Below are 72,089 nucleotides of genomic sequence, written 5' to 3' on the forward strand. Positions count from 1 at the left end.
TCATTTGCTATGGAAAACATTTTGGAGATAAAAATTAAAAATAGAACGACCATGTGATCTTGCAATTCTACCCTTGAAAATTTGTCTAAAGAAAATGAAGACACTAATTTGAAAAGATATACACATCCCTGTGTTCATTGCAGCATTATTTACCGTAGCCAAGATATGTAAGCAACCTGTGTCCAACAATAGATGAATTAATACAGAATATGTATATTTTATATGTGTATGTGTATAACCGTATACGTAGCTCAACCATATAAAAAAATAATGAAATCTTACCATTTGCAACATCATGGATGAATCTAGAGTATATTATACTAAATGAAATATGTAAGACAGAGCAAGACAAATATTGTGTTATCAGTTATATGTGGAATCTAAAAAACAAAACAAATGAACAAATATTGCAAAACAGAGTTAAAGACACAGAGAACAAACAGGTGATTACTAGAGAGGACGTGGGTTGTGAGAGGAAAGAAATAGTTAAGGGACATTAAGAGGTAGAAACTTATGAGTTTGGCATAAGATGAATCATGGTATAAAATGTACAGTGTGAAATACAGTCAATAACTATGTAATATCTTTGTATGGTAAATATCATAGCTAGACTTATGGTGATCATTTTGAAATGTATACAAATATCATTACTTTGTACAACAGGAACAAACATAAGTTCAGTTTAGTTCAGTTCAGTCACTCAGTCGTGTCCGACTCTTTGCGATCCCAGGTGAATCGCAGCACGCCAGGCCTCCCTGTACATCAACAACTCCCGGAGTTCACCCAAACCCACGTCCATCCAGTCAGTGATGCCATCCAGCCATCTCATCCTCTGTCATCCCCTTCTCCTCCTTCCCCCAATCCCTCCCAGCATCAGAGTCTTTTCCAATGAGTCAACTCTTCGCATGAGGTGGCCAAAGTACTGGAGTTTCAGCTTTAGCATCATTTCTTCCAAAGAACACCCAGGACTGATCTCCTTTAGAATGGACTGGTTGAATCTCCTTGCAGTCCAAGGGACTCTCAAGAGTCTTCTCCAACACCACAGTTCAAAAGCATCAATTCTTCGGCATTCAGCTTTCTTCACAGTCCAACTCTCACATCCATACATGACCACTGGAAACACCATAGCCTTGACTAGACGGACCTCCGTCTTTTTAATATGCTATCTAGGTTGGTCATACTTACCTTCCAAGGAGTAAGCGTCTTTTAATTTCATGGCTGCAATCACCATCTGCAGTGATTTTGGAGCCCCAAAAAATAAAGTCTGACATTGTTTCCACTGTTTCCCCATCTAGTTCCCATGAAGTGATGGGACCAGATGCCATGATCTTCGTTTTCTGAATGTTGAGCTTTAAGCCAACTTTTTCACTCTCCAGTTTTACTTTCATCAAGAGGCTTTTGAGTTCCTCTTCACTTTCTGCCATAAGGGTGGTGTCATCTGCATATCTGAGGTTATTGATATTTCTTCCGGCAATCTTGATTCCAGCTTGTGCTTCTTCCAGCCCAGCGTTTCTCATGATGTACTTACTCTGCATAGAAGTTAAATAAGCAGGGTGAAAATATACTGCCTTGACATATTCCTTTTCCTATTTGGAACCAGTCTGTTGTTCCATGTCCAGTTCTAACTGTTGCTTCCTGACCTGCATATAGGTTTCTCAAGAAGCAGGTCAGGTGGTCTGGTATTCTCATCTCTTTCAGAATTTTCCACAGTTGATTGTGATCCACACAGTCAAAGGCTTTGGCATAGTCAATAAAACAGAAATAGATGTTTTTCTGGAACTCTCTTGCTTTTTCAATGATCCAGCAGATGTTGGCAATTTGATCTCTGGTTCCTCTGCCTTTTCTAAAACCAGCTTGAACATCTGAAAGTTCACGGTTCACATATTGCTGAAGCCTGGCTTGGAGAATTTTGAGCATTACTTTACTAGGCATGTGAGATGAGTGCAATTGTGTGGTAGTTAATTATACTAAAAAACAAGCTCATAAGAAGAGATCAGATTTGTGGTTACCAGAGGTGGGGAATTGGGGGAGAGGAAGCTGTATGAAGGCAATCAAAAGTATAAACTCCCAGTTATAAGAAATAAGTACTGGGTTGGCCAAAACTTCATTCTGGCTTTTCCATAAGATTTTATAGAAAACTCAAACGAAATTTTGGCCAACACAAAGGCTAGCCATGTAATGTATGTAACATGATAAATAAAATTAACACCACCATGCATTATATATGAAAGTTATTAAGAGGGTAAATTCTAAGGGTTCTCATCACAAGGAAAAAATTTTTCTCTGTTTCTTTAATTTTGTATCTATATGAGATGATGGATGTTCACTAAACTTATTGTGATAATCATTTCATTATATATGTAAGTCAAATCATTATGCTATACACCTTAAATTTATACAGTCCTTTGTGTCAATTACATCCCAATAAAATGGGGGAAAACAACCAAACAACAAACATAAACAAACCAACAGAAACAGGGGGAGGACTGAATTGGACCTGAGGCCCACAGTTTTTTGACCCCTGAGCTTGTACAGGGTATTTGTACATTTTTTAGGCTTATTCCTTTCCTGGGGCCACACTTTGGCTCCTACAGCCCAATTCATTTGGGAATTGCTGCTTTTCCTCCCTACCTCCTTTCCTGATACATTTATATTTTGAGTATCTCTATTTTCCCCATGAAAACTTCACCAGCTTCTCCAACCTATACTACTCAACTGAGTTTTCTGGAGCCCTGTGGCATTTAGAGTTAGTACCCCAGAATTTAGAATATAGTTGTTTCAAGAAAATTAATTTTCTTCTCCTAAGAATACTATAGATCCTTGAGGGAAGAAAACAAGTCTCACATTCATATATGTTTCCTTCAACTCCCCTATTATAGGATGGTACATAATTAGTGTTTGATAAATATTTGCTAATTGATTTGTTGACTTACGTCCATAACAGTGCGTATTTGTTCCTTGCTCTGTGTTGTAGGCCATAATGGCACCCCCGAGATGTCCCTGTCCCACTCCTTGTAACCTATTGATGTTACCTTACATCATGATACAGACTTTGCCACAATTAAGAATATAACATGTTAGGAATATAACTCAACATGCAGAAAACAAACATCATGGCATTTGGTCCCATCACTTCACGGCAAATAGATGGGGAAACAATTACAGACTTTCTTTTTTGGGGCTCCAAAATCACTGCAGATGTTGACTGCAGCCATGAAATTAAAAGACACTTGTTCCTTAGAAGAAAAGCTATGACCAACCTAGAGAACACATTAGAAAGCAGAGACATTATTTTGCCAACAAAAGTCCATCTAGTCAAAGCTGTCGTTCTTCTAGTAATGATGTATGAATGTGAGAGTTGGACTAGAAAACTTTTGAGAGTTCCTTGGACTGCAAGGAGATCCAACCAGTCAATCCTAAGGGAAATCAGTCCTGAATATTCATTGCAAGGACTGATGCTGAAGCTGAAACTCCGATACTTTGGCTGTCTGATACAAAGAACTGACTCATTGGAAAAGGCCCTGATGCTGGGAAAGATTGAAGGCAGGAGGAGAAGGGGAGGACAGAGGATGAGATGGTTGGATGGTATCACAAACTCGATGGACATGAGTTTGAGAAAGCTTTGGGAGTTAGTGATGGACAGGGAAGCCTGGCGTGCTGCCATCCATGGGGTCGCAAAGAGTCAGACACCACTGAGCGACTGAACTGAACTGAAGTTAAGAATCTTGAGATGAGATTACCTTGGATTATCTGGGTGGGCCCCTTGTAATCACAAGAGTACTTATAAAAGCGAAGCAGAGGAGTCAGATGACAGAAGCAGAGAGACAGAGAGAATGTGATTTGAAAATGGCTTTGAAGATGGAGGAAAAGGGCCATGAGTCAAGGGCCTCTACAGGCTGCTTCTGGAAGCTGAAAAGGACAAGAAAACAGATACTTTCTTGGAGACTTCATAAGAACCAGGACTGCTGGAACCTTAACTTCATCCCAGTGAAATATATACAGAATTTTGGCCTCATGAACTGTAAGTTTGTGTTGTTTAAAGCCAAAAAGTGTGTGCTAATTTGTTACAGGAATAATAGGAACCTAAGACCCTCTGTGATGGGAAAATATTAAATGATTAAAAACACCAAGAAACATTTCTGTACCCATCTCTGGATGCCATGGCTGGTCCCCAAGCACAGCTTTGAGAATTTATTCCCTAATGAGGAGGAAGATCTAAAGTAGGTGGTGAGAAAAAACCCTAGAAACATGTATTTGTTTATAGGAAGAGATTTCCTAGTGACATTCTGTATTTAAGCTATTTTTCAAGGTGCATTAGAAAGTGATTGGTCCTAGAGATGTGGGTTTAAGACCCAGCTCTGTCATTTGCTATGTGACCTTGGACAAGTCACTTAATCTATTTGGCAGTACAGCCTTACAGCTCCAAAGGGTATAGGAGATCTACCCAGTCCCATTTAATTGGCCCCAAGGAGGCAAGTCTAGCCTCTGTTCATTTGGATTTAGTAAGACATATACTATAAGCTTGCAATAAAACTATCCAGTAAGAAACCCAAGGGGCTGCTCTTTCTTACAGACAGCTGAGGTACTCGAGGTACAGAGCTGCTACGCAACTTTGAGACCTCTTTCTGCAGGGGAGATGCTGCGATTACTCCAAACCATGCTACCAGGTCCAAGACCCAACAGCTAGGTGATTATTTTCAGAAAGATGGGTTAGAGGTTTGTTCTGTTTCGGTTTTGCTTTTTTGAGCTATCCTCTTAGATTAATCACAAAGGCCCTATAGGCACATCCTGGGTTTCTAGTATTGTCATTTTTGTGATCTTAACAATAATAGTAATAATAATAGCAGGTTTCTATGAATAATAACATTCTGCTACTTGTCCAAGGCCAGTCCTCTTGTATTCCCAATGTTTTACTCCATCAATTCTCCCCATTTTCCCTTGCACTATCGAACATGGATCACACTCAAGTTCTCCATACACTAGCAAGTGAAAACAAAGAGGTAAACACTTTTTTGGAACTCTGTTACCTATGTGAACTACTGACTGACCTATTTCTTCCTTCCTTTTATCCAACTGCTCCAAATGCTATCTACTCTCACAACTTCCTTATGTTACCATCTATGAACTCTTGAACATCTTTCTTTCTTACAATTAACTCGAATTATACATTACACAACTGAACCTCTCTTAATTGACACTTTCAAAGCCCCTCGACGTTCTTCATTTATTCTGACTTCTCTGCTGTGCATAATTGGCCTCTCCTTGTAAATATCACCTCCTTTAGTTTGAGTGACTGTTCCCTCTTCTGATTATCCTCCTACATTTGTAAACTCTTCTTCTATGCCCTTTGTTCTTGACTTTCCCTCTTCTCCTTGTCCCCGGCTATGGCTGGTCACCAGGTCCTGTACTTAGCATTCCTCTTCTCCCGCCATCCTTTCTCCTTGAGCAATCTCCTCTATTCTTGTGGCTTCACCATCATCCACATGCTACAAGCTCCACTTCTGACCACTATTCCAACTTCCATTTCCACTTTTCCAAATGCATTGTGGCTATCTCCACATGGATGTTCACATATCGAAATAGGTCAAAATGTGAACTCATGTTCACTTCTTTCAAAACTGTACAGAGTGATGATTAAGAACATGGCTTTTCAAGTTTTATAGGCTTGCATTCCAATGTCAGCTTCTCTCTACTTTAGCTGTATAACCCAAAGAAATTTACTTTTGTGTCTGTATTTCCTCATCTGTGAGATGGGGAAAATAGCAGTACCTACTGCATAAAGTTCCTGAGAAAGCTGAAAGAGAGAATGAACCCAAATTGTCATTCTTAGTGCCTGGAAAATAGTTTTGGTTCAATAAATATGAGTGCCGTTACTGCACCTGACTCACCCTTCTTTTTGTCAGTCAACCTCAGTTGGCCATTCTTCACATCACCATACACCCAATCAATTGTTAAGTATTGTAAATGCTTCATTAATAACATGTCTTGTTTCTATTTCCTGCTTTTCATGTGATCAGCTATTTCATTAGGACCAACTACAGCTTGCTGTCCAATACCTTCACCTTTTTCTCTCCATCATTTGCATTCCATCCTTTCTTTTTGAAGAACAGATTCAATGTGTCATTTTTCTGACCCAAACCTTCAATGACTTCTTAACACATAATGAATAATTGGCATTCAAAGCTCTCCAGGATTATGTTTTTACCTACTTTCCCAGAATTATTTCCAACAACTGTCCTATAAACATCTCATACTCTACCTAAACTTACTGCATCACAAATAATTATCTCGCTTTTCTGACCCTGTACCCTTGGTTTTGTGAGTCCTGTCTCCAATGCTGCCATTTCTGGTTCCTAAAATTCCAGCCTCCCTTTGAAGTTCAAGTGAAATGGAATTAGCTCTGACTTAGTGATTCTTAAACATTTTGAATTATGACCTCCTTAAAAATCTGATGAATATATAGATTTTCTTCAGGAAAGATGAAAATGAGCCAACAGAACATCTGCATATGATTTCAGAGGTTCATAGACCCTCTCCTCCATTCCTTTTTGCTGATCATTGAATTACAGTTTATTTTAAAATTATGTGGTATTTTTTGACTGCTAAATTCTTAAAGCATAATGTATCTCTTTCATAGAACTCAGCATGTTATTCCCTGTATTTCAGTTTCAACACTGGCTTTCCTTAACTTCTAGAAAAATGCTTTCTTTATTGTTGTTATTATTATGTGTATATGTGTGTGCTATTTAATGAGATTCAAAGATCATCAACATTAGAATCATAAGAGACTCCTGGGTGAAACTCCAGGTCTCTTAAATTAAGATGCCATGGGCAAGGGACCCAGAAACACTTTGCTGTAAGCTGCCCCATTGACGTACTCGTGAAATCTTGATCTCATCCTATGCCTGAGCTAGCATCACAGATGCACAGGATACAGAAACAGCCTTGGTTCGTCCACTCCCAACCCTTTTGGTCTGATGTGACCAGGAATTGTCATGGACACATTACTTCTTCTGCTATTTTCCATCAGTTTAATTGGATTATGTCTACACTAGCACCTTTTGGATTTGAGACAAGGAATGTTATGTGCTTGAGAGTATTTTATCTAGGTCCCTTGCTCCTTCTCTGCAGATGACTTGTTCTTTCCAAATCCCTATCTTGCATTGGTGAAGTGGTTTCTGCTTAGTCTTAACTTGATATGTTAACACACAGTTTGGAAAATTCCAGCAAGTCTCCTAATGGAGCTTGCCTGAATTATGATAGCAATTTGGGTAAATGCCTTATCGTCTCTCTCTGACTGTGAAGTTCTTAAGCGTAGACTAAACCAATTTCCAGGTTTGGCATAGCCATTGTATTGCTTTATTTTACCCAGACAGATGAGGTCTCTTGCTTCTCCCTCCCCATCCCAGGAAAGTCAGAAAACCATCAGCTTCCTTTTCTCCTATCTACAACCTGACCATTTAAAAATTCTCACCTCTTTCTTGAAGCTCTTCCTGAGAAGTTCTATGTACATTGATTTCTCCCCTTCTGAACTGCCCAGGGCACTTCTGGTCTATTCCAAAGATTCCTTTTTAACCTGCAATTATATTATATAAGTAGTATGGCATAATAGTTAAGTTTATGGGCTCTGATTCAAGCAAGCTAGGTTCTAAAACTCAACCCTAATACTGCATAACAGGTCTTAGCTCTGGGACTCAGTTCAACATCTGTAAAATAGAAGTAATATAATACCTACTTCATGGTATTTTATGAGAACTCAATGAGATAATGCATATAAAGCCCTGATCATATGCTCTGGATATAGTAAACACTCAATAAATGTTAATTTCAGAGTGATGCTATATATAAATCAGAGTAGGCCAAGTTATGCTATGGTAACGAGTAACCTCAAAACATTGCTTCTCATAGAAACAAAAGGTTATTTCTCACCCATGTTACATATCTCTTGTAGCCCAGTGAGGAGTCAAACTCCATATTGCTATGCTCTGGGAACCAGGCTGACAAAGGAGTTATTGTTGGAACATTGCCAGGCATTGCAGTAAAGGAAAGAAACCTATGGTAAAGCAAGAATTAGCTCCTACAACTTCTGCCTGAAATTGACGTATGACAATTTTCAGTAAATTTCACTGGCCAAAGTCACAAGGCAAAGTCTGACTTCAATGGGGCAAAAAAGAATAATTTCCCCTCAGGAAGGGAAGAGGAAGAAAGAGTTATCTTTTAAGGCTTTCATGTATTTCAGTTTTCCATCATCAGTTATTTGACTGACATATCTTTTGTGTCCCTTAAAGTTGAGCACATAGTAGGAAGCAAGTATATATTTTATTGATGGATAGTAGGTGTTCATCATGTCTCTACATTTTGAATTGAGTTGAATGATTGAAGGAGAAATTCCTCTGTGATATATAGCACGTGTCTGAAAATGTCAACTGATGAATTGACAGCAAAGGATCAGAGATCCCCATTTCTCTAAAACAAATGAAACCATCCACCTGGCACAATTTTTTTTTTAAATGTTTAACTTGAGAACTGTCCAAGACTACATTTTACTCAAAATTTCTTATTAGTTGTCTACAAAATCTAGGATGTTGCTGTCATTTTTACATTTGGATCTATGAGTGTAAGACACACAAATTTTTTTATATCTTCCTGAGTCCTGGCCAGCAATTAGCACCCAATGTCCTTAAGTTACCTTCAGATAAACATGTGGTCAAGACAGATAGGCATCCAGTAGATACAGCTTCCTGCTCTTATAAAAGATGATTCTCTATTTAAATAAATAAGTGTTACAGAGAGATGTGGCTAGTGCAAAAGCACAAGTCTTTAAAGAAAAAAAAATCCCCCAGGAGTTTTTGTGTATCTCTGTAATTATTTATTATTATCGATTATCTTGCCTGGGTTTTATCCCTAACCTTGAGTACATTTCTTTCAAGTCACTTTCAGTCTTGAAACTTAGAGTCAAAATTCTTTCCTGGGGCATATTTGTGGCTCCAGTGCTTCAGTGTCTTCACTAGATATGAATGTCCCTGGAGTCTTTCTTCTGCCAACAGCAGATTAAGACTCTGTTGGGAGAGTCTTTTGTTTTTCATGAGTTTTTTTCCTCAGTCGGCAGTGATCAGGCATCTCACATGACCTAACTACCAAGTTCTTCCATCTTAGCACTAGAAAGAAATTTCCAGCAGGAGAAAGCTATTTCAAGTTCCCTACTTGTAACTTACCTTCTTCTTTATCCATGGGGCAGAATCCCAAATGGGAGTAAAACACTTAAGGCTGCTGGTCTGGGGTGGCAGGATCCAGGGGGAAGATCAAAGGGCTTCATAAAATAAAAGGTTGCCAACCTATTTACTAACTCATTTTTTCTTTCCTTTCTTCCTCACTTCCTTCTTTTATTCTTATCAATATTTTGACTGAATTACGTGTAAACCAAAATTTGAATTGAATCCCTTTAGCAACCAGTGCTTTTACAACCTGCTTTTGATAGAGTGCCTGCCTTTAAAAGCTCCATGTCTCTTTCCCATGCAAGCCTGTAGCAAAATATATCACTATTTAAATACACTTATAACTATCTTACTTTCTATTACAAGTCAGGAGAGCTAGAATGAAGAATTTTCCACTTTTCTTTTTTACTGTAGTATAGCCAGAGATTAACAAATTTTATGCCACATAGAAGGTCTCTAGTAAATAACTGTAGGCGAAAGCATGAATGAATAGCATGGTGATGAACAGACACTGAGCCCAGGCAAAATTACTGAGTTCAAAACACGGTTCCACATTCTGTAACTTTTTTCTAACTCAATTTTCTTATCTGTGAAATGGAACATTACCATTTGGCATAGTCAAGGTTTAGCTACAGATAAATAAAACAGTTGAGGTATTCTGAGCAGAAAAGGATTGAGTACAGGAATCAGGTGCTTACAAAACTGTTGAATGATGAGAGGAGCAGGCTCTAGGCTCAGCTTCTACAAATAAGTTCCAAAATACCACCACTGTGTGTGCTTGGTCGTTTTAATCACGCCCAACTTTTTGTGACCCTATAGACTGTAGCCCTCCAGGCTCCTCTGTCCAAGGAATTCTCCAGGCAAGAACACTAGAGTGGGTTGCCATGCCCTCCTCCAAGGGATCTCCCTGACCCAGGGATCAAACCCATGTCTCCTGCTGTCTCCTGCATTGCAGGAGGATTCTTTACCCAATGAGCCACCTGGTACTGACCCACTAAGAGAACTCTCACACATCTACTATCAGAAAGCTGGGGAAGCAAGAGGTTGCTGTCTTAAGTTCTGAATTCAAGATCAGATCACCTTATTAATAGATGGAATTCCAAGAATCAGGAAGTCACCAGAATTCTTGGCCCCAAGATCACCTGAGATGGAGCAATCCAAAGCAGTCATTACAATTGCAAGTTTTAGGGTCAAACTATTATACAAACTGGATCTTTCACAAGGAATAAATGGCTCATTGACCTCTCCTTGTCTCCCTACCTAACTCATCAAGGAGTTCAAGTGTCAAGAAATCTGACTGGATAAACCAGAACTGCATCCAGACTGCAAAGCATCCTGGGAAATCTATCTTCAGCTTTTCAGCCACTGTAGTACAGGAAATAATCCTAGGAGTGGGTTCAGTGGACATTGAGCAGGCCAGGCTATAGTTCCCCACCTGCTCCTGCCACAGGATTTCAGTAAATGAAAAGGCTTCAGCAGAGTGCTTGAACATAAGGGGCACTCACTCAGTGTTACTTGTTATTGTTTTACCTAAGAAGATCTGTCATATTGGCTTGTATAATGATCCTTCATATATATTTTGTGAGCATTACAGGCACTGAGTAGCAAGTTTAGTGAATGAATCTTGTAAAAAAATATTTTATGCTTTTTAGTACTGGATATTAGCAGAATCTGTACACCCTTCCCCATGTCCCACATTCTTGGCTCTCTTCAGATGACTGAAAGTGAAGGCAAAAGCTTTTTTTCCAGTCTTCTAGCCAAATGTTGCAGTGCTCCTGCTGGGGGCTTCCCCACAGCTCACCCTCCTGGAATCCAAAGGACGTGCAGTTTGGTTGATTGCTTCAAGCTGCAGTTATCTCAGGGACTTCCCAGGTGGCTCAGTGGTAAAGAACCCGCCTGCCAATGCAGGAGCCGCAGGAGTCGCAGGTTTGACCTTCCTGGGTCAGGAAGGTCCCCTGGAGAAGGAAATGGCAACCCACTCCAATGTTCTTGCCAGGATAATCCCATGGACAGAGGAGACTGGCGGGCTACGGTCCATTGGGTTGCAAAGAATCAGACACGACTGAGCATGCAAAAAATTATCTCCAATCACTTTGTCCTTTGTGTTTTAGGGGAAGACAGTGTAGGCGTGTATGTTTCTTTGTGTGTACGTGTTTCTTTTGTGTGTCCATCTACTATACTCTCTTCAATCAGATATCTTTTCTTCTCTGGGATCAATTCCAGATCTCTCCTTTTACTCTTCTAAGAGCAAGTTTTCTGAGGACATTTTTTTCATGTCGGACAAGTCAATCCTTAATATTTTAGGTGTATCATCTACATGCTAGTTCCTATTCTAGGTCCTACAGATCAAGGGACTTAATGGTTCATTTAGGAAAACCTGTGCGGTGCTCTAGCAATGCAAAATAGAGAAACCAAAGCCTTATTTCCGTTGAGGATCATGGAGGATGTCTCTGAAAATAAAAGTATAAACTGAGAACTAAATGAAAAAAGATGAATAAGAGTTAGCCAAGTGACATGGGCTTAAGGCATCAAAAGTATAACCTATAGAAGGAAAGGGGTGAAGCTTTCACTAGGGGGGAAGTTAGTGGTAAAAGACCCATCTCCCAAAGCAGGAGACATAAGAGACTCAGGGTTCAATCCCTGAGTTGGGAAGATCCCCTGGAGGAGGGCATGGCAACCCACTCCAGTATTCTTGCCTGGAGAATCCCATGGACAGAGAACTCTGGCAGGCTACAGTCCATAGGGTTGCAAAGAGTTGGACACAACTGAAGTGACTTAGCACACGTGCACACATGGAAGGAAAGAAATATGCATAAGGATATCTCCCCCAACACAAATAAATTAGTGGTTAAAAGATTGTTCAGAGAAGTGAGTGGACGGTCAAGTTTCTGTTCCTCCACTCCTTGTCTGCTGTTGAATGCAGTCTTGGTGGGATTGTCAGGCTAGGTGTCCTGCCCTTCCATGACCGAGTTGTGAGCAGATGAAATAATCTAGGCCAATCAGATACTTTCCCTGGAATTTGAATCTTAATTGGATTGAAAAAGAGCCTGGAAAAGGCTCAAGTTTTCATCATGGTAGTGGTTCTCAGCCACCCATTATTTTAAGATACATTGGTTTCTATCCTTTCTGAGGTTCCGCCCTACCCCCCCAATTCTATGAGATACCCCATGTTCACTAATAAATTTTATTTTTTGCCCAAGTTGATCTCTGGTGGCTTGCAACTAAGAAACTTTATGAGATAAAAGAAGCAAAATTTTTTTGCTAAAAAAAGTCTTTGATAGCAGATTGAAGAGAAAAGTAAGAGCTCAAGGGCAAAGGGAACTGGAGACTAATAAAATCTATCCTTAAAGTGTTCTACATTAAAAATCCATAAAGCACTGGAAAATTAGGAAAGAACAGAAGAGGGGAAAATTCAGCTGAACCACATGGTGAGGTTGTTTGTACTCCTGCAAAGAAGACCTCCTCTCTCTCTAAACATTTGTCTCCAAAGCCTTTTTCTACACTAGAAAATGCTGAATATGAATAGACTTTCGAGTATATGGAGGGGGTGGGGCAATTTAAATGGGCAAAAGGATTGAGTTCCACATTTTCATTGTCCTGGCATAAAGCAATGACAACTTGTGTGAAACTGAGAGAAATTCAAAGATAATGGTAACCGAGAGGCAGAGAGGAGCACGAGACTATAAGCTTCTCTACGAATTTTCAGGTATACTTCTAAAGGGCCATGGAATAGGAATCTGACTCAAACTTAGTTGGGCTTTCTGAAGACAGAATGACCCATAAGTTGACATCTCTTAGTGCATCTGTGACTTAGGAGAAAAGCCTGGTGGACGATGCAACATGTTAATGGAAGACACTTTGCATGATGGGATTATGTATGATTTGTATTTTATTTGTATTTGTATTTATTTGTATTTGTGTGCGTGCTAAATCACTTCAGTCATGTCCAACTCTTTGTGATCCTATGGACTGAAGCCTGCCAGGCTTCCCTGTCCATGGGGGTTCTCCAGGCAAGAATACTGGAATTGGTTTCCATGTCCTTCTCCAGGGAATCTTCCCTACCCAGGGATCGAACCTGTGTCTCTTATGTCTCCTGCATTGGCAGGCAGGATCTTTACTACTAGCTCTGTCTTTTCATAAATTCCAAAATTTCAACAATAAACTATCATGGGAGAACTAGTATTTAAAGTATGATTAAATACACGATCCTTTTAGCTCACATGACTGCTGTGAGGACCAAGTTACATAATGTCTAAAATATTCATAATTCTTCTTTCTATGTTCAGTACTGACGCTATTTACAGAGCCCATCCTGGATGCAAGGTTGCAGAGGAACAGCCTTACTGACTGGGTAGAGGTGGTTTGATGCTTTATCCATTCTCCTTCCAAGCTCTGTTGCCTCCTCAGCACCATGATTGTTTCCAGAGGTGCTGTCATAATGCAAACATGTTGGGGGTACTCCCACCCTGAGTAACTGTTGTTAACTGCAGGATGTGAACCAGCATACTTCTACCTACTCTTGAAAGAGATACCTGGCAGCTTGGAGATGCCTCTCATAGCCACTCAGCCAAGACAGGCTTCTCTGGCATCCAGCACCCAGGACAATATAGCGAGGACAATTCTTTGTATGACAAGGCCAGGCCAAATCAGCACTGGTCACAGCAAATGGCCAGTCAGTCTTCAAGCCTTGGCAGCATGCAGAGGGCTTGCGTTTCTTTGAGGAAGTCCTGGGAACAGTGGGCCCTACACTGGGGTTCCTGATTATGACCTGGAACGCCACTGATCTCATAGGAGCAAGCCTCTGGGGGCCACTATCAGACCCTGAAATCTTGCCACCAATATTTTGGGGTATGAACAGCCTTGAGAACTCTGAATAATTTCATCCAGGATGGCTTATATTAAAGACTTAGAAGCAACCAGCTAGTTCAAGGAGAGTTCAGATATCTTCAACTGAGGAGCGGGCAGCTCAGCTCAAGTCCAAGTTCATCTCCTTTGTCTATTAGTTCCCTGGACTTAGGGGAAACATTCATTGTCACCTTACTTGCAGTTTCATGCTGCTTTGTGAATACCTCATTTGTAGCATTTATCACACTCTGTGGAAGTATACATATATATGTATTTATCTTTGCTCAGAGGACTATGGGCTCCCAGAGAATAAACCCTGTCCACCCATCACAGTGCCTGACATGTAATAGCCTCAGTCACTGTCCATGAAGTAAATGATTTCCTCATCTCTTCATTCAACAAGTATGTGTTGCATATCTGCACTGGGCCAGGTGCTGTACAAGGCACTTGGGACGTGGTGATGAATGAGACAAAGAGCAGCCTCCATGGAGCTTACCTTCTTGTGGGGGATGACAGGGGAATGCAAACACATTATCATTAATAACTGTCAAATATCAGTGGGTGTCTAGAAGATAAACGATGCCAGGTGGAAGGGAGCACTCCTTCAGATTGAGTAGCCTGGAGAGGCCTCTGTAAAGTGCTCACATTTGAGTAGATGCTGAGGCAGTGTGTCCTGAGTAGAGGAAATAGCAAGAAGGGAGGCTTCAGGGAGTAACCCTGAAGTCTCCTGGGGCCAGCAAGGAGGCTGGACAGGGAATGGGAGAGTACTAGGAGGCAGGATTCAGTGGACCCATGGGAGCTGGATGATGCAGGGTCATAGACCGAAGGCTGGATTCTACCCTTAATGAGCAGATGAGCCATTGGAGATTTCTGAGCAGGTGAATGATGTGATCTGATTAGTGTTTCAAATTGCTTTGTGAGAATTAATTGGAGAAGTTCAAGGGTACAAGCAGTGAGAGCAACAAGGAGGTGATTATTAGACCAAAGAGATGTTGAGGGATTTGCTTGGATGGTCATGCTCTGGACCGTGCAGATACAGAGCATGGTCAGGTGAAGGATATATTTGACTATTTTTAGGCTGCAGGAAGAAGGCAAGCTCTTAGCTGAACAAGAGTTTAGGGCTGAAAACAACAGAGTCCAGTTTGCAGCATGATGATGGAAATCTGGGCGAGGCAAGAGATGAACAGCGTCCGATGATCAGAGCAGATGTATCAGCCTAGCTGTCTGGCCCCTCCTTGAAGCAGGATGAGAAGGCTGGGGGCTGGAGGGCACCATGACAGCTTAGCCAGGGCCCACGCTGCCCCTACCGCACACTTTCCCCAAAGCCCCACCAGATGGAGAAGGGACTGGGATTCTGGCAACAAGAAGTGCTGAGATCATCACCTCAGCTCCAGCAGCTGCTGCGTCTCCACTGACCTCCACCCCAGAGGACAAAAAGTCAGAGCAGAGATAACGCCACCGCCCCAAGCCCAGCCTGCTTCTCCCGTGCTGACGGGAACAGGAACATGGTTTTCTTGGGGAGGAGGACACCTTCTGTTGTCTCCTGGGCTCTCTACAAACAGCTGGCTGTGCGTTTTTGTGTGTGTGTGTGGAAGTTGGCCCCGGTGCTGAGCACCCAACCTCAAGGCTGAGTCCCACTCCCTGGACCGAGTCCCCCAGCTCCTGAGTGTCATTTTTATTTACTCACCATTGCTGAGGGCTGCCGGGGAACAGCAACAAAAGTGCTCACGTAAGGGTCTGAGGAGATTTATTCCACTTTCATCTTAGTGCTCGTTAAAAAAGCATGTAAAAAAGGCTGCTGGGAGGTGATCCAGAGCAGACCTAGCTGAGAGAGTGCAAAACTCCTACACGGAAACTGCCAAGGGGTATTTACAACCGTCAGAGTAAGGCCAGATGGCGCCACTGCCTAGCAGCCAGGGCCCAGAGAAATCCAGGCAAATGTCCCCAGCATCTTTCCAGCATTACCTCACACACCTACTTCACAAAAACCTTTTCCTTCCAATCGGCCGTGGCCTCAGCGTTGTACCCACCAAGATGCACTCATTTCCTGCACCCCTTCCCTCACCTGAAGTGTCCTCTTAGTCTCCCTAAATCTTTCCCATCCTTGAAGACACACACTTAATCCCACCATTAGCAGCCTGCCCTCCCTGGTTTGGTTTCTGTTAAACTTCCTGTGCATGTGTGCTAAGTCGCTTCAGTCGTGTTCAACTCTTTGCCACCCTTTGGACTGTAGCCCACCAGGCTCTTCTGTCCATGGGATTCCCCAGGCAAGACTACTGGAGTGGATTGCAAGATCCTCTTCCAAAGGATCTCCCTGACCCAGGGATTGAACCCATGTCTCCACATTGGAAGGCAGGTTCTTTACCGCTAGTACCACCTGGGAAGCCCCAGGTGAGAGTGTTAGTGGCTCAGTTGTGTCTGACTCTTTGCAACTCCATGAACTTCCTGTAATGGACAGGAAGCCCAGACTTCCTGTAATGGACCCCAAAGACATCCCTGTCCTATTCCCATCAATCTGTGACTATGTTACCTTATGTGGCCAAAGGCACTTTGCAGGTGTGAGTTGGTTAAGGACAGGGAGACGATTTGTATTATTTGGATGGGTCCAATTTAATCACACTTGTCCTTGTAAGAGGGATGTGGGAGGATTAAATCTGGTAAAAAGAGATGTGACAACAAAACCAGAGGTGGGAATGATGTGCTTTGAGGGTGGAGGGAAGGACCAGAAGCTAAGGAATGCAGGCAGCCTCTAGGTGTTCAGTGAGCTAGGGAAATGAATGTGCCACTGAAGCCTCCAGTAGGAATGCAGCTGTAACCAACACCTTGATTTTAGACTTCTGACTTTCAGAAATGTAGAAGAATATGTTGGTATTATTTTAAGCCACTAATTTTGAAACAATTTGTTAAGCAGCCATAGGAAGCTAGAGCATTCTCCCTTTTCTGAACCTGCCTCTGCCCTTCAGTTTGCTATTTCATCACCTTTGACTCTCACTATTCCCAGATCTACTTCTTGTCTCTTCAACTGGCCTGGATGCCCCCAGAAACTCAAGAGACATGACTCACGTAGCTTGTACTTGTCCTTGGCATTTAACATAGGGTTGTGGCTCAGAGGTTAAAGCGTCTGCCTGCAATGCAGAAGACCTGGGTTTGATCCCTGAGTCTGGAAGATCCCCTGGAAAAGGAAATGGCAACCCACTCCAGTATTCTTGCCTGGAGAACCCCATGGACGGAGGAACCTGGTGGGCTACAGTCCATGGGATCCCAAAGAGTCAGACATGACTGAGCAACTTCACTTTCACTTTTACTTTAGCATATATTGCACACTCCATTAGTACTTGGAAAAGGAATCATGTCAAATGAGGGAAGCATCATAGAAGAATGGGAGTTCCCCCAGGCAGCCAGTGGGTGCACATTTCATCCCTGCTTGGCCCACTAAATGTGCTCTTATATTCAAGAACTTTCTTAGGGCTTCTGTGGCCCAGGCACCATTCAAGGTTTAGAAATATAATGGTAAGCTGGACAGGAGGTTTACAGGTAAGTGGGAAGGACAAATAGGCAATAACAGTGAAATGTGTGCTTGGGAAGCTATGGGAGCTGGGCAGAAGCAACTGATTAGTCTGTAGAATCAAGGAAGTCTTCCTAGAGTAAGTGACATTGAAGGTGAGATCAGAAGGATGAGTAAGAGTGCTGAGAGCAGAGAGTGTGATGGGATGGGGGCGTAAAAAATAATGTGCTAAAAAACACAGAGGAAGAGATTTGACACTAATGTTCATGGCAGTATTAGTCACAGTAACCAAAAGACAGAAGCAACCCAAGTGTTCATTGATGTATGAGTGGATAAACACAATGTGGGATATACATACAATGGAATATTATTGTCTTTCTAAAAGGAAGGAAATAATGACACTGCTACAACATGAATGAAACTTGAAGAAATTATGCTATGTGAAATAAGTCAGTGACCAAAAGAACAGATATTGCACAATTCTATTCATGAGGTACTTAGTAGACTAGTCATATTCACACAGAGGAAAACAAAATAATGGTTTCCAGGTGCTGGGGGAAGGAGGGGTGGGTTTATTGTTTAATAGGCTCAGAATTTCAGTTTTGCAAAATGAAAAAAAGTTCTGTGGATAGATGGTGGTGATGGTTGTCCGACAGTGTGAATGTACTTAATGTTAACTTCATACATTTTAAAAAGGTTAAAATGGTACATTTATTTTTAAATATTTTATTGCAATTAAAATATAAATTCAAACCTGGACTGGCGATCTATTTCACATATGTTAACATACATGTTTCAATGCTATTCTGTCAAATCATCCCACCCTCGCCTTCTCCCACAGAGTCCAGCAGTCTGTTCTTTACATCTGTGTCGCTTTTGCTGTCTTGTATATAGGATCATCGTTACAATCTTTCTAAATTCCATATATATGCGTTAGTATACAGTATTGGTGTTTTTCTGTCTGACTTACTTCACTCTGTATAATAGGCTCCAGTTGCATCCACCTCATTAGAACTGATTCAAATGTATTCTTTTTAATAGCTGAGTAAAATTCCATTGTGTATATGTACCATAGCTTTCTTATCCATTTGTCTGCCAATGGACACCTAGGTTGCTTCCATGTCCTGGCTATTGTAAACAGTGCCACGATGAATATTGGGGTACATGTGTCTCCTTGGTGTGTATACCCAGCAGTGGGATTGCTGGGTCATATGGCAGTTCTATTTCCAGCTTTTTAAGGAATCTCCACACTGTTCTCCATAGTGGCTGCACTAGTTTGCATTCTCATCAACAGTGTAAGAGGGTTCCTTTTTCTTCGCACCCTCTCCAGCATTTATTGTTTGTAGACTTTTTGATGGCAGCCATTCTGACTGGTGTGAGGTGGTACCTCATTGTGGTTTTGATTTGCATTTCTCTGATAATAAGTGATGTTGAGCATCTTTTCATGTGTTTGTTAGCCATTTGTATGTCTTCTTTGGAGAAATTTCTGTTTAGCTCGTTGGCCCATTTTTTGATTGGGTCATTTATTTTTCTGGAATTGAGCTGCAGGAGCTGCTTGTATATTTTTGAGATTAGTTCTTTGTCAGTTGTTTCATTCGCTATTATTTTCTCCAATTCTGAAGGCTGTCTTTTCACCTTGATTATAGTTTCCTTCATTGTGCAAAAGCTTTTAAGTTTAATTGGGTCCCATTTACTTATTTTTGCTTTTACTCCCATTTCTTTTGGAGATGGGTCATAGAGGATCCTGCTGTGATTTACGTCAGAGAGTGTTTTGCCTATGTTTTCCTCTAGGAGTTTTATGGTTTCTGGTCTTACATTTAGATCTTTAATCCATTTTGAGTTTATTTTTGTGTATGGTGTTAGAAAATTTTTTAGTTTCATTCTTTTATAAGCAGTTGACCAGTTTTCCCAGCATCACTTGTTAAAGAGATTGTCTTTTCTCCATTGTATATTCTTGCCTGCTTTGTCAAAGATAAAGTGTCCATAGGTGCATGGATTTATCTCTGGGCTTTCTGTTTTGCTCCATTGATCTATGTTTCTGTCTTTGTGCCAGTACCATACTGTCTTGATGGCTGTTGCTATGTAGTATGGCCTGAAGTCAGGCAGGTTGATTCCTCCAGTTCAATTCTTCTTTCTCAAGATTGCTTTGGCTATTCGAGGTTTTTTGTATTTCCATACAAATTGTGAAATTATTTGTTCTAATTCTCTGAAGAATACTGTTGGTAGGTTGATAGGTATTGCATTGAATCTATAGATTACTTTGGGTAGTATACTCATTTTCACTATATTGATTCTTCTGATCCATGAACATGGTGTATTTCTCCATCTATTTGTGTCATCTTTGATTCCCTTCGTCAGTGTCTTATAGTTTTCTATATATAGGTCTTTTGTTTCTTTAGGTAGATTTATTCCTAAGTATTTTATTCTTTTCATTGCAATGGTAAATGGAATTATTTCCTTAATTTCTCTTTCTGTTTTCTCATTGTTAGTGTATAGAAATGCAAGGGATTTCTGTGTGTTAATTTTATATCCTGCAATTTTACTGTATTCGTTAATTAACTCTAGTGGGGAGGGAGGTGGAAGGGAGGGTCAGGATGGGGAACATGTGCAACCATGGCTGATTCATGTGAATGTATGGCAAATCACCACAATATTGTAAAGTAATTAGCTTCCAATTAAAATTAAAAAATAAAAACTTTAAAAAAAAACAGAAAAACAAGAAAAAAAGTAAATTCATTAAAATAAAAAACAAAAAAATAGTACAGATGAACTCATTGGCAAAGCATAAACAGAATCAAAGATGTAGAGAACAAACTTATGGTTACCAAGGGGGGACGGTGGGAGGGTGGGATAAATCAGAAAACTGGGATTGACATAAATACACTATTATGAACAAAATAGATAACTAATGAGAACCTGCTCTGTGAACCTTATTCAGTCAGAACCTACTCAGAGGACTCTACTCAGTGATCTGTGGTAACCTAAAAGGGAAGAAAATCTAAAAATGAGTGGATATATGTATATGTATATATGCATATATGGATTCACTTTAATGTAAACTGATTCACTTTACTGTACAGTAGAAACTAAAACAACATTGTAAAGAAACTATACTCCAATAAAAAATTTTAAAAATAAAATTAAAAACACAGAGGTTCTCACTTCTGTACACAAGTATCTGTAATTATCATTAAACATCTTCCACCTGTAAAGACCTGCTTCCTGCCTTGGAAGCTTCATAGTTAATGATGGAGAAATCAAATGAGCCAATCATGTGAACCAACTTTGTTGGAGTAGCTTGGTTGTCTTCTGTCCTTGGCTGTTTTCCATTCTATCAGTGTAAGAGTTGCCATTGTATCTGCCAAGCCTCAGCCTTCCTTGTTCCTGGGTCTGTAGGAGTATCCTCAAAAGAGCCAGAGCCTTTCACAAATCAGTCACAATGATGACTGTTGCTTGGTGCAGTCTTGGCCTGGCTTCTCTGTGGATCTCAGGACTTGGGTGCCTCTAACAATTCTTGACTAGAATGCCAGCAGAGTGAGTCACCAGCTTGTACTCAGATTTGGATGGTTCTAATGCAGGAGACCTGGGTTTGATCCCTGGGTTGGGAAGATCCCCTGGAGAAGGGAAAGGCTACCAACACCAGTATTCTGATCTGGAGAATTCCATGGACTGTATAGTCACAGAGTATGGGGTATGGGATGTGGAGAAGGGATAGGCTACCCACTCTGGTATTCTTGGGTGTCTCTGGTAGATCAGATGGTAAAGAATCTGCCTGCAATGTGGGAGACCTGGGTTCAATCCCCGGGTTGGGAAGAGCCCCTGAAGGAGGGCATGACAACCACTCCTGTATTCTTGCCTGGACAATTTCCCCAGTGGAGCCTGGCAGGCTACAGTCTATGGGGTTGCAAAGAGTCGGACATAACTGAGTGACTAAGCACAGCCAAGAGCAGCTGTACCTTTTTCAGCACTTCAATTAGGAGTTTCCTTAATGTCTCCTTCTGGCAAACTCAACTGATCAGCTCTCTCTGTCACTGGTGAGGAAAATGGACTGTCTTAGGGCCCAGACCCTTTAGAAGGGGCTCACAGCAGAGGGACAGGACCTGCAATCACTCAGGCCTCCAACTTGCTCCCTTCCCCAGCAGGGATCGTAGATTCACTAGAGGAAGTGGAGATGTTGTCCAGGGGAGCCTTGCTCTACACCAGGGTGCCCTGTGCCCATCCCATCCTCAGACCCTGTGCCTGAGGCCCAGATTGCCTGCCAGATTCACTATTCACATACAGAGACCTCTTTCCACAGATTCCCATTCTCTCTCTTTTCTGTGGGTTCCCCTCCCCGTACAGTCCATCAAATAACATCGATGGAGCTCTGCATTCCAAATCTGGTAAAGTTTCAGATTATTCCCCTTGGAACTCCCAAGTCCCAGGAAATCACAGGATGGTGCTTGACACCTGTAAACAAGCACCTGAATATTTCACGACAGTGAGAGTGATTTTCTCTGCCCAGAGTACAGAGAAGACCTCCAGGGCACTGTTGCTTAACCTCAAAGTTGTCATATTCTAGTCTCAGACCAGCCACCCTTTTACATCAATCTGTACTACAATCTTTTAAGTGTTTTCTTAGCACTTTTGAATTACACGGTGCAGGAGAATAGAGGCAGAAGAGATTAATTCTGTTTGGGGGAGGTTGTTCAGGAGAAAGGAATGGGGAGATACCAGTGCTCCTGGACATCAACTGAATGTTGTGCATGGCAGACACAGCCCTGTTACCACTCGTCTCATTTCTGTACACATTCACATGTACTGTGGATCAACCCTCCTCCTGAAGCCACACTGAGTCAGCTGGTCAAGAGGGGAAGCCTTGGACTTGGAGCCGAGGGCCTGGGTTCACATCCTGACACCACCCAGGTCCTTTAGCCTCCTGGCACTTGGTCTGACTACTTTCAGGAAGATACATACCACCACCAATACCTTCACTGCTTTCCCTTTTTTGGCTCCATGAGAGTCAAATGGGATTGTGTATGAGAAAATGCTTTGAAAGTTATCTAACACTTTACACATATAAAATAAGAATAAAAAGGATAGTAAAACAATAAAAATGCTTATTATCAAAAAGAATAATGATAAAAACTCAGCATAAATCAGTGGGCCTGTGGAACAGCTGATTACTATCTTCCAGTTAGCATGTTATGGCATTTGTTATGGCCAGAGAAGGCTTTGTTTGGGGAGGAAAGTCTCAAAACTACATATAAGTGTCTGTCTGAGTGATGAGTCAGGAAAGATAGAGGGTGTGTTCTCACCCTGAGCTGTTGGGAGGTGTCCTGAGTGACCTGAACATCAACCCACTGTGCTATTTGCTCCAAAACTAAAAAAAATCCAACAATCTCAGAACATGCTCTATGTCAGACTCATGGAATGCAAGAGCCAACAGATAGTTTTTCCACTTAAGTCGAAGTTTTCTAGAACAGAGCTCCTGTAAGAGCAGAGACTCAGTGCCCACTGCTCTACCCTCAGGCTTGAATCTTCCCTCTCAGTTTCTGTCCCAATTCTCTCGTGCAGGGAGACTCCTCTCACCCACTGCCACACCACACGGGAAGCAAAGCAGGCTGTTGGCTCACACCACACTCAGCTAAGTGACAGAGTTGTTAACAGTGAGGTCGGGGAAGGTCAGGTAAGCTGAGCAGGCCCCGCGTTGCCATGGAGTTTGTTGAATTAGACGCAGAACAAGGAGATGCTCGTAAGATGAGGTGACCCTGGCTGCCTGAGCTACATATTCTCCCTGCCAAAGGTGCACACACAGAAACTCTGCTAGAAAATCACCTGGCCTGACTTCCTTCTCCTTTGATTTGTAGGAATACGGGTTTTGGGGCTGGGGAGGAAAGGGGGTGTCTTAGGTTCAGGGGGCAAGCATGGAAAGATCCAGCTAGAAAGGCTCAACTAAAGGGTAGAAACCGGAAATCAAGGGCAGCCAGCAAATTCAAAGTGTAGAACCAGGGCTAAAATGGTGAGTTGAAGCTGAGAAACAGAGCTAGTGTGGAGAGGTATAGATGATGTGTGTAGATGGTGTGGAGACCATGACTGGTATGCCAGTCTTGCATTTGTCAGTTCCAAGATGTGGGGTCAGGTGGAGGAGGCTTAAAAGCTAAGCCTGGGAGTCAGGGCCCATCTGCTTCCCTTGAAACCACTTACATACTTTTTTTTTTTTTTGGCCACACCACATGGCATTCAGGATTTTAGTTCCCTGACCAGGGATCACACCCACGCTCTCTGCATTGGAAACACGGGGTCTTAACTGCTGGCCTACCAGGGAAGTCCCTACACACACTTTTAACATTCACGTTCTCACCATCTGTACTCCCCGATCCCCACATAAGACCCACCTTGCGGCTGAAAAGTCTTTACAGTCAGCACCCACTTCTCAGATCTGCTTGGCAGATGGTCGTGTTGTTTGATATGAAATGCACCCTTAGGAAGAGAAATCAGTTGCCTTGCTGGGTGCAGTCTCAGGCTTTATCACTCCTGCTCACATGTGATCCCACAGACAGGCTTCCTAGGCAGGTTGCTGAGAAGTGTTTATCATGGAAACACTTGCCCACGTTTTCATGGGAGAAAAAGCAGGGCTAAATTGCCTCTAGGAAAAGCTTGGGTGGATGAGAGTCCCTGATGACACTTGACTCAAAGCTTGTATTGTGTTTTATTATTGCTGATTTCAGAGCGTGATAAGCAATATCCGAGTTAATTTATCATTGGCCTTCACCTTATACTTTTGCAGTATTTGCAACTTTTCCCCTTCTAGTTCCCAGAAGAGAATAGTGAATATTTCACTTTATTAAGCACTTTATGGACAAGATTCAGAGGTTTAAGACCTGGTATCTAGTAACTTCCCACTGTTAGGGTTTTGGAAGTGACTTTTCTATAATATGGTGTTTTTCAGGTTTCTTTTGTGGGCTAGGCAGTTTCTCTAGTCTAGGTTTTCTTCCTTTTCTCCATATCCAATGTATTCATTCACTATATTTGAGAATATACTACATGCTAGATGCTCTTCTTGGAAAAGGCAGTGGCACCCCACTCCAGTACTCTTGCCTGGAAAATCCCATGGATGGAGGAGCCTGGTGGGCTACAGTCTGTGGGGTCGCTAAGAGTCAGACATGACTGAGCGACTTCACTTTCACTTTTCACTTTCACGCATTGGAGAAGGAAATGGCAACCCACTCCAGTGTTCTTGCCTGGAGAATCCCAGGGACGGAGGAGCCTGGTGGGCTGCCGTCTATGGGATCGCACAGAGTCGGACACGACTGAAGTGACTTAGCAGCAACAGATGCTCTTCTAAGTGCTGAATGATGGTAATAAAGAGAACCATCAAAAACCCCTGTCCTCAACACATATATGGAATCTAGAAAGACAGTACTGATGAATCTATTTGTAGGGCAACAATAGAGATGCAGACACAGAGAACAGACTTGCGGACACAGCAGGGGAAGAAGAGGGTGGGATGCATGAGAGGGTAGCATGGAAACAGACACTAAATAAATGTAAAATGTAAATGTAAATAGATAGCCAGTGGGAATTTGCTGTATGACACACAGAGCTCAACCCAGTGCCCTGTGACAACCTAAAGGGGTGATATGGAGTTCAGGGGGTGGGAGGGGTTCAAGAGGGAGGGGACATAGGTATACTTACGACTGACTCAGGTTGTTGTAAGGCAGAAACCAACACAGCACTGCAAAGCAATTATCCTCCAATTAAGAATAAAATCCCTGTCCTCATTGTTCTAGGGACAGAGTAAAGGGGCAAAATAGGTGATTAAATAGTTAATCCCACTAAAGGACCATAGTAAAGGAAGAAGCATGGGAGACCCCTGTAAGTTAGTGATCAATCAAGAAAATAGATTTGCTTAACCACAAAACCAATCAGCCTCGCTTAGCAACAGCCATGCAACACAAGTGTGAGACTGGCTTTGACTGGGTCAGTGTTCCTGTCGCTACGTCAAATGGTATAAGGTGTGGGAAATGGCCAGTGTGTTTAGGGTGATCTTGATAAGATGTTTTGGTAAAGTGCCTGATTTGAGCATGCTAAACAGAGATACAGGGAGAAAAAATGAGAGGAAATGAATGTCAGGAATTTTTTCAGACCAATTTTCTTATAAAGACAAAGGGAGAAATGGAGGTGACTGTGCCAGGAGTAGGGCTTCCCCGGTGGCTCAGGGGTAAAAATCTGCCTGCAATTCGGGAGATGCAGTTTCGATCCCTGGGTTGGGAAGACTCCCTGGAGAAGGGAATGGCTACCCACTCGATACAACTGAAACAACCGAGCCCACACACATGTGAGAGGAGTAGGGTCAAGGGTCAAGGGAGGTGCTTTCTCCCCCCTTAAGTATGGAAGAGTTCATGGTATGGATGAATGCTGATAAAAATGATCCAGAAGAGAGGAGAAAGATGATGTTTCAAGAGAAAGAGAGGGTGGCTACTGCACAAATGTTCTTGAAAAGGAGTAAGATGGGTTCCAGTACACAGACAAGCTATTGGCCTCGCTTGGGTCATGGAGAGGTCATGGTTCTTACTATACAAAGGGAAGACAATTTATTTGCATATGCGTTGGTACCCACAGAAAGCCTTGGAAAAGTAGGATCAGCTCCCGGGACAGACAACTGTGAATAGTCTTTGCCCACTGAAAAACCATGCCAACCACACCAGTATCCCCTAGGGGAGGAGAGAAAGCACCATTGATTAGAAGATGAACAGCTGCTGCAATGTGAAATAATCTGACAGATAGAAATAAGTTTAGGACACAGGGCTTCTGGTGTCTATTGCTTTCTATCACCTTGATATGAGTCATGAAAGCAAAATATTTCCTGCATAGTGGGTATTAACCTAGTGGCTTATGTTAAACTATAGACCCAAGGAAGATGTTCTGACCAAGCACATTGAGCCTGGAACAGAGTGGTCACTCCCTAAATAGTTGTTACAGGAATGAACACAGGAATGCAAGAAAGCATGAATAAATGAGTTACAATCTTGACCTTCTATCTGACACCAGCCTACAAAGATAAGCAATTGTTCTATGTTCTTTTTTTCTATCTTACAGATAATACAGAATAGCTGAAGTATCATAGGCTTTGGCGTTGGACAGATAAGTTGGATTCCCAGGTTGCATCTCACTTAAATGTGTTCCTTAAACTGTGTGAGTCGTAACCATAAAGTGGAAATAGAATAGTTCCTAACTTACAGAGTTGTTGAGAAAAAGAAATCAAACCAAGAATACTGTGTTTCCAGTAAATCATCTGACACATATTAGATGTTAAATGCTGACTGACAAACAGCTCTGCTTAATAACCTGGTAAAATTCACCGACTTCTCTTTCTGCAACATCTTTAGATTTTTCAGTGCAAGCCAGCCCCTGAGATAAGGAGTTCGAGAAGGTCCTAACAAGCTATGGAAAGTCCTGCTTTTTTTTAGAACATAAAAAATTATTATTTCACCCTCCTTTCAACTTGGTGATTAGTTCTTACATGTTGGATGCCTTCTCTTTGTTTTTAGATTTTAACTTTTTTTTTTTTTTGCATCTGCAAAGTCCTCTTCTCCCATTGACCATGAGATGGAGATTTGGGGATCCTGCTTTCCGTTAGTGAAGTTTCACCCTGGAACACATTTCTTAGATGTGTAAGAAGAGAGAGACACAGGACCACACCCCAGGTAGACCCACTTTGTTGCACAAGAAAGAGTCGTCCACAGGATCAGTAACAGGGATTCCAGTGTGATTTCTTCATCCCCATTAATCTCATGTGACTAGAAGGAGATTTGTTTGATGTCTCTCTGCAGACACAGTCAAGAACACTCGGCAGGGGTTGTTGAAGGCATTAAGGATGTTCTCACAGGCTCCCGAAGAGGCTTGTAGTGAGAGATGTTTCTCAGGAATTCAGGGTCACCTGCAAGGACCAGTTAGTCATCTGAGAGAATGTAAGCTGCTTAGAATCAGGATTCCCCATGTTTTTAACAACCATGTGAGGATGGTTTATGCACATCGAAGCTTTTGTGGAATAAGAAGAATGTAAAAAAATGGAGTGTAGACTGTAAGAATGTGGGCAAAGGAGAGGTGACATCAGGGCAGCACTCCACCCAGTGAAAACTGGCAACATTCAAGTTCAAGAGGGAGTGTTCTCTCCAGGCGTTCTGACTCCTCCCCTAACACAAATATACCCGTGAGTTTCCCACCCCAGGATACTCCAAAGGACTTCTCTCCTGAGACACTGAGCTCAGGCTGCCCAGACCCTAATTTTTGCCTGGTGTGAACATTTTGTGATCATACAGGTAGCATTTCCCTGCTTTTTCATACCAGGTACCATGGCTCCAGCAGCAACCCGAGGAGTCCAGAAGTAGGTGCTCAAAGTGGAGCTCAGTTCTCAAGCCTCCCTGACCATCACGAGGGTTGATGAGACAAATACCTCAGGGTGCAATGTAGCCCTTTTCCACAGACTACCTGTTGGGGTGCTATCTCACACTGCTCCTGTCTCTACATATTTCCCCCCAAAGAATGAGGGTTCTCAGAATGGAGTGGAAGCCTAGAGGAACCTCACAAAGTCAGTGGGACAAAGGATTGAGGTCCGAGAAGAGCGGAGGATGACCACACACCAGCAACAGCGATGTTTATAGACTAATGCAGTAGATTCTGGAGAAGGCAGTGGCACCCCACTCCAGTACTCTTGCCTGGAAAATCCCACGGACAGAGGAGCCTGGTGCTGCAGTCCCTGGGGTTGCTAAGAGTCGGACACGACTGAGCGGCTTCACTTTCATTTTTCACTTTCATCATTGGAGAAGGAAATGGCAACCCACTCCAGTGTTTTTGCCTGGAGAATCCCAGGGACGGGGGAGCCTGGTGGGCTGCTGTCTATGGGGTCGCACAGAGTCGGACACGACTGAAGTGAGTTAACAGCAGCAGTAGATTCTAGGCTGATGATCTTACATGGCTTGCCTCAGTTTTGGAGATAATCACTTGGCAAAAGTGCTGTCATTATCCCCACTGTAGAAAAGACGAAGCTAAACCTTGGAAAGTTTGGATACTTTGCCAAAATGATACAAATAATAAGTGATGATACTGGTATATTAGAAGCCTATAAGCCTATGCATAGGCTAAGTGACATGGCTACTTTGTAAGCAAGAAAGGGACAACATATGGGTGGCGGGTAGGTAGATACCTCTTGCCTTGATCTAGGAGATGACTTGATTCTAGCCCAGCTATGGGGATGAGGACCTGGAAAAATTCAAGCTGGGGAGAGTTTCATGGTCTGCCTCACTTCCGCTTCCTCTAGAATGAGGGAAGTTGCAAGCAGTTGGTAGCTGTAGCTTGTGTTTAAGAGGTTTGAGGGGCGACCTGTGCCAAAAAGGATGGAGACAGGTGAGTAAGGAATTTCATGTTTAAATGCAAAGTCGTGTTTTTTTCTCAGGAAGTGTGTGTGTGCTTAGTTGCTTCAGTCGTGTCTGACTCTTTGCCACACTATGGCCTGTAGCTGCCCAGGCTCCTCTGTGCATGGGATTCTCCAGGCAAGAATACTGGAGTGGGTTGCCATTTCCTTCAGGGGATCTTCCCAACCTAGGGATAATACCCATGTCTCCTGTGTCTCCTCCATTGCAGGTTGAGTCTTTACCACTGAACCACTGGGGAAGCCCTCTCAGGAATTGAGAACACAAATTTAAATGTGCCTCTGATGGGGAAGCAGTCACAGCCACCAGGTGCCCCTCCCATCACCTTGGGCAGCTGAGGTCCCAGTCTTCAGCACTCTGGTCTCTCTAGCAATCTCCCCACCATCTCCATCAGTCCAAAGCTGGACAGTCAGAAACTGCAGAACCTCATTTCCCCCTCTCATTGAATATCAGACTTTGAATGAGGACCACTCAGCAAAACTTGTCCTCCCAACCCTGAGAAGGGATGTTCAGAGAATTCACCATCATTTCTCGATGGAATTTTTCAGAACAAGAAATCAGAGAATCCGTTCTAACCAGCAACACTTGATGAGTCTGAAGGCATTGTTAGAAGTCAGGCTTTCTCCAGTTCAGTTTTGAGTTGAAGACAAAAACTGAAAACACGGTCCTGACTTCCAGTGATTCACTCATAACTTCTCAGCCTCACCGTGTATGGGGCGCAGACTGAAAAGAGTATGAATCAGACCTTGGCATCACAGTATACCTAAGGAGACTTAGAGGACAAGGGCAGGCTGCAATTCTTTTCCCCAAGAAATGTCCCTTTTATAGATTCCAGAAAACATCTCAACCTGAGGGCAATTTTGTATACAAAAGAGGACAGTGTTACTCCAAGGAGTCCCATAGTCAGTGCGTGAGGTCCGTTTTGGTTTTGTTCCTGGGCTCCCCTGGTGGTTTAGCATAAAGAATCTGCCTGCCAATGCAAGAGACATGGGTTCAATCCCTGGGCAGGGAAGATCCCTTGGAGAAGGAAACGGCAACCCACTCCAGAATTCTTGCCTGGGAAATCTCATGAACAGAGGAGCCTGGCGGGCTACAGTCCATGAGATCTCATAGAACTAGACACGATTTAGCAACAAACAACAACAAAAATTGCTCCTACATAAGATCATGTCCAGAGGCCTAAAGTGTTGTTCTGTGCTTGGCCACCTATGGGATCCTCACCCAAGTTTGGTTCACAGTCCTGGAGTCATCAGATACCCATTCTCACAAAGGGCACAAATATGGGGGCAGCCAAACTGTGTGTCTCCTCGGAGACACATCCCTCTCCCCATGCAGGTGAGCACAGACCATTTCAGGCTGCGGAGATCGCTCAGAGTCAAGCTGCTCCCAGGCTTGCTTCAAAAGAGTCTGGTTGCTATCTCCAAAGACTCAAAGATCACACAACTTTGCTCTCTCTCCTCCAAGGGCTGATCAAGAGGCTTAAGCTGAAGCAGGAAGGATTTGGGGTTCGAACAGCTTTTGAGGAAGCCTTGTGAGACTCAATTTAAAAAGGGTAAAGAGCTTCATCTTCAGGGGTTTATGGGCAGGTCCACTGGCTTCCTTTGGGAGAATTTGAGAGCATCTTACCCCAGTTTGAGGAAGTGGGTAGATTGGGAGTCCACAGAGGATCTCTGTCCCTTCCTTTAGCTCGGGAGATCTGTGACAAGTAAATACCAGGGTGAAATTAACTTATTTTAATGTCAAGGAAGGGGGCAGCCTCCCAGGGATCTGACTCTGAGAGCCCTCACTCTGGGTGTGGACACTTTGAGCAGCCCCTGATGCAGTCCCAGCTCCTCCTCTGCCCTCCCTTCCCTTTCTACCTTTGCCTCTTCCTCCCCTTTGCTGGCCTGGCAAGGCTGTTCCCTGGCAGAGTCATGTTGGCAGACACCCCAGCTAGGAAGCAGAGCTGTGGAGTTGATCAAATATAGATGACGTCATGTGAAGGAAAGCCCAGGAGTGTGCACAATGCTAAGGGTGAAGAGTGGAGTATTTAGCCACACCAAAGAGATCTAATGGTACATCAGGATGGGTGTGAGTGTGTCTGGAGATAAACAAATGAAATAACAGGTCAGTGGTGAGGTCAAAGTGCTGTTTCCATAGGGGTCTGAGGCTGTTGGCAGAGACAAGAATTTCCATGAATCAGATGAGAATTGTTACCCCATGTATACTCAGTAAGGCAGTCAACATTCAGAAAATAAATCCATTTTCTGCTAACAGTAATTGCATAAAAGGACCTAAGAGTAATTCTATCTTAGAAGGAGAAGGTTTAGAATTCAGCTCATGTCCACTGTTAATTAAACATTCCCCATCTCTTTACCCACCACTCCAGGCTTCCTGTGTCTTCCCTGTGGAAAAAGAGGAATCTGTTTCTAGGGATTGTACCATAAACCACTTCCATTCCCCACTTGCCCACACTCTTCATGCCTACAAGTCAAATTCCCACATCCCAACTCTTAACCGCATACACAATTATACATACACACAAGCTCCCTACTCATTGGTCTGCTGACCACATTCACACACAGCATCCATGTAATGAGTTTTTGTGCCATAGATTCCTTTGGCAGTCTGATGGAACCCATAACTCCCACCCCCCCCAAAAAAACTCTTTTTTAACTGTGTGAGATAAAATACATAGAATTACAAAGGAAAATCATTATATTAAAGTTCAGTTTCAAAAATATTTTAGAAATGAATCTGTGGTTTGGTAATATATGTGCTCCCTTAATAAAACTTTAAATAACATCTAATGATGGATTTTATAACTAATGTTGTAGTGGCTATAAATGATATTTTGATTATGTCTGTAAGAATTGTAAAATGATATGAAATATCTGTGATTTCTATTGGTAATAAAATCATTGACACTGCTAACACTACTTTGGATTGTTGCCTACATTCAAGTTGGAGGAAATGCTACATTTCAGCCAGAAGTTAGTTTAGTTGGAATTAGATAAAGATTTAATTTTCTTTTTCCTCTTCAAGTTCATGGACCCTCTGAATTCTTTCCATGGACACCTTAAAGATCCATGGATCCCAGGTTAAAAGTTACCTGGACTTATCTATCGTATATACTTATACTTCCATAGCAATAAATACATTAATTTGTTATACTTACACTTATCCACCAATTCTCTCTCTCTCTCTCTCTCTCTCACACACACACACTCACTTCCAAATCTTATATCAATAATAACCAACCAACACTTCCATGCATATACAGTTGTATGATGGTAAATGTTTAACAACCAGCTCTCCAGGTAATAAAGGTCCTGATTTGCAGCATTTGCATCTTCTCTGGGATGAATACTCCCACCATGACCAATTTCAAGTTACCAATAGATATCATGGAACTTGAAGTTGGATGAGATGACAGGCAACAGCCTGTTCCACTACACAGAGTAGGTGTAAGTAACCTCCAGATGCAAACAAGAGTGAAATATAAAATAATTAAAAATGAATGAGTTTTAATTATTATTTTTATTTTTATATAATTTATGTCATTGTAAGTGCATACAATTTAATTTTTAATATTGGTTGATTTTAACAACCAGCTTACACAATTCCTAAGTTTAACAGTCGTGCCCACAGGCCAGTGTAACCAGCTCCAGCACACACTGCTTGCACTTTCATATTCATATACACCAAACCCTCCAGTTATTTTCCACACACAGATCCAGTCATCCATTTATTCATGTATGTCCCATGTTCCTGAAACCCCATTCATGAATATACACTCTACTAACATCTTCATGCATTTTCACTGGTACACATGTTCACAACACTTGTATCTGTCCATCTTAACACATAAGTTGTTCATATATACCCTTGATGTACATAGCACACACTGTTATTTATACACATTTACAAACCCACAATCCATAGACGTCTTCAAACTTATAAACCAACCCTAACTAACAGTACACATTCACTTATACAAACACAACTCATCCTCAGTTGTGACATATTCATGTACCATTCCCATAGTCCCTAAATTCCCCTTATCAAAACACACACACTGACACCCCTTTCACATACATTCCAAAGATTCTTAAACAGGTCAGTGTACACAGCCACACCATTCACTCACGTAACACCAACAGTGCATTGTTAGTGTGGAAGTGTTAGTTGCTAAGTAGTGTCTAACTCTTTGAGACTCCATGGACTGTAGCCTGCCAGGCCCATCTTCCATGGAATTCTCGAGGCAAGAATACTGGAGTGGGTAGCCATTCCTTTCTCCAGGGGATCTTCCTGACCCAGGGATCAAACCTGGGTCTCCCACATTGCAAGCAGATTCTTTACTGTCTGAGCCACCAGGGAAGCCTGAACAGTGCATTCAGTTCAGTTAAGTTCAGTCTCTCAGCCGTGTCTGACTCTTTGCGACCCCATGAATCACAGCACGCCAGGCCTCCCTGTCCATCACCAACTCTCGGAGTTCACTCAAACTCGTCCATCGAGTTGGTGATGCCATCCAGCCATCTCATCCTCTGCCGTCCCCTTCTCCTTCTGCCCCCAATCCCTCCCAGCTTCAGGGTCTTTTCCAATGAATCAACTCTTCGCATCAGGTGGCCAAAGTACTGGAGTTTCAGCTTCAGCATCAGTTCTTCCAAAGAACACCCAGGACTGATCTCCTTTAGGATGGACTGGTTGGATCTCCTTGCAGTCCAAGGGACTCTTACATTCAAACACTCACAATTTTCCTACTCCCCAATAATGAACACACAATTAACCTCCATTCATAATGTTCATGTTTAACCACCTACCACATATATTATCCATATGGTCTGCTGCATATAGATCCCCACATGTCAGCTACACACACCACTCACACATTCCTCATGTTCTTACACCTTCCTGCCCCTCCAACACTCCCACACAAACACACAGATTGAAACCGGGCATCTCTTTCAGGGCAAAGCTGCTGTTGGCTCTCAGAGCACCATAGGAGCCGAGGAAGAGGCCAGGCTGGCTGGGTGACCTCACCTTGATACGTCAGGAAACAGCAAGACAGCAGCTTGGCCAGAAAAACCATCACCTCTGCTGAGCACGGTCCCCTGTGACTTCCTTTTCCTTTTGATTTCTGATTCACTGAGCTTCACATCCATTACATCTCTGCCATTCGGAGCAATGAGGCACATGGGGCTGTGAGGCAGAGGGGCAGAGAAGACCAAGGAAGCTGTCAGTCTGTGCTGTTGCAAGCAGAGTCTGAGCCTGAAAAATTCTCACGTGAGTGGAAGACCACGGCTCACTATCTCCCACAGGCTGGAGGTTCAGGCAGTTGTACAAGGCATCAGGAGTATGTAACACACCAGTAATGTTTGCTTCTCTTCCAAACAACTGGACCCTGTGTCCTGAGAAGGCACAAAGAAGAGGAGGAGGAGTGTGTGACAGAATCCATGGGGGGAGGGGCCGGGTCTCTGAGGGGCCTGGGTGGGACTGGGGGAGCCTACAGTCACAGGCGCGCTGGGCAGTGTGGTCAGAAAGTCATATGGGGCCTCCAGTTCAAGTATCAGCCCCTAAACGGGTCAGTTTGTGGTGCAAGTGAGCAACTCACAACTCAGGTATGAGAACACTTGATGGCTGATCAGTGAGATGGGGCTGGAATCAGGGTCTCTGGCTTTTAGATGGGGGCTTTTTGTCTCTGAGAAGATACTTAGTAAGTACTTGATGAATTGAATTGAGGCCCTAGGAGGCTGTGTAGTGTAATCCATCTCCTAAGGAGACCAGAGCACAGAGCAATCCTGATTCAACTCCTCATGGCCCCGAGACAGGAGGGCTTGGCCTGTAGCATCCTGGCCCATCCAGCAGAGGTTCTGATTCCACCTGTTCCATTCCTGTAGCAGCACATTCTGACCCATCAAACCAGGGGCCCAGGGAGAAGGGGCAGTGAGAGGGGGAAAGAGTTTGTCTTTGAGCCCTTGACTGAGTTACAGATGAGCTAAGTGACCCTGGACAATCCTAAAACTTTCTGAGCCTCAGGCATCCCAATTAAAACCTGAGTATTTGTTCCAAGTTATCTTTAAGGTTTTTCTGGCTCTAAGATTCTGGAATACTGAGTGAGGCAGTAAAGTGCCCAGGACAGGGCCTGATCCAGTGTAAAGTCTCATAAATAGTGGCTCTTAGTATGTTTTCTTAAGGTGAAAGATATATTAAAAGTATGACATATAGTCCCTGCTCTTATCTAAAATGAGCCCAGGTCACTAGGCTTAGACATATGGGTAAAAGATGAGAACCAAGGTGTGCCCAGGAGGAGGATGTGACCGAACTGATACCATGCTGTGGCTCAAGAAACGGGCTCAGAGTTCAGAGGAGAGAGAGTGGGCTGGAGTCACCCAGGAAATCTCCCTAAGGTGCCTTCCAGGAACAGACCCTTCCCCATAGCCTCTGCTTTAGCTCCTCTCTGAAGTACCCAGATAACAGTATCTGATGCACATTTCCCGAGTTGTTTTACAGATGCTAAAACCCCCACCAAATGGAAGACATTAACTACTTGATGACCTTGAGCACATAGCTCTTAGACCTACTGGTGCTTAAGAATTGATAAATGTTAACCCCTGTGACACCACCCTGTTATTTCACTATCCATCCCTCACAGAATTGTGCAGGAGCTGATCACAGACCCTGGGCTGCCCCTCCCTCATCTGGTCTTTAAAAATGCTTTCTGGAAACCAATCAAGGAGTTCAGGTGTTTGGAGTACTAGCTGTCCTGAACTCCTTGCCTGGTGCCCTGCAATAAATGCTGCACTTGCATTCATCACAACCTGGTGTCAATGGATTGGCTTTGCTGCACACAGGGAGAAGACCCAAGTCTGGTTCAGTGACAATTAGGCATGCCAAGAAAAGAGCTTTGTAGTCTCAGCCAACTGTCTTCCCAGGGCTCGTGGAAAGAGTAAGGTTCTGAAACAGGGAGAGCCCAATCTACAGTCTTCATTTATTCAATTGTTTAACACAACCAGCCTTTATGAAGCATGTACTTTCTGACAAGCACTGCTATTAAATGCCCTGGGGGTGTAAAAACAAGGACATGAGTTTAAGCAAACTCTGGGAGATGGTGAAGGACAGGGAAGCCTGGCACACTGCAGTCCATGGAGTCACAAAGAGTCTTAGCAACTGAAGAACAACCATTTAAAAATAAGAATGACACAGTCCCTGTCCTCAAGGGGATATGCTCTCCTAGAAAAGTCAGGCTCATAAGCTGGTGCTTTTGGAAGTAGAGAAGGGCCCTTAGATTTGAGTACAAGTGTGACAGAAAAGGGAAGGAGTTATTCTCCTCAACTCACCAGGTAGGACTGTGGGCAGGGGGACATTTGGTGAGGGAATTATGCTGACCACTAAATCTGACAAAGCATTTACTGTGTGCCCTCAGTAGTCTACATATATTACTCCATTTAGTATGCAATCCTGTCCTTTAAAGTGGATACTATTCTTATATACTCTAGTAGTGACAGTTGCTCAGTCGTGTCTAATTCTGTGATCCCATGGACTGTAGCCTGGCAGCCTCCTCTGTCCCAGGAATTCTCCAAGCAAGAATACTGGAGTGGGTAGCCATTCCTTTCTCCAGGGGATCTTCCCAACCCAGGGACTGAAACCCAGTCTCCCACATTGCAGGCAGATTATTCTTATATACAGAGGAGGGAAAGTTTTAAGTAGGAATGGGGAAAATTGGTTCTCAGTAACCGGAAAGCTCAAAGTTGGAGCTGGCATAGTCAGGATGAAGTTTCAAACAGCGCCATCCAGACTGTCTCTTCACCTGTTCATTTCTCCCCCCGCAGCTGAGCCTCCTAGAACTAGCATCCCCCTCCGGATCTTGGCTGGCCCCTTTGAAAGTTTGGGACCCTGCCCCTGGTCAATGCCATCCATCCCTAAGTCTGCCTACCTACAGCCAGGGATTCACTCGGGTAGCACAGAGCCTGCCGCAGGGCCTACTGGCTCCACACATAATGGGGATTAGAATTCATTAATGCACTACAAATTAAAGTATTAATAACGGCTGCGGAGTTGAAATGAGAGTCAGGGAAGGGAATCGGGAGCGGGCCGCCCCTCCCGCGCCCCCGCCCAGCGGCATTGTTCCAGCACCGGCAGTCCTGCGCTCTTTAATATGCTGTGACAGCCGCTGAAGTGACCCCAGACAATAAACAGGGCCTCCTAGTTAAGTATTAATCTGCCAAAAGAATGACCTTCATCCACTAAAGAAGGGATGTTTTTAAAAACCTCGCGAGTGGAGGAAGGCTCATTTGCTCGCTCATTTAGCATATTAAAAGGGTATTATTGCTACAAACAAGAAATCTAAATGAGGCCTGGGCAGGAGCCGCGGATAACACTCCTGATTAAAGGTACAGGGTAAGGATGAACATGGGAGGCTGAATCTGTTATTGTTCACAACATGGCAGGACCCGGCAGCAGGGACGATAAGAGCTGTGAGCTATGGCTGGGACCGCAGGCTTGTCCGGGAGGAGGGGCAGGGCAAGCGTCTGGGGCGCTGCGCCCACCCCGCCAGGGTGAGCGGCTGGGGGACGGGTGTTGGCGGCGAACTCCGAGGAAGGACCCCTGTGAGGTCGCCTCAGGAGTTTCCCTGGAGCGACCAGACTCCCTGCTAGCATCTCTCATCCAGCCCCTGCCTGTCAGCACTGTGGACAGTTCCTTTCCAGCAAACCCCTGCAATCTTCCCAAGGGTGATCTATTTCCTGGTGGAAAGAGTCCAGCAGGGAGAGGGGAGAAAGAAGAGAGGGACTGTGATTCATCTCTTTTGTGCCCAGGATAAGAGCATCCCCCGACCCCGGCCTGAGATACCACAGGAGGGGCTGGGCTGAGGAGTAAGGTGCCTCCTCTTTTAGCCTGTGGCAGTCTGTCTGGGAAAGATGGAGCCTGGGTGAAGCCCTGAGCAGAGGGAGAAGAGAAATATAATTGGAGGAAAGAAACAAAAAGATACAAATGTAATGCTCATATTCAATAACTATAGGGGAAGGGCGCTCTGCCACTTCAGGCACCCCATCAGGTTACATGGGGGACTGACAGGTGACTGGAATAGTCACATAGATTCAACCCTAGGGATGGAGGGAGGTGGGGATGACTCAGAGGAGACCTATAGGCGTGAAATAAAGTTTTAAGAACACAGACTATTTCAGATATAAGTAATCACTGGTAGCAGGAAACGGTGAAGTTACAGAATTAATTGAAGACAGAATTGAATTGAATTAATGTAGTTACAGAATGAAAAGGGGAATTGAATTATCCTACGAGCTAACAGGGCTGGCACTTGCTTCTCTGGACTATGTTCTCCTTGAGGACAGGAACTTTGTTTGCTTATCTCTTTGTCTCCATTGTTAAGTATAGTTCTTGACACACGTTAGATGCTGTGGCAGAGACAACACTATTTGTTCTCCACGCAACTTCCTCTTCCTGGACTAAAGTGGAGAAACATTTCTAAGCCTCTCTTGGAGTGAAATTGGAAGCATATGACTAAGTTTTGGCAAATACAAAAGAGTAAGAGAGATGTGTCACTTCTGGCCCAAGGCATGGAAAAGATAATTTACCTCACCATCTCTCTCTTCCACCTCAGCAACCATCGCAAGATGGAGGGAGCCTGGATCCCAGGTCAGTAGATGGAGGAGGACCCCAGCCATCATACAGCAGACTCTTCAGATTTCTATTGTGTTGCATCACTGAGATTTAGAGGCTTATCTACTGAGGCATAGAAATTATTAATCCTGATTAATAAATGAAGTGCTTAATAAATATTTGTTGAGTTAATAAATGTTCTCCTTTAATCCTCACAATGGCTTTAACATAGATACAGTTTTTCCCATTTGACAGAGAAGGAAAGAGATTCAGAGTTAAGAAGTAATAGACCCAGAAGTTGAATTTATGTCCTCAAATTCCATGTTCTTCCTACTATGCCTGGCTGCCTTTCAAGAATATAGCATGATATATATTTTATGTGAAATTTACCAAAAGCTACCTCAGTGTAATAGAGGTTAGGGACTTTCCAAATGAGAGGGTTCGATGTCCATGATTGCTGCCAGGACAGGGTTGCCATCTTGGACACCATTAAGGTTTCCTGAAGTCAAGCACTTTGACAAAGAACGTCAGTCACATGCTTTGCCTCCTCGGTAGTGGTGGTGCTGGAGAGAGGCTGGTGGTTATCCTTCTATTTCCCTGCCCAGGAATGAAAAATCTCCTTCCCATAAGCAGATGGTCAGATCAGCCTCCTTGGAGAGACTGACCCCAAGCTGACTTCTGCATCTCACCTTCTAAATAGATTTGTCAACCACCCAACAGTTTTGAACCTCTGGAGCCTGCCCTGCCTGAACTTAAGAAGCATGAAAATAGCTGAAGATAAATACTACCAAGTTGACTTACACTGTGAATCCTCTTTTCTACTTTGTTATGGACACAAAGAAGGCAGAAGGTAGCGTGGAGAGGGAGACGACCTGCTCTTGGCTTGGGTGGAGGTCTTTAACAGGAAAGGGAGGATTTAACTGGAAAGGAGGATGTCTGCAGGACTAGAAAGAAATTAAATCTCTAAGAGAAAAGCGAATAAGAATCAACCATAAGAGATGACTAGTTATCTGTAGAGAAATCCAGAAAGCAGGATTGGATTGTCCTCTGTCATCATTCAATGTCTCTCTCCTTGGGCCCTGGGGAGGTCTAGGTATTCTGTTCAGCTAGCAGAATAAACTTCCTCTGAGTAGACTATGTGACAAGCATGGTGCTGGGGACACATATATGAGTGAGAAGGAGCAATATCCCTCCCACCCGGGCTGAATATAGGAAGCACTCTGCAATCGTGGGAAACGGCTACAGCTAAACCACAGGGTTGTTGTTGTTCCGTTGCTAAGTCTGTTCGACTCTCTGTGACCCCATGGACTGCAGCATTCCAGGCTTCCCTGTCCTTCAGTACCCCCCGGAGTTTGCCTAAACTCATGTCTATTGAGTCAATGATGCCGTTCAACCATTTCATCCTCTGTTGGCCCCTTCTCCTGCCCTCAATCTTCCCCAGCACCAAGGGCTTTTCCAGAGAGTTGGCTCTTTGCATCAGGTGGCCAAAGTATTCGAGCTTCAGCTTCAGCATCAGTCCTTCCAATGAATATTCAGAGTTGATTTCCTTTAGGATTGACTGGCTTGATCTCCTAGCAGTTTAAAGGACTCATAAGAATCTTCTTCAACACCACAGTTCAAACACATATATTCTTTGGCATTAGCCTTCTTCATGGCCCAACTCTCACATCTGTATATGACTACTGGAAAAACCATAGCTTTGACGACATGGATTTTTGTTGGCAAAGTGATGTCTCTGCTTTTTAAAACACTGTCTAGGCTTATCATAGCTTTTCTTCCAAGGAGCAAGTGTCTTTTAATTTCATGGGTGCAGTCACCGTGAGGATTTAACCACAGCATGTCTTGGTACAGTATGGGGGTTGCTCAATGGCTTCCCTAGTAGCCAAATTTCCTTGTACCAAAGGTCCTTTCTATTTTTCATTCTCTATCCTTCACTTTGAGATCTGTGTTCCCCCGGGATCTGCAGCTACCTGATATTAGAACTGGACATATCCAAAGGGATTGTTGTCACCCAAATTTCCCATTCTTGAAGATGAAGAAATTGATATGCAGAAAGAGAGAAACAACCTGACAGAAGACACTTTCCTGGAAGGACCAGTGTGATGACTCATGTGTGTTTGTTAACATTTAAGCCAAAAAAAATGTATTAAAGCTCTTTAGTAAATTAATCATTGTTGGACTGGTAGAGGTGGGACTGGGGAGGAAAGCTGATTGCTCAGTCTTGGTGAGTTCAGTATGTGCTATCTGGGTGCTTCTGTGACTTGTGTCCACCCTCAATTCCACTCCCTTCCTTTGGTTCCAGGTTTCCTCTAACTCTCACTTCTAAAGCAATTTGAATGCAAAGACCATAGGGCAATTGGAGCCTGGGAGAGCTCCCTTGGCTGAGAAATTAGTCAGTCTAATTACCCTCTCATACTGTATTTATCTCAGTGGAAAGGGCTGCTAGTGGTCTGTCAATGACAGACAAGGTGAGGGTGAAGAAGCTGCAAGTGGTCGGGGTCTTAATTGTGTGAGCTGTCTTCAGGGATATGTCATTCTTCCCTGGAGCTGTAAGGCTGGGTCATCTGCATCCTGACACCCTTGGCTCAGTCCCCTTGCTAGTCTGCATTCCCATGGCAACAACGGGATGACAGCTCACTCATAGCCCTTCCCTGGGGGTTTCCAGTCTGGCTCAATGGACTTCTTCTCCATGATGCCTTCCTGGACCGCCTTCGCAGTCCCCATGCTCTCTACATGTGCACATCCCTCTCATAGCCCTCACTATGTGGCACTTCCACTCTATTCCTGTGCTTTTCTCCCCCACCGGCCTGAAAGCTTCTTGAGAAAGAGCCCAGGCCATCCTAGTCTTTGTGTCTCTGGCACTAGCACAGCTCCAGTGCAAAGTAATTACCTATGTTGACCTCAAAGGAAAATTCAAGTCCAGTTCCTAGAGTCTCACCCTTATTGTGATGCTGATCTGGCTCTGTCCCATAAGGCTAGAGTAGGTGCTATTGGGAAGCCAGGTCTGCCCAGGCGTTGTGCCTAGGGCTTCACATACAACACCACAACCCTGAGGGCAGACTTATGATCTCATCTTCATTGGAAGAAACTGAGATTCAGAGGGGTTAAGTGACTGGTCTAAGGTGTCACAGATGGCTGGTGCAGAAGCTAGATTGGAGCACTGGTCTATCTGACTCCACAGACTGGACACCTCCATAGGCCACATCCTGACTTTGCTGGCCCAGCCTGTCCTGTTCACAGCACCCACAGTTTGCGATTGTCAACACTGTTCATGACTTGAGACTCACTCGTTTTCTGTGGTGGTTGTTGTTCAATCACTAAAAGCTGTGTCTAACTCTTTGTGATCCCACGGACTATATAGCACACCAGGCTCCTCTGTCCTCCACTATCTCCTGGAGCTGACTCAAACTCATGTCCATTGAGTTGGTGATGCTATCTAACCCTCTTATTCTCTGTCACCTTCTTCTCCTCCTGCCCTCAATCTTACCCAGTATCAGGGGCTTTTCCAATGAGTCGGCTCTTTGCATCTGGTGGCCAAAGTATTGGAGCTTCAGCCTCAGTAACAGTCCTTCCAATGAATATTCAGGGTTGATTTCCTCTAGGATATACTAGTTTTCTGGGATGCCATAAAGTCACATACAACCTAGATTGGACTTAACAACTTCGTTTCCCAGGGACATCTGCCTTTGCATATGGCCCCTGTTGTTTTAAAAGCATCTCCCTCCTCCTCCCCTGATTCAGGCAAGCTTGAGAACTGCTGCTTAAACTGCCCTTCAGGCTGCTTTGCAGGATTTCACATGGACCTTCTCTTGGATTCTGGCCCTTGGTTCCTCCTGAACTCTTGTGGCTTAAACATAATAATAACGAACAAAGATGACAGCTGCCTGCAGTAAAGAACCAGGACAAAAATCCTCTGCTATTTCTCCAGAGACCAAAGAGAAGATCTTACCTCTGTTACTCTAGAAAATCCTAGGCTAGGAACATCCTGTAGAATTCCCTGATAGTTTGATTTATCTACTTCCTGCTGACCACTTCATTAATTTATTTATGCTTTCATCTTTAAAGTATATATAGAATATTTTTAGAACTCAACTCATGTTAAATTCGGAGTCATCCAGAAACTATCACTGTTCACACTTTCTTCAGGCACCAGGCTGCCTGATCCATTCCCTATGGAATCTCAAAAGTCAGTGGACACACATGCACATCATCTGAGAATAGAGGTGGAGCAAAAAGGAACAGGGTTGGGGAGGGGAGAGGATGAGAGAGGTTAGGCAAGAGAGAGATTAAGAAGGAGATCCTGGGTGGATCTACAGGTTGAAGGAATCCCAGGGTAAGAGCCTAGAGCAAAGGTCAAAGTAGTGGGGATGAAAGAAAGGCTCCTTAGGATCCTTCGGGCATTGGAGAAATAGACAAAGAGCCAGAGGCTGCAACTGCAGCTAGTGGGAGGTCATGAATTTTTGTGTTTGAGTTTCTGGCTTCCTGGGTTGAGTATTTTATACACATATATAATTGGCTGCATTGGGTCTTAGTTGCAGCACACAGGATCTTCATTGTATCATGTGGGATCCCTCATTGCTGTGTTCAGGCTCAGCAGTTGTTGGCGTGAAGGCTTAGTTGCCCCATAACATGTGAGATGTTAGTGTCCCAAACAAGGATCAAGCCCAAGTCACCTGCAATGCAAGGTTGATTCTTAACCACTGGTCCACCAGGGAAGTCCCTGGGTTGAGAATTCTACTGTGCTCATGGGAAAGAATAGGGACTTGTCCTTGGGAACACTTTTAATTCAGGAATGGAGTGTCAGGGAAATAGGGCTGCAATAGAGACAGACACAATCCTAGTCCATTTGGAATGGAACGCCAAGAGGTTTTAAATATAGAGTGAGGATATTCAAGGAAAGATAAGAAGCTTAGAAAGAACCTGAGTACTGGAAATAACTCTATTGCAAGTATCTACATTTTGCTAACAGACAGGATTGTTACAGATGCCAAAAAAGAAGCAGTCTGCACAGGTGACGGATTTTTCCCCCGGATATAGGAATCTATGTCACAATTAACCTCTTGATGAGAGATTTCTCTCAATTAAATTTTAGTTGACAGGTGGTAAAACCTGGACAACTGGCAAGGATTGACTGACAACTGGAGAAGATGAAGCCATTCATTCTTTCTTTTTCTGCCTCCTTTTTGATCATCCCCCTCTTTCTTGCCAAATACTTTTAGCCTCCAAATACTCATTTCCAATGTACCTTCTAGGAAACCTTCCCTGAATTCTTTCCTCTTCTTGCACCTTCCATTTGGGCTGAGAACCTCTCCTCTGGGCTATCAGAGCACAAACTGTGCTCATTTTAAAAATAACACTTAACACACTACATTATAACCTCTCTGCCTCCTCCATCCGGCTGCAAGTTCCTTAAGGGAAGGAACTCTTTTCACTCATAAATTTTGCTTTAATTTCTAGCATGGTGCCTGTTACATCATAGATGTCAAGTAAATATTTCTGAATGAATGGATAAACGAATGATCACGGAATTATAAATCTGATCTAGGAAAGTTACTCACTATTTAATAGTGTCCCAATTTAGGGGTTTGGAGATGGCAGAGCAATATTTTAAGAAATTAAATTATTCAGAAGACCACCATGCCAGTCACCAAAAACCTATATTGCATTCACCACTCTAGTACAAACACATCTTGCCATCTTTATACAAGCATCCAAAGCCATTGCATTGCCCACTGTTTGAGCAGAAACACTTGATATGAAGACTGCTCTCCCTGGAGAAGCAGGGGTCTCACACATATCAGTAAACACATGCTTCTTTGGCACCAACTTAACTTCACATGGCACCTTGTACCTGGACCTGTTATTCACAGGAAGTCGTGCTACCCTCGATGCCATGTAACAAACCATGCTGCTCAGTATTACATCTGCAGGTGTCACATTAATATTGAAAGAGACATTTGCAAAGCACCCTTAGGAAAGGAACCACCCATCTTATGGGTCCCCAGAGGAAAAAGGCAAGGATGAGAAAAGCAGCCCTTTGATGGAATAGCCAGGACATTCCCAAAATTTACAACGATGTCCCTTGGGGAAAAAGACAGCAACAGTGGCTTGAATTCATTAACAATAGACACAGTATAGAGCTCTTGCAAATAATCTCTCTAAAATTTGGTAAAGAACAGAAGGAAATTGTAGGGTCACTGGGCAAATTCCTCATGAATAACATTCTCAGAACCAAGAAACAATTGTTTCACGGGAGAAATTATGATGCTGTGAAGCTATCCATGTTTGCTTTATGACCCTCAGTCTTTTGTCTGGGTGGCGGGTTCAGAGAAGCAGGCAAGGAGGCATTGTGGGATCCAGGGAGAGGGAAACATGGAGCTGGATATTTAGATAAGGCTCTATCTTAAATAATGGTCTCCCTGGTGGCTCAGATGGTAAAGAATCTGCCTGCAATGCAGGAGATCAGGGTTCAGTCCTTGAGTCAGGAAGATCCCCTGGAGAAGGAAGTGGCTACCTACTCTAGTAATCTTGCCTGGAGAACCCAATGCACAGAGGAGCCTGGTGGGCTACAGTCCATGGAGTCGCAAAGAGTCAGACACGACTGAGTGACTATCATACCTTAAATAATAAGGATAGAATGGATTTTACTGTTTTCAGCCAGCCCTCCCAAAATAGAAGAGCAAAGGAGCATTAAGGGCAGAATCCATACCTAAGAAAGAGCTATGGGCTTTTGACATGTTGATCATGATTGAGGTTGCAGGGCAAGCTTATGAATGCTACATATGGGGCACTGTCCGCATCTCTCATGGGCAGCGTGGTGAAACCCAACATCTGGGAGCAGCCTATGGAAGACTTTACTTCCAGCTCCTTGCATGAGGGAGGGAAGATGGCAGTGGAGTGTGTCATGGACATGCTGAATAGATTTGCATGAGTCATTTTTGGAAAGGTAGATCCTAGATACCACTTCACAGCTACTAGAGAATCTTTGAAGGTGGGGTCTGGACATCTGCATTTAACTAACTCCCCAGGAGATCCTTGTGCATGCTGAAATTTGAATTTCAGTGGTTTTTTATGTAAGAAAATATTTTGGGGTAGGAGAGACTAGGGTTCCAACCGAAGATTTGCACCCATTGACTGAATGACTGGGGACTTAGCCTCCCAGTTCTCAGCTTCTCACCTATAAAATAGGAATAACTGGAACATAAATGCTCAGGGCTGTTGCACAGATTTAAGAAAATATAGAATGTAAAGTGTCTAGCATACAGCCTGATAGATGGTAATATGTGGAAGTTATTATTATATAGTAATTACTATATTCTATTTTGGGTAAACAAAATTAATGCGTGTGAAATAATTGCAAACAGCTAATAATCAGGTGACATGATGTGCCCAGAGCCATCATGAAGGAAAACTTTTCACTTGAAATATGCCTCCTTTCTTTTCCTGAAAAAGGCACACTTTCTTCAATTGGGGTGGTTAGCTTGTTGCTACAAATGTCATGTGATTCCTCTAAGAAGGAATCTTTGGTTGGGGGACCGTGAATACCTGCTTTGGAACTCAACTGGCCTAAGCTGAATGTTTGTGCCCTCACTTACTAGCTGTGAAGGTCACAACAGTCCCCGCCTCACTTGATGAGATGACATAACCCATGTAAAGTGCCTAGCTCAGTACCTGGCACATGATAAGTGCTTATTAAAAAGTAACCATTTTTAATGTTATAGGGGCTTCCAAAAGCAAACCAGCCATTTCCAGGGGGACACAAACACATACAGTCATTCAGCAAATGAATTCTGATTTCCTACAATGTGTCTCAGTTCAGTTCTGTTCAGTTCAGTCACTCAGTCGTGTCCGACTCTCTGAGACCCCATGAACTGCAGCACGCCAGGCCTCCCTGTCCATCACCAACTCCCAGAGTTCACCCAAACTCATGTCCATCGAGTCAGTGATGCCATCCAGCCATCTCATCCTCTGGCGTCCCCTTCTCCTCTTGCCTCCAATCCCTCCCAGCATCAGAGTCTTTTCCAATGAGTCAGCTCTTCGCATGAGGTGGCCAAAGTACTGGAGTTTCAGCTTTAGCATCAGTCCTTCCAAAGAACACCCAGGGCTGATCTCCTTTAGAATGGACTGGTTGGATCTCCTTGCAGTCCAAGGGACTCTCGAGAGTCTTCTCCAACACCACAGTTCAAAAGCATCAATTCTTCGGTGCTCAGCTTTCTTCACAGTCCAATTCTCACATCCATACATGACCACTGGAAAAACCATAGCCTTTGCTAGATGGACCATTGTTGGCAAAGTAATGTCTCTGCTTTTGAATATGCTATCTAGGTTGGTCATAACTTTCCTTCCAAGGAGTAAGCGTCTTTTAATTTCGTGGCTGCAGTCACCATCTGCAGTGATTTTGGAGCCCCCCAAAATAAAGTCTGACACTGTTTCCCCATCTATTTCCCATGAAGAGGTGGAACCAGATGCCATGATCTTCGTTTTCTGAATGTTGAGCTTTAAGCCAACTTTTTCACTCTCCTCTTTCACTTTCATCAAGAGGCTTTTTAGTTTCTCTTCCCTTTCTGCCATAAGGGTGGTGTCATCTGCATATCTGAGGTTATTGATATTTCTCCCGGCAATCTTGATCCAGCTTGTGCTTCTTCCAGCCCAGGGTTTCTCATGATGTACTCTGCATAGAAGTTAAATAAGCAGGGTGACAATACACAGCCTTGACATACTCTTTTTCCTATTTAGAACCAGACTGTTGTTCCATGTCCAGTTCTAACTGTTGCTTCCTGACCTGCATATAGGTTTCTCAAGAGGCAGGTCAGGTGGTCTGCTATTCCCATCTCTTTCAGAATTTTCCAGTTTATTGTGATTCAGGGAACCACAAAACCATAGGGTGGTTCTTGTTTCCTTGAGAAGTGCAAAGAAAGACTCATATTTTTCTACTGAAACAAGAAAAGTCATGAGATTATTATATGGCAATTATCAAATGAATAACATACAGTGAGCACTAGGACTTCTTGGGGGAGACAAACCAAGGAAGGTTTCCAGAAACAGGGACAGACACTTCTGAACAAGAAGGAGAAGTCTTTCAAGAGAAGAGCTGAAACAGAGTCAAGGTGAAGCTGACGAATACAAATGCTGTATCCATGTAAAGAGCGTATGACTAGAGGGTAGACTTATAGAGTGACCTTTGCAAGTCGCTGTATTGTGACACATAGTTTGGCTCCAAACCACCAGAAAGGGGTGCATTTATCAAGACTCCAGAAATGTGCAGGCACACAATATATCAAGAAAACTGCACTCAGGTGGGAATTTCAGACCTGGAAGAGCTACTCATAGATGGCACATATATACTTTTTCCTTTTCCTTTTGATCCCATGTTTTTCCTTCTTTCTTTCTTTCTTTTTTTTTTTTTTTTTTAGGGAGAGGAAGAGAAAAGAGAATTGAAAATGCAGAGCCTATCTTGACACTTCACCTGCCATAGAGGACCTGCACCTGCCACCCTCATCTCCTCAAGCCCTTTCGAGCACAAAGACATAACCTTGAACTTGATTACAGTCTATTAAAGATGCTGACTCAGAAAGGATCAAGAGGACAGGTAGAACAGAGAACTGCAAGAGAGGAAAGAAGAAAAGGAGGAAAAGAGAAAGATGGTGAGAAGCGTAAGAAAAGAACCATGGACAAATGTGCCATCTACTGTGCTCTGGAATAGTTAGAAATGTTAAATTTAGGTGGGGTGGTTGGTCCTATCACCATCCAGGTTTCTGCCTTTTTCTCATTTTTCACACCTAGAAACACTGCCTGGGATCACTTGGAAAGACCTTCACAAATATATAAGCTTTTAAAAGTCATGAACTCAGACACTTATTCATTCATTCACAAGTATTTACTAGGGGCTCCTATATTCCAGGCATTGTACAGAAACTAGGAACATAAAAGTGGACAAAATAGATATAATTTCTACCTTGTTTTAATTGCCCATCAAGTACTTTTTGTTTCTTTTTTTTTTTTTATAGACTTTACAATATTGTATTGGTTTTGCCAAATATTGAAATGAATCCGCCACAGGTATACATGTGTTCCCCATCCTGAACCCTCCTCCCTGCTCCCTCCCCATACCATCCCTCTGGGTTTTTTAACTGAATGGTATAGCTTACATTGATCTGCTAACTGCTAAGTCACTTCAGTCGTGTCCGACTCTGTGCGACCCCATAGACAGCAGCCCACCAGGCTCCCCTGTCCCTGGGATTCTCCAGGCAAGAACACTGGAGTGGGTTGCCATTTCCTTCTCCAATGCATGAAAGTGAAAAGTGAAAGTGAAGTCGCTCAGTCGTGTCTGACTCTTAGCAACCCCATGGACTGCAGCCTACCAGGCTCCTCCGTCCATGGGTTTTCCAGGCAAGAGTACTGGAATGGGGTGCCGTTGCCTTCTCCGTACATTGTTCTAGATATTGCAAAAAATACAAAAATAATTTTAAGACATAATCTGTAGTCCCAGGAAGCTTATTGTCTGCTGAGGAAGTAATAAACTGTACCTGAATGAATCACCTGCTTGAATAACTGCAGTCCTCAGTGATTTTTCATTCCTCTGTACTCTCTGTTCACTCGTGGGAGTAAGTCTGTTCACTCGTGGCAGACTTAGCACACAGTACCTGGTATTGTTATCTGCTTATGCATATATTTATTTTTATCCTACAGAAGGCCTGTATCAGTTAGTTTGTGCTATTTACAAATAATTGCAAAACTCTTTTCAGTCATTTATTTATTCCATGAGTCTGTCCGTTGGTGATTTGGATTATGCTCAGCTGGGTGACTCTTCTCGTCTTGGATGTGTTCATTCAAGTATCTACTATCTGAAGCTGCTCTGCTAGGCAGCTCTATTTCTAGAGGTTAAATGAATATTGACTAAGACATGAGAGGTGACGGGGCAACATGTCTTTCACCTTTTGGCAGGTAGGCTGGGATTTGTTCCCATGGCCACTTGGCAGAGTTTTCAGAGAACTAATGAAAATGGGCAAAGTTTCCCAAGGCCTGGGCTCCGAACTGGCACACTGTCACTTTTGCTGCATTCAGTTAGCCAAAGCAAGTCACAGGGCCGGTCCAAAACTGAGGGGCGGCAAAACAGGCTCTGCCTTTAGAAGGGGATAGTTGCAAAGACACGTTGCAAGGGCATGGATATAGGAAGGGGTACTGAAGCCATCTTATCCTCAATCTACCATATGGTCTGTTAAGCTTCTCAAGAGGGATGCTATTCACATATTTTTATATTCTGAGAGATGAGGGTCCTGGGATATTCCAGGAAGAGAAATAATGAGTCAAGTGGGAGATAGTTTGAGCTGAGGGAGGAGCAGGAAGACAGTGTTGCAGGGCTAGGCAGGCAACACAATTGAGGGCCTTGTAAACCTTGACAAGGAATTTGGACATTATCCTAAGAGCAATGGGAAGTCATTAAAGAATTTAAAGTAGGGAATAGGAATGATGAGGCCTGTGTTTCTGAAAGATCACTTGGACTGTAGTATGGAGAATGGATTAAGGGAGACGAAAGGGAAGCAGGAAGAATAAAGTCCTATTTTAAATTCACAAATACCTCTGGCAGGATTAGAGGGTTGTCAGCTACTTACACTTTAAGGGCAGGATGCAGGACCAAGATTCTCTCCCTGACTTTGAGCTATAGAAGGAGGGATCAGCCAGCTTTCCAGCAATGCGCAACTCTCACCCATATTTTAGGAAGAAAGAAGAATAGAAAGTTCAAAGATGAAGATTCTTTTTACCTCTCTATTAGTTGAACTAATCATTTGCCTTTAAGTAAGACATTTCATTTTGATTAAAGTAATAGCCATGAATAAGTAAAAAGAAATTAATTTCCAGAAGGACATTCAAATGTAACAGGATTTCATTTCCTGCCGGGACTGAGGTTAATCCAACTCTTGCTTCTGCTGATATCTAATGGGAGTGACTATTTCATTGAGTTCCCCCTATGTGCCTGGCAATTTACACAGTTTATCTTGCATGATGCTTATGATGACCTCCTTAGGGAAATGGAAGCACCCCATCTTACAGATGAGAGTCAGAGAAAGTATGCCACGAGTTCAGGGTGACACAGGAGGGCCGAGCTTGGAGCATGAAGAATTCCTCTAACATCCATGGTAGCTTGCCATCACCCTTGAGTCTTGCAGTGTGCCAAGCATGGGGTTAAGTCCTTGGTTTGCTTTATCTTGCTTTATCCTCCCAACAGTCCTTTGAGATAGGGCTATTTAGCCTCTTCACTCTACAGACGGGGAAAATGAAGTTCAGACAAATGAAGTTCAACAAGTGATCTTGTTCAAGATCACTGAGTCAGGTCTAACAGAAGCTGTGTTTTAACCTAACACATTGCTTCCCATGTTCTTCTAATATGTACACCATGCTGCCATGAAAACGATGGATTTTCTTAAATAAACATTCCCTTATCCTTCCTAATCGCCGTGTAAACAAAGCTCTGCATCATTGATACAGTGAGCCCTTCACATCTCCCTCCTCATCACCTACATCAGTCATAAGCCCTTGGATGGCAGGGGCTGTGTCTTAGACCACTTGCCATTCCCTCTAGCACTTAGCCATGAGGTTCCATTCCAGAAGCTTTCTTGATCTGGGCTGGTTCTCCCCAAGTGTGGTGCCATCTTTACTGACACATGTGGAAGTGCTCGCAAGCTGAGTTTTCTGAGCGAGTCCTACTAACAAGCCAGTCAGGCAAGCAGCCTGCCCCTCTAGCTGCATCTGCATGGGGATGGATCAATGCCACTCTCAAAGCAATGACCAGCCAGTCCCACCCCTGCCTCCCCCCAGCGCCAAGGTGCCTTGGGGAGCTGGGGACTGCACTTGGACGCTGCTGTTTCTCCACATCGTCAGTCACCAGCATGAGAGAGGCCGGGCTCCAGCTCCTCAGGCAACAACATCGGGAGGAATAATGAGCTGCTCTGGGGAAGGCGAGAATTTTCTGATTGGGAGACATATGGGGCTGTCACAGTGACAGATGGACCCAAAGGCCCTTTCCCTACTACACTGCCCCAGTGACCTCTACTCTCACCCCCAGGTCTGTCTGCCTCTTGATGCTGATTAGGGATGGTGGGGCAGTCAGAGAGAGGAGCAAGAGACCGTGAAACCAGTAAAAAAAGGGAAAACCATAATGGTCTTGAGGGACATTATTTGAGTGTTACTTTATAACTCACATCAATAAGCCCTTTGGACCCACTTTATTTATCTGCATCATGAGACAGTTAGACTTAGACTTTGACCTCTGGGAATGTAGTTTTCATCATCTGTAAACTGTGCTCAGTGAAAACACCCATTGTTGTAGGCATGGCGGAGGGAGTCCCAACCTCGAAATCAGAAGACTTAGATGAAAATCAGCTTTTTAGTTCCCTGACGTCTCTGAGCCTCCACTTACTCAAGTATGAAGAGAAATAACAAATGCATTTCTCACGAGATTCTCGTGAGCATAAAACAAAGCACATGTATAAGAAGTGCTAAATGCAGTATCTGGTAGAGGATAGGGGTTCTGCCAGTGTCTACTGATTTGGCAATGAGTTTTGAATGAGGCATTGCTGTTAAACTGAAAGAAACTGTGCCAAGTTGACTCTTAGCATCTGGTATTAGTCTTAGTCTAAGGATCCACGTCAGTATTTGTGTTGGTACTGGTGAGAGGGATTGTTATCTCTAAGGTATCCTTCAACCTTTAAAGACAAGGATCTCCAAACAGAAAGATTGGTTCTTAATAATCAGTCAGTTTAACAGACGGAAAGATGGAGGACTTTGCATACCCAGCTCTGCTCTGTGTCCCCAGCTCCGTGCAGGAGACCATGGATCTCTGTCTGCCCAAAGCTGAAAGTGACTGGCAAAGTGGCTTAACGGGACTTTGGAAAAAACGGGGAAAGGAGGCAAGGACAATGCTTCAAGAAGAACAGGAGGAGACTGTTTAGGGGGCAGAGAGAGGCAAATCTGTTCTTAGACCACTCCCATCTCTTCTAGAACTTAGCCATGCAGACATAGCCCAGAAGTGTACTTGAAGCTGTGGCCTCCAACAACAGATCTGTGCACATGGATAGCCCCAGTCCAGCCCCATTACAGAACAGCTAAGGCGAACAGTGATGAAGTGAGGGGAGGCTCAGTGAGAGAAGAGGCAGAGGAGAAAGAGAAGGAAGGACATGGAAGATGTTGAAGTAAAGAAGGAGGAAGACCACCTTGTCCATTCTCTTCTTAAAACCTTCGAAGAACCCCTCATCTGCATGAGTAAGTCTAAGAGCCTCAGCTCAGGCACCAGCCCTGGAGATCAGCTCGGTGGGACCAGCTCTTGCCCTGTCTCCACACATCCATGCTCCAGCCACCAACAAAGCACCGAGTGTTGCATCTTCACATCTTTGCCCTTGGGGTGTCCTCTGAGCAGATGGCCTTTCAGCTCTTCCTCATTTTAGAAAACCACCAGGCATCCTTCAAGTATCACCTCCTCTGGGAAGCTTTTCCTGAGTCCTTGAGGCAGAATTAGTCTCTCCCTCCACTGGGCAGCTGTATCTCCCTCCCTCAAGGGCACACTTCCAGGACGGTTTGCTTCCTTGCCTGCCTCTCACTCTGCAGGGAGCTCCTCGAAGGTGGGCTGTATCTCTTGTTCATCTTTGTACACTGGTGCTTGAGCTGTGGGCCTGGAACACGCTCATGAAATGGCCATGGAATGACAGGCGGGGCAAGGGGAAGAGGGAGAGGAGAAAGGGTGAAGACAAGCGGGAAAAGGAGCCCAAGGACAAGAGGGAAGGAGAAAAGAGAAGTGATGGGAAAACAGCAAGCCACTGGGGTACGGAGTGGGGAGGGGAAGGAAGAGGAAGCGAGGGAGGAGGGAAGTCACAAAGGTGAAGCAGAGAGGAAAGTGAAGAGGATAAAGGGGAAGAGAAAGTAGATAAAGAAACAGGGCTGGTGTTTGAAGGGGGATAGAGCAAAATGGGTTCCAGAGAATCTGGGAATTTCTAAGCAACCAGTACCTGGCCCCTGGGGCCTGCTTCCCATTTCTGCATCCTCACAAGGCACCAGGGTTAGGTCCTCGCTGAGCCTAAACCCATCTGGAGTATCTGTGACCTGGGATGACTGTTCAGAGGAAGCATGGCTTTTTTACCACTCAAAAACAACAGGCGGGCCCCATTGCAGGTTGATTGGTGTGGACAGCTGTCACTTAACAAAGGAGAACCCTGCTCCTTCCTCCCTGTCATCACCTGCTCCAGCCAGCTCTATTTTGGACAGACTCCACGACATTTATCAGCTGGAGACTTTGTGGGGCAACTTATCCCCAGCTAGATTTAACCAGACTCAGCTGGTCTCTTTCTCTTCCCTGGGTTGAATTCCACTGACACTCCCAAGGCACCTCCTCTCACCTGATTTCTAGCAGACACAGCAGGGTACTAACTTGACCGCCCAGGCACACAGGCCCCCAGGTAGTGTTGTGGGTACAATGCAATGGGAGTTATCCCGCAGGTGCTCTGGGGCTGTTCCCGGATGAAGGCTGGGCCATCATCCCCACATGGAAATTGACCTGTGCTGGGTAATCAGAGACTGGCTTCTCTGAATGCAGGTATTGCATGAATCAACATCACTTGAGGTCAAAGTAAATATCATTAGGGAAGGAAGAGCCTGGAGGCCTCTCTGCACCTTTATCTCTCAGCTTCCCAAGGGAGCCTGTTGAGGGCTGCACCAAAATAAGTGGTTCTTCAGTTAATTCCAAGACCCACTTAATTTGCATGATTCAGCCCAGTCCCTTGCATCTTCTCTCTGATGCCCTCTCCCTCACTAGCCTTCATCTTTACATGTAAAACCACGAGACCCCAATGCTCCTCTTTCTTTTCTAATAATTTACCATAAGGGGAAAGTATACACTTATGGGGTGGGGGGGCATGGAGCGCAGGGGAGTGAAAGCAATGCTCTTAAAGGTAGTATTTTCCTTAACCACACACAGGCCAGAAGGGTCTAGTGGGAGGGAGAGATGAATAACCTGTGTGCAGAGATGGCAGGGAAACTTAGGCAAGTTCTACAGAGTTCTCCATCCTTCTGGAAGACAAATAGAAGCAACTTTTCCCTTCCTTTCTAGCAGGGGCAATGGGATCTGTTGGAAAGGGGAATGGAGAATTTAAATTCACAGGGCTCATTTTAGCCTAGACCAAAACTTTCACCACCTCTTCTAACTTGACCTTCACTGGAAGTCTAATGAATTTCAACTTTCTTGCCTTTGCTTCTAAGGCCTAAAGTGGGCAATAGGTGAGTGAGAAAGAACCAAAAAAAAAAGTCTCAAATAACGCCTAATCCAAAGAGAATCACGATTGCTAATGAAAAATGGAAGTTAACCAAAATATTGTTTTTTTTTTTCCAAGCAGGTATGCAGCATGAACCTAGTTGACTGGTCCTCTCCCTTCATTCTCCTTCTTAGAGAAAGTCCTTGTAAATTAGTGTTGGTTTGCGCAGGATGGTCACTGTAATTCCTTAGTCTCTAGCTGCCAAGTTTCTCCTGGAAACCACCCTCACGCCTACCTCTTTCCTGGAGGCACCACCCACCCAGAGACTACATCCCTCTGCCCATTCACTTACTTATCAACTATTCGCTGAGTAGTTGGGAGCCACAGGAGACTTAGAACAGAGCTATAGTGTCCCTGTCTTTCTGAAAGCATGAGGGACACAAAATGAGGCTGGGAAGCCAGTGGACTCTGATAACGAAGGCTCTTACAGGGCGAGATAAGGAGTTTAGACTCATTTTATAGATGGCAAGGTGTGTCAGAAAGTTGTGAAGGAGGGGCATGGCACAGTCAGTTTGCTTAATAGGAGGTCACCCTGGGCTTAGTGTGGAAGGTGGCCTGGAAAGGGTTGGCAAGATGGGAAGCAGTCAAGAGGAGGCTGAACAGTGCGGGTAGAGGCAGAGAGTCTGCCAAGGGCATAAGGGATGCTGTGGGAGGGAGCAAGGTCATGGGCATTTGACTCACACACAACTTAAAAGACTTGGTCAAGTAAGTAAAACACCAACAAAACAATATACTTCTCCCCCAAAGCTGCATTTTATTCAACTATTATTAATAACTGATTTGATTCTACCCGTTCCATTTTACAACCCCTGTCTCCTGCAATTGTCTGGTCCTGGTAACAATTTTATTGGAGCATAGGAGGCACATTATAAATACATTTTATACTGCACATTGTATTTGAAGCAAATTTGAGACATCTCTGATTAGGTGCCTTCCCAACGATAGCCTTGTTCAGACAGATAATTGCGTGCTGATTTTTATTTTATTTTATTTTATTTTCAGCTTTGTTCTCTCCCCGTTGGCAAAACTGCAATCTTGCATACACACGTCAGTGGATAAAAACCCTTGAAAATAACTCTTCAGAAGAAATCTAATTTACTTTTTAATCTGGTTCGGAAATTTGCCAAAAAAATTTCCACCGACAAGCACTGCCATTTATTACCACTTATCACACAGCCGGGCTGTGCTCCAGTTCCTGATGGGGCTAATGTAACAGGGGAGGAATCTTCTGATACATTATTTATTCGATACAATCCCACCAGATAAGATCTATGGGCAGGAGAGGACAAAGTTTGACCTTATCTTCTGTCTAAGGAAAAGTAAGGGGTCTTCACTTTTACTTGTTTGAGGAACCCTCTTTAACTCCACGCCCTTGGAAAATTCTAAGCTTCCTTTAGAGCTCTGGGACTATCACCCCTCAGAGACCCGGCTTTGACTTTGCTTTCTTCCCCTGAGATCCACACCACCCACTTACACATTTGCTTGTGTTAGACCTTGAGATGATTTTCAAGAGTTTCATGCTTGTTCTGATGTTTCTTAGGGACAGAGACCAGAGGGACATTTAGCAAAGGCCTATTCAAGCTCAGATTGGGGTGGCTCCATGTTGAAGAAAAAAGATTGGTATGGGCCAGCTGGTGGCCTTGGGCTGGTGACCTTGGGTCCTCATCTGTAAAATGAGAAAGGGGATCTCTGCAACCCTGTCAAGCTTTCATGGTCTGTGGAGATAGCCCAAGGCTTTGGGCAGAACAGAGGACTGGAGTCAGAAGGCCTAGAGCTGGAGTTTTAGCGTAGCAGCTTCCCAGCTGGCTGATCTTCAGCAAGTTGACATCTCCGGGCCCCTGTTTTCTGATGCGTCCACTGTGAAAACAGCTCACAGCATCATTACAATGATAATGATTATGGGCACTTTACAAATGGCAACAAAATATTTAAGTGTATAATTATCATGAATCAATTCATTAATTAGTGAAAATACATGATGAAATATTTGCAGAATCCACTCAGAAGGAAAACCTGGAGAGAAGTAAGAGTACTGGAGTGGGGTGCCATTGCCATCTCTGGGAGAGAAGTAAAGCTGGGAGTAACCAATGGGGCTTTCTGTATGCCTATCTCCAACCTCAGCTGAGAGATACTCCAGGCTAGCCTTAGTCAAAAGGAGACTCCTGAACTCTGGTGCACAGTGTATTTTTTTTGCATTCACCCCTAACAGACATTCCAAGAGATCTCTGGAGCTCCCAGGAACTATAGAACTGGGATTTAGTCTCCACCTCACCCTGTCTATGTTTCCTAAAATTACAAAGGTGAAAGATCTTTGAACACTGGACAGAACTGTGTTGAAATCTCGACTGTGGGCACACTGAAATCTACAAGAATTTACTGAACTCTTCAGAGCTTTAACCCTCATCCCTCATCTATAAAAGGAGGAAATTAGCACTAACCTCATGGAGTTGTCATGAGGGGTCAGTGGCATATGTGATGTTAGCCTTTACAGGCCTCAGCAATCCACCACCAGTGAATTAAATTCTGAGAGGTCCTCCTTAGAAACCCTTGTACTCTTGCTGTGCTCAGGACCATGTCTGCCATGTTGGAAGAATTCAATCAGTACTTGTCAAATGGATGGAGGGATGGATGGACAGATGCAATACACAGCGTTCAGGGTTGTGAACTGAAGAAAATGTATGTAATATTCTTGATCTAGAAAGATAGTCTTGAGTCCTAAATCAATTTTTGGATCTTTGTGCTATGCTAAGTCACTTCAGTCATGTTCGACTCTGCAACCTTATGGACTGCCAGGCTCCTCTGTCCAAGTGTTTCTCCAGGCAAGAATAGTGAAATGGGTTGCTGTGCCCTCCTCCAGAGAATCTTCCTGACCCAGAGATTGAACCCTCATCTCATATCTCCTGCATTGGCAGGTGAGTTCTTTACCACTAGCACCACCTGAGGGGCCCTTTGGAATCTATTTCCTCCCGAATCTGTCTCCTGCTTCTTCCAGGTGTCTTATCGTTTCTGCTCCCCTATCCCATCCTCTTGGCCTCCAAAATGTTCCATTTCTCTGACCCTCACCCTCTAAGCTTTTCTTTCCTCAGCCAATGGGTTGGCAGTGAGGTTTGCCCACAGAACTTTCTCCCTGTCTCCCTGCTTTCTGTGATGCCTTTTCAGAGCTATGCCTCCTGTGGGAAGAGTAAATATAGAAAAATGACAACATGTACATTAATGCTCGTTAGAATGTCATCATTATACCCCACAAAGTGTCTGCCAAGGGGGTCCCTAAAGGGCACTTAGAAACGAAGCAGCTGCTCCAGCTTTGTTCCAGCTCACATCTCGAAGAAATGACTCTGAGATAGATGCAGTGATGTCTGGCTGGAGGAAGGGGAGAGAGCAGTGCTTCTTTGGAGGAGGAAATGGTGATGCAAGAACCCACACTTTACCCCATGTGCCCAGGACAATCAGTGAGAGAGATGGATGGAGAGTATGAGAACTCAGGGAGCAGGCCAGGCTGCAGAGCTGGGGCTGGTGTGCCCAAACCCAGAGGCTCCCAATCTCTATAGCAAGATGGAGGATAAGGAGCTAACCCTAACCCCAACCTCAATCTTAGATCAACCTCGCAAAGAATCACCTGCTCTTCATCAACGTTCGTGTTAAACTGCTCAGTCGTGTCTGACTCTTTGCAACCCCATGGACTATAGCCTGTCAGGCTCCTCTATGCATGGGATTTCCCAGGCAAGAATACTACAGTGGGTTATCATTTCCTTCTTCAGGGGATCTTCCCAACCCAGGGATCGAACCTGGGTCTTCTGTATTGCAGGCAGTTTCCTTACCATCTGAGCCACCAGGGAAGCCCCCTCTTCATTAATAGTGGGACACAAACTATGGTGGGAATAAGGAAAACATTATTCTGCTTACTTTTCTACCAGTAGTAACTGGACAAGAGTTGTGGAGAGAAGGGGATGCAACGTGATATCCAAGTTTTGAATCTATTGACAAAGGGTACCAACTAATCTCCCACGTAACTCTGCTCATCCACTCAAGACACACCCACAGGACACCCATGTACCCTACACACACTTCTGTCCACAACTGGTCAGCAGCTGATCCAGCAGCACAGGCTGTGGCCTGGCATCACAGATCCCTTCATCCAGTGTCTTGAAAGAGCAGGTGGCAAGATTCATAAAACTTCTGTTTGTCATATATAAAGACAATTTTGAGCCTCAGGTATAAAATCACTACTCTAAGTTCAACTAATTCATACCAACTATGGTTTGTATAGCACTTTATGTTTATACAGTCTTTTCTATGTACACACTACTACATCAGATTCTCATTATTACCCTATGAAACAAACAGGGTGAGTGTTTTTATCCCCATTTTACAGATAAGGAAACTGAGGAACAGACTTTTCAATTACACACATACATAAACCCTGCCTACCACCCTCATCCCTCCTCTTTCCCCAGGACTCAGAAGGTTGAACCTAAATTAATCTTCTTTAGACCCTGCCGCCTTTTCCTACTATGGTCAAGCACTGATTGGTTTAATAATTCCTTTTAAAATCCCCGTGTCATACTTTATTGAGTGTTCCTATGTACCAGGGAGGATGTAAAGTTGTCTAGGCTCTGCTCTGGAAATGTTATGGTTTCATGAGTAGGCCAAGGCATCTAAATTCCCTGTCTCAGCCTTCTCCTCTATAAAGTGGGGATAGTGGTAAAGTTTTCATGGTTATAGTGAGGATTAAATGAGATAAGGTCTGTAAAGTCCTTGAAACAATGTCTACATATAGTAAACTCTTATTATTCTTGTTACTAATTGCAATTACTATTATGAGGGAGGTATTCTACTAAAGCTGTGGATGAGCTGTGCTTTTTGTTGCTGTTCAGTTGCTCAGTTGTGTCTGATTCTTTGCGACCCCATGGGCTGCGGCACCCCAGGCTTTCCTGTCTTTCACCATCTCCTGGAGCCTGCTCAAACTCATGTCCATTGAATTGGTGATGCCATCCAACCATCTCCTTCTTTTTGTTCTCTTCTCTTCCGACCTTCAATCTTTCCCAGCATCAGGGTCTTTTCTAATGAGTTGGCTCTTCGTATCAGGTGGCCAAAGTATTAAACCTTCAGCTTCAGCATCAATCTTTCCAATGAATATTCAGGATTGGTTTCCTTTGGAATTGACTGGTTGATCTCCTTGCAGTTCAAGAGACTCTCAAGAGTCTTCTCCAACATTACAGTGTTGTGCTATGGGAAATCTGAAAAAGATGGAGCTATAGTTATACTCAATGGTCTTTAACTAAAGAAAACTGGTGAGAAAGAAGCAATATTCATGATTGTATGTCAGTGGAGAAGATGGTTTTATATTGGGTTGGCAAAAAACTTTGTTTGGGTTTTTCCATAAGATGCTATGAAAAAACCCAAATGAACATTTTGGCCAACCCAATTCTTTTGTGCACTTACCCGGGAGATGAGGAGGAATCTAATTTGAGCCACAATCATCAACTCTGCAAATATACAACACCGGTTCCTATAAGTGGAGAGATTTAATTTAATTAGAATAAGCACTTTGATAACTATACTCCTCAGACCAGAAATTATTTAACTTCTTGTATTATTAAAACTGATTTTCCCTCACCAGTTGGGTCCCTGAGACTAAAGTGTGCATGAACAAGTCACTGAGAAGTAAACTCGAATTTTGAGCTAGTAGTCTTAGGGGAAATGCACTCAGAATAAAGTCTCAAGTTGACGTAGGAAGAAATGGAAGACTTGAGAAGACAGAACCTGGTCACAGCCTGGAACTGCTCCAAAACCCATCCCACCTGTTCACAGGATGCCCAAGAGCCATCATCTCTTCTCCACTTCTCCCCTGACAGTCATGTTTGTTGCAGCCACATCCATGCCAGGAAAGGATACCCAGATAGAGTTATCTTGCCTTGAGACCAAGAATAAGAGATTAGAGGAAATGGGCAACTCTGCCTTAGTGTCCTCCTTTGATCAATGCACCTTATCAAGTAGATTTGTTTGCAGAGCATAGTGATGACCTTGTGTGAGTAAGGGAGGAATTAGTGTATCAACCTCATTTTTCCCAGCTCCCTCAGCCAGCCATCTGGAGTAGTCCAGGACAGCTCATAGAGGGCTCTGAATGTTGGCTGAGTCGCTTGGACAGAGGTAAACAAACTGAGAGCCAGTTTACAGGACAGCATGCAGAAGGTGGAAGTGGTGGAGATGGATGTCAAGAGGACAGGGATCTTCTTTGCAGAGGAAGATCTGTTGAGCCAGAAATAAGGGTTGTGGGTGGAAATGGGCTTCACATAGACAGACGGCAACAGATGCAGGCTTCAAGTAAGTAATAAAGAAGCAATTCTGCATTACACCCCAGAATTTTAAGTCCTACTCAGAGAAAAACATTGGTAAAAAGCCCCTTCTTTTAATTGCATGAGTTCTATAGAGCTGGCCTCTAATTAAGCCAACGTTTATTAAATACCATCATATTCAGTGGGCTTCCCCAGTGACTCAGTAGTAAAGAATCCACCCGCAATGCAGAAGTCGCAGGAAACCCTGTCTCAACCCCTGGGTCAGAAAGATCTCCTGGAGGAGGGCATGGCAACCCACTCCAGGATTCTTGTCTGGAGAATCTTGTGGATGGAGGAGCTGGCAGGCTACAGTCCATAGCATCTCAAAGAGTCAGACGTGACTGAAAAAACCTAGCATGTAGCATGCATGTTTGGTGTGCAAAGACAAATAAGATATGGCATTACCTACACGATCCAGCGGGGCAAGTGGATGTGTCTACAACAATCACCCACCGGGAAAAGTACTATTCCAATGATGTGTACAAAGGACATGTAATTCTGCTTGAGACCACTAGGAAAAGGAAATGGTATTTGAGTTAGTTCTTAAAGAATTTTAGTAATTAATAAGAGTTTGTAAAATGGAGAGGGGCCTGTGGACCCACTATGTCCCCTTTGCTTTACCATATGCATGTGTTCACTGTTCTCCTGCCGGGCAGGTTCTATTTGGGATAAAAATGCAGTGCTTTCCCTTCTCTCAAGGGTTTAAGCCACTCCTGCAAATGATCTGGACAGTACCTGAAATTTCTAGAGGGAAAAAACCAGGTTTGTACTTCCTCTTCCTGAGTAAGTGTGGCTCTCTGAGTGGCAGGGGGAGTTTCATTATTATTTTTGTTAGAGTTCCACATTATCATATCTCTTTTTTATGCTTGGAGGGAAGTTGTTTGAATTGGTCCCTCTCTGGGGGCCCCCAAATAGATGATGTTTTTCCCCCTTCATCTCTCTGGTGTTACCATCAGGAACTGTGCACAAAATCTCTCCAGCATCCCTTGTGACTTGTGCTTCCCATCATTCTTTTGATCACTCAACAAATATTTATTGAATACCAACCATTCCCTTGTGGCTCAGATGGTAAAGAATATACCTGAAATACAGGAGAGACCCTGGTTCAATCCCTCGGTTGGGAAGATGCCCTGGAGAAGGGAATGGCTACCTACTCCATATTCTTGCCTGGAGAATTCCATGGACTGAGGAGCCTGATGGGCTACAGTCCATGGAGTCACAGAGAGTTGGACACGACTGAGAAACTAACACACATACATACACATAACCATCCACCTAGTCTGGGCACTAGGAAGAGAACAGTTAAAAAATAAGCCCTCATCCTTAAGGGCTTTACAGTTCAGTGGGAGAGTTAGACAATGCATAATTAAACAAATAAAGATATTAATGGAATGTCAGGCAGTTATACATTCTTAGGAAGAAAAACAGTAGAGTAGGAGGCTATTCAAAGTGCTGGGCAGGGGGTTGTAAGGTCAGGGACATCTCTCATAGAAACTGATACTAGAGTAGAGACTGAAAGATGTTCCAAGCCAGAGAGATAGAAAGCAGAACTATTCTCAGAATACTTGATGAACAGAAAGGGAGAGAGTGTGGCTGGAGTGGAGTGAGCTAGGAAAAGAGCGGTCATTAACAAGTCACTGGGACAAGGTCATTTAGATCTTTCAGACTGCATAAAGACTTAGGGTTTTATGCTAGTTGAGGGGAGATGGTTTTGGAGAGCTTTGACCAGTGGAGGAACATGGCATAATGACTATCTTCACAGGGTCATGCTGGCTGCTTTGTTCAGAATACACAGAAGAGAGTCAAGAGAGGAGACTGGTTAGGAGGCTGATGTGGTAGGCTGAGCAAGAGATGGCAGTGACTTAGACTTGAGAGGTGGTGTGAAAGGTGGTGACAAGTAGTCACAGCACATGTTTTGGTGGACAGGTCAAGAAGACGTGTTTAAAGGATTGAATGCAAAGAATGGGAGAAACATAAAAATCAAAGATGATGACAAGGGTTTTAACCAAAACAACTGAGTGAATGGAAGAGTTACTTATGAGATCTGAAGATCTAGGGGAGATTTTGGGCTGGGGCTGCTGAATGCCAAGTTTGATTAGGCAAATTTCTATTAGGCATTCAAGAGGTAATACTGAGAATGTCAAGGATGTATGGACTGATGACTTCAAAAAGTTGGGTGATTTTAAAGAGGAGGAAGAATTAATTTGGATAGAGTACTGAGTACCCAGGAGAGCACACACCCCAGCCTCAAGAAGGTAGGGAAGAGTTGGAGCAAAAAGAGCATCATTGAATGGATTTCAGGGGGAGACAAAACCCTCAGGGAAGAGCTAGTTTCAGTTAGAGCAAGAAGGTGATGGAGCTGCTCAGACATGAGATTGAGGATGCCGGGAATTTTTATCAAAGATGGGGCACATCTCCACAGCGCTCCATGGAAAGCTTCAGTTTGGGCATCACTGTAAGTAATAGACAAGAGGAAATCTGTGAGCCTCAGAGGATCATGGATAAGGAAGACATTTTAAGGTAATTGGTTTCTTCACAGATCATGGGAAAGTGATTGCAAAACAGCATAAGGAAGAAGCCCCTGAGTGAGGACTCCAAACAATTTCAAGGATTCACTTCTGGTCACAAGTTCTGGGCATCTCAAGGTCACACCAGCATTGACTGAATATTAAAAATCCTGCCAATAAGGGCTATATTCTGTTCTCACTAATCTGTCTTCCTAAATGCCCCAAGGTGGGTGGCCTCTCCTCAGGTTAGGGAAAGGAGTGTGGTCATCGCAAGTTCTACCCCATGTCTTGAGGACAGAGGTTGAAAAAAAGAAAATCAGAAATCTAGAAGAGCTTACGAAAGAATCACAAGCCATAGGCACTTGGAAAGAAAACTATCAATCCTGGGCCCTGAAAGTTGAAGCCCTAAACATGGGTCAAATGGGCTGTGAGTGTGAAGGGGTTTAGAGAAACCGGAAGCCCACTGGACAGCCAGGGTGGCCAAGAAAGGCTCACAGGGAAGGTGGGCCTTGGGGGATCCCCAAGAATGAGGCGTGTCTGCTCCATCACCTGGAGCAATGGACGGGGAGGTCACCTGGGTGGATTTGCATCTATCAATTCAGTAGTGTGCCTCTGGGTGAAAAAGAACCATTTCCTCTTTATCATTATCCTTAATAATTCTAAATCAGGAGGTGATGGAAAACCAACTCAAAGCTCATTTCAGAAGGATGTGGAAAGGCGGAGGCAGCAGGAAAACACATCAGAAAACAAATTCATCTTCTTGGCACAGAGACAAAGGACTGGGGCTTGGTCCAGAGCTACAAAGACTGATCCTTTCAAGGCTGAGCCAGTTTTTCAAGACATTCAAGTCAAGTAGTGATAAAAATCCCACTATTCACTGTTATATTAATGGCTTCTCCACTATATGCAGATAGGTAAAAGCATCATATCTTTATTTGCATTTCTTTTTCTATTGCCTCCAGCTCACTGAATTTCTTCCTTATCTGCCAAGAAATGTCTACTTTTAAGGTATTCTTTCATTTCCTCATGCCATTGGCTGTCAAACGACTTAATAACTTGCCTATCATGGAAGTCAAATATGGTTTATTAAAAATGCATGTCTCACTCAATAAGATGCCCTTTGGCGGTCTTCAGACCTTGACGACTCTGTCTCAAAGCTTGGGAGCACAGAATGGTCTTGGCTGGCCAGCTGCACTGCCTTGTTCTGTAACTTGCTCATTGCTGCCCAGATTATGCTGAAGCAGCACAGAGAAGGGAGGTAGGAACTGTCCAAGGAGGTGGAATTGGACCACTTAACTGACTTGAGGAAGTGGGACATAGGCCTGAAACCCCCAAGGGCCTGAAGACTTCCAAGTCATCCAGCCAGGTCTCAGGGAAAGAATTTGGGAATGAGGATGGAACTGGTACCATGAGGTAGGAGGGAGGGAGGGAGAAAGGCATCTCTGGAGGGAATGGCATCAAGCAGGAGTGGGCTGTGTTGACTCAGTGCACTGGGATGATGAATCACGCCTGAGATGGCTCACGTAGCAAGGCGACATCGCTATTTACAGGGGCTAATGAGACATCTGCAGTCACACACTCAGAGTCTGAATGCTGTTGTGGTGGAGGAGGAAGCAAGGAGCCTGAGCTAATAGCACAAAGGGAACTGGAGGTCGCCTTTTCCATCCTCTGCCCAAGGGTCCCACAGCACCAAACCACTTCATCAGGATATACTGACCCTTCTACCAAATGATCTCAGAGCAGCTCTTCAGCTTCCCAGGCTGATGTTCTCCAGTGGACTGTGGATCTCCTACCTGGAGCCTCAGGACTTCAGCTAATCCTTCATTCTTTGTTTTTCTGTACATAACAGAGATGAGAAACACCTGTGCTGCCTCATTTCATATACCATCCCCTCCACTACTTACAGACTCCACTCCATCTCACCTTAGTCTCCTCTTCTTGACTCTAGTTAATCCCCACCTCCTCCATGAGAGCATCTCTCATTGCTGTCCTCCAGATGGTTGTTTCTGGTGTCTTATTGTCAAAGAGTCTGCCGTGTTCTACTCTGTCTGCTCAGGACAACAGAGATGGCGGAGAGCCCCAGCCACTCTGCCCAAGAGAATGGAGATGCCACACCCAAGCAGAGACTCGATGCCATGGAAAGACCCAGAGGGGAGTTCAAGTGCCCACAGTAGGAAAGTACAGTTACTCGGCAGGGAGAAGGCAGGGATTCCTCTGGAGGAGAGAGAAATCTGGGCTATGGGAGTGGATAAAGGGAAGATCCTGACCACAGGAGGAAAAAATAAGGGGGAAGGTAAACAAAAGGAAAGGAATGAAGGGAAGGACCTGTGCCATGAGACAGAATGAAGAGAGGTAAAGAAGGGGAAAAGGCACTGGGGGGAAGGTGAGGAGCCACAGAGAAGCCAGAGCAAGGTCAAGGGCCAGAGAGGAGGCCAGAGACCAAGGGCCAGAGAGACGAGGAGAAGGGCAAGGAGTGTGAGCTCTTGAAAAGGCGCACAAATCCATGGCTGGGCTGAGTGAGGGGAGGATGGCTCAGCCTGGTCGGCCCAGGGACACGTGCTGATTCTCTGTGGAGACCATCGCCAGGGAATCAGCCCAGCCAAGCAGCTGGAAGAGCCATCCCTCATGTCCTCTGCCTGGAACTCCCTTGTCACTTGGGGTGATAGATGGCCAGGTGCTGACATGGCGTGACTTGGGCTTGGAGGTTTCATGAGCTTCTCCTGTGAGAAACCCCTGGAGAGATGACTGGGAGATTGGGACTGACTGTGTATGAAGTCGATGGCCTGTGAGGGTCTACTGTATCAGACATGGGGCGGAGAGAGGGGAGGTGGTGGGGAAAGAAGGTACAATCTGTTTATAGGACATTTATTAAGTTAACCTTAAAAATGCATTCCAATATACAGTGAAAGTGTTATTCCCTCAGTCGTGTCCGACTCTTTGTGACCCCATGAACTCTATAGCCTTCCAGGTTCCTCTGTCCGTGGGATGCTCCAGGCAAGAATACTGGAGTGGGTTGCTGTTGCCTTCTCCAGGGGATCTTCCCGACTCAGGGATTGAACCTGGGTCTCCTGCACTGCAGGCAGATTCTTCACTGTCTGAGCCATCAGGGAAGCCTCCCAGTATACAGTTCAGTTCAGTTCAGTCGCTCAGTCATGTCCGACTCTTTGCGACCCCGTGAATCGCAGCACACCGGGCATCCCTGTCCATCATCATCTCCCAGAGTTCACTCAAACTCACATCCATTGAGTCCGTGATGCCATCCAGCCATCTCATCCTCTGTCGTACCCTTTTCCTCCTGCCCCCAATCCCTCCCAGCATCAGAATCTTTTCCAATGAGTCAACTCTTCACATGAGGTGGCCAAAGTACTGGAGTTTCAGCTTTAGCATCATTCCTTCCAAAGAACACCCAGGGTTGATCTCCTTTAGGATGGACTGGTTGGATCCCCTGGCAGTCCAAGGGACTCTCAAGAGTCTTCTTCAACATCACAGTTCAAAAGCATCAATTCTTCGGCACTCAGCTTTCTTCACAGTCCAACTCTCATATCCATACATGACCACTGGAAAAACCATAGCCTTGACTAAACAGACCTTTGTTGGCAAAGTAATGTTTCTGCTTTTGAATATGCTATCTAGGTTGGTCATAAATTTTCTTCCAAGGAGTAAGTGTCTTTTACTTTCATGGCTGTAGTCACCATCTGCAGTGATTTTGGAGCCCCCCAAAATAAAGTCTGACACTGTTTTCCCATTTATTTCCCATGAAGTGATGGGGCCAGATGCCATGATCTTCGTTTTCTGAATGTTGAGCTTTAAGCCAACTTTTTCACTCTCCTCTTTCACTTTCATCAAGAGGCTTTTTAGTTCCTCTTCACTCTCTGCCATAAAGGTGGTGTCATCTGCATATCTGAGGTTATTGATATTTCTCCCGGCAATCTTGATTCCAGCTTGTGCTTCTTCCAGCTCAGCATTTCTCATGATGTACTGTGCATACAGTATACAGTAGGTACAGACAAATACTGATTTGATTCCATGTATATAAGGGACCTAGAATAGTCAAATTCATAGAGTCAGAAAGTACATTAGTAGGTGCCAGGGGCAGGGATGTGGATGGGTGGGGAAGGGGGATGGGAGTTAGTGTTTAATGGGGACAGAGTTTCCCTTTAGGAAGGTGACAAATGTGGGTGATGGATGATGGTGAGAGTTGCACAAAAATGTGAATGTACTTAGTGCCACTGAACTGTACAGTTAAATATGGATTTAAAAAAAAGAAGAAATGCCAGAAGAGGGAGGAAATGAGGACGCAGTGAAAGAGAACAGAGAGAGAGAAACAAAGGCACGTGCTGAGAGAGAGAAACAGGACCAAGCCAAGACAGGAAAGAGCAGAGCAGAGACGAGAGAGATGGCAGAGAGGTTGATAAGGAGGGGAAGGCGGCAGTAATGATTGGAAGACTGGGAGAGAGACTGAGAGAGATGTCATGAGATGATATTGAGAGAAAAGGAGGTTGAGGGAGAGGAAAGAGAAAAGAGGCAGGGCTAGAAAACACACTGCATGGAGCTGGAGCAGCAGAAAATGGAATGGGCCCTAATTTTGAACCTTTGCCAACATCTGACCTTGCTCCTTCTGCTATCAATTTTTCATCTGTCACTAAGACAAGCTGAAAGAGCTAAGCTTCAGGTTTTGTTGATTATAAAAATGTTCCATTCTGATCTGTACTAAGGGTAACTTTCCTGGATTTCTACATGAACCATATGCAGCCAGAGAAAGAGAGCGAGGGAAGGGAGGTGGGGGGTGGGGAAGGTGCTTGCCACACCACTAAGGATGGAAAATAGAGCCACTTAGTAACATCCCCGCAGGGCTGGAGGAGACACTTCTTCACATATGAGTGTCATTCCTTGGGGACAGGAAGCTCGGTGGCACATTAGGGCATCCGTTGCCCTGGGGCCGGCCCTGCTGCCTGCAAATCTCTCTTCTACCTGCTTTGTTTCTGCCAAACGCAGAGTCAGAGATCTGGCTTTAACAGGAGCTCACACTGATGACCCCTGCCCATGCAAACAAAACAACTTTCAGTCTCCCTGAGAGAAGCCAGGTCGAGCTGAGTGTGGGGAAGGCGGGGCTAGACTCCTGGGTCTCTAATTGCTGGCTTCCATGGGAATGCCCTCCCCCCTCCCAGTGCCTGCAGCCTTTCAATCTGCAGTGCCCACTGTAGGACCCACCAAGGTGGCAGCGCTAGGAGAAGAGGGACAGAGTGAGGACGGGGAGGGGGCGCCATGCTCCACTGCACCTCTCCCCAGAATGCAATGTGACACAAGACATCGGGAGATGGCAGCGAAAGTTCAAGGGAAAAACACAGTTATTTATGGCTCGGGCATCTGTCGTCAGATCAGAAACAGAGACCTAATCTCAGGCAAATCCTTGCCTGTACCAGAGCAGATGGGGAGGTGTGTGCAATGCTCAATCCTGTTCAACTCTCAATTCATTATTATTCCTCATCTCCAGATCCCATCTCCAAAGCAGACGTTTGTCCTGGCCCTGATGCCAGCAGCCTCGGGTGGGTGGACCAGGAGATGAGAGTGTCCTTCTCTTGGATGCGTAGTTATTTCCATCATGTGACTTGGAATCTTCTGTGTGAGAAGAGAAGGTTAAAGCAGAATCCAGAAAGGAGACAATGAAAAAAAGGAACAAAAGGCAAATTCCAGCCCAGAAACACCACTTGCTGAATGGAAATTAAATTGGCCTGGAAACCCGTAGGTTAAGGATCCTATCTCCCTCTGCCCTACCTTGCAATGTGACCTCAAGCAGTAATTTTATCTGTTTGTCTGTCTGTTTCTGCCAAATGCTTGAGATTCTGTATTTGCACATCCCCAAGGACACACAAAGATGCCCACTCAACCCAGGTGTGATGGGAGAAAAAAAAAAAAAACCAAATCTGGAATCAGGAGATCTAGGTTCAAGTCTTTATTTGTCAGGGACCAGTGAGTCACCCAAAGCAAAACTGCTAAGAGTCCCCCTGCTGACTCTTAGGCAAGCAAGGAAGGTGAGTTTATCTGGCCCTTTCCCAAGCTAGAAATCCCACAATGTCATGAGAAGGAAACCTGGAGATTATCAGAGGGCAAAAAAATGAATGAAGGCTGAGGAACTCAGACGCAGCTCCTGAGCCCTTGTAAGTACTCACTCTATTGGTTGAACGAACGAATAACATTCTCTAATGGTGATTCTGAGATTGTGGCTCACTGGACTCAGACTCACCAGGCAGCACAGACTCTCAGCCCCCAGTGCTATAGACAGACACCTTCTCCACCCCATACCACTCTCAAAACAACCTGCGTATCTCCCAAGACCTTCTGTGCTGGCATCCTGCGTCTCCAAGGGCACTTTTGTTGGGGAGGGCAGAGGAAGGGGGAGGAAGGACAGGGTGGGGTGGGGCACGTGTGGAGAAAGGAGGCCTCCTTGTGAATCTCCATGCCTGTACTGATTACGCTGCCTTATAAACTCTTTTAAGAGGATACTGTCGTCCCAGGAGACACCTTACTTTCCCCATTTGAGATGCATCTTCTCAACTGAAAATATGCATCAACAAGCTCTGTATGTTTCATTGCAAAACAGAATTACATTTCCCAACCTGTCTAGATCCATTTACACTTGGATCAGTGTGATTCCAAAGGCAGAGCCTTTGAGGATCCTCAGCCAATGTCAAGGGGTTTAGCATCCCCTGCCCCCACCCCCGGGAGAGCAAGATTTTTTCCTTGATCAGATGGCAGGCACACTCAGTGGTAAACCCTGGCCCCAGGAGGGCTACCTGCATCATGAAAGCGGGAAAGTCTGATGTCCTAATAATGGTAAATAAAGACCTGGAGCGGAGCTTTAGGTAGACAGATGTTTTGATTGACTAGACACAGGTGTCTCTGTCTCTACTGCCTGAGAGATGGTGGTGATGAGAGAATTGCGTTTCAGCTCCACTCCCAGGGGCTGTCAGCTGCAGAGCCTCATCTGTGCACTTTGTATTCCTCTCACTGCCAGGCAATCCAAAGGACTTAGGGCTGCCAGGGAGACTGTGCTAATTAACATTTGCAAGTAACCAAGCAAGACCTCACTGTCCCCAAGCTTTATCCCTTCCCTGGGGTATCAGGTGGGAGGGAGAGGAAGATATGATTGGTCACCCTTCAATAAGGCCTGGCTGGGAAGTCTCTGGAGGTGCCTCTTGCATTGAGATGGACATCTGCCCACAGTCCAGCTAGACCCCTCAGCAAGAAGAGGTCAGGGCTCCATCTCAACCTCCGAGGCTGCAGAGCAGAAGCCTCCCAGGAAGACAGTGGCCTCATCTGCAGAGACGACGAGATGGTACTCTTCCTCCAGCCCTGGGCAGCCTCTGTCAGCAGCCTGATTCTCCGCAGTTGGTTTTGCCTATGTTGGCACCTGTTCGCAGCTTACACCAACTAACGTCTGTCAATGGACTAATTATCATCAAGGATAAGGAATTAAGAAATTATGAATGTGTAGACACTTCTGTTCTCATACTAACGGTTTGTGTGTTTAATGGTTTGTTTATTATGTAATGGTTTGTTTGTTTTACCGATGGCATCTGTCCTCATTTGAACCTCCAAAGTGCAAACTGGACTTGTACTTGCCTTTATTTTGGGTTTTCCCCACTTCTGCTGTCCTTGATTTTCTATTGCCCCTGATGAAAGTGGCAGTCATTGTTTAAATACACGGATAGTAGGTAAATAGATAGATAGAAAGGGAGGGGGGGAGAGAAGGAGGAAGGGAGGGATGGAGGAAGAAAAAAGAAAGGAAGCAAGGAGGGAAGGAAGGAAGGGAGGAAGAAAAGGGTTTTAGGGTAATAAAAGCTTCGGAAATCACATTTATTGAAGGAATTTTATGTTTGGCTTGGAAAAGAGAAAGTTTAAGAGGAACATGATAACCGTCAAGATTAGAATTATCTTTTTAAAGCTATTCTTCTAAAGTATGACATGTACACATGCAGAAAACTATGAGAAATAATATCTTGTACCCACACCCTGGTTGAGATCTGTACCATGCCAGCCCCCTTCCTCCACTGCTGGCGTCTTCCCAATCATTCCCTGCTTCCTGCTCTCAGAGGTCACTACAATCCTCACATTTGTCTTCTATGGCAATTCATTTTTAAACACTTTTGTTTATTGGTCATCATCTAAATATGTAGCACAAACAATATGACATTTTTTTGGCCAGTTTTTCGAACTTTAGGTAAATGGAGATGTACAGGGTACCAACTTCCTTTGCTTAACACTGCTTGTGTGTGTTTTAAGATTTATCCATATTGTTGCTTGTAATTGTGATTTGTTCACTTTGTAGTGTGTGGCATCCCCTTGTATTACTATATCATAATATTCATGTGA

The sequence above is a fragment of the Bos indicus genome, chromosome 15 (assembly GCF_029378745.1).
Source record: "Bos indicus isolate NIAB-ARS_2022 breed Sahiwal x Tharparkar chromosome 15, NIAB-ARS_B.indTharparkar_mat_pri_1.0, whole genome shotgun sequence".
In the NCBI taxonomy this organism is placed as follows: Eukaryota; Metazoa; Chordata; class Mammalia; order Artiodactyla; family Bovidae; genus Bos; species Bos indicus.